Here is a 72,089-nt window from a genome sequence, read left to right on the forward strand (position 1 = left end):
AAAGCCTGAAAACCAGGACAGCTGATGGTGTAAGTTCTGACCTAAGTCTGAGTCTGAAGGCAGAAGACTGATGTCCCAGCTCAAAAACAGTCAGAGAGAAAGAATTCTTTCTTACTCAGCCTTTTATTCCAGTCAGGCCTTCAACAGATTAGATGAGGCCCACCCACACTGGCGAGGGCTGTGCTTTACTCAATCTACTGATTCAAATGTGAATCTTTACATCCAGGAACACCCTCACTACACACCTCACCCATAAATATGTTTAATCAAATATCTGGGCACCCTTTGGCCCAGTCATGTTGACACATAAAATTAACCATCACAGTGAGTCTTAGTCAAATTGTAGAAGGTCTTGAATGCCATGATAAACAGGTTGGATTTACTCTTTAGTCATTCGACCATTCACACATTTTTTTTTTTTTTTTGCGGTACGCGGGCCTCTCACTGTCGCGGCCTCTCCCATTGCGGAGCACAGGCTCTGGACGCGCAGGCTCAGCGACCATGGCTCACGGGCCCAGCCGCTTCGCGGCATGTGGGATCTTCCCAGACCGGGGCATGAATCCGTGTCCCCTGCATCGGCAGGCGGACTCTCAAACACTGTGCCACCAGGGAAGCCCCCCATACATTCTTTGATTCCCTACTCCATGAACTGTGCAAGGAGGTAGGGATAAGATGATGAAATAATGCAGATATACTCCCTGACCTCAAGGAAGTATTGGGAGATACATTCGATCCCCAGGTATCTGCAGAGGTTTGGTTCCAGGACCCCCCGCAGATACCAAAACTCATGGATGCTCAAGTCCCTTATATAAAATGCCATTGTATTTGCATATAGCCTATGCACATCCTCCTGTATACTTTAAATCATCTCTAGATGCTTGGCGCGCTTATGCATGTCGGTACCATTGGGCATCTTCTTCCAGAGCAAGTAGAAAACTTGCTCTGGAAGACAGCCTTTCTCATCTATGAGTTTCTTGAACTCTCCTGGGAACACTGATGCTGCCTCAGCATCGGCCAATTGCTGATTCCCCCCTGATGTTTAAGTTCTTGAGGCTGCCGCTTTACAAAGCCAGCCAGCCAACCCCTACCAGCCTGCATCTCCTTCCTCTCTCAAGCCCCTCACGGTAGAGCTCACAGAGACTGGGTGCTTTTTCACACATAATTTTGCCACCATCAGGGACATCCTTCTGTGACATGTCTTCTGGCCACGCACTTAATGCTTTCTCAGGCTTTGCAGGTACTCTATCGTGAACCAGAGAGACCATTTTTGCTATTGGAGGGCCAGCACTGACCCTTCCACGAATTTCAGCTTCTTTCTGCTTCCCTGTGCAAATGCTTGATTCGTCCTTAGCGACCTTATTCCCACTTCCGCAAGCCACGTGCTGCTTTTCAAAAGATTAAGATTTTTGTTTTCTTGTTGAGGTGGCACTTCAGGCTCCCTCTTAGCATTTGATGGATCGCTTTGACCACCTAATTGCTCTTTAGAAGCTATTTTTTTTTCCCCACAGAAACAAAGGGTGCACACAACACGAGGAGCAGGGGAACGAGAGGGGAGGCAAACGATGCTCAAGTGAGGAGCGCTGGAGAGACACCGAGGACCTGTGCGGGCCCGAGGCCACAGAAGGGCGTGATACCGAGGACCTGTGCGGGCCCGAGGCCACAGCAGGGCGTGATACCGAGGACCTGTGCGGGCCCGAGGCCACAGAAGGGCGCGCCTGCACGTCACCGCGTTCATGTGGATTCAGTACAGTGCTCAGCAGGTGGCAAATTCAAGTGTTGCTTTCTGGAAGTTTCTGGATTTTTTTTTTTTTCCAAATACTTCCGATCTGAAGTTGGTTGAATCCACATACGTGCCACCCAGATATGGAGGGCCAACTGTATAGCTATTGGGTAGCTAATTATCTACCTGCTACCTCCTCTGGGAAGGTCCCTCTCACTGCTCAGCACCCAGTTCTCCAGGGGGACCCGTCTCTCCCTCCTCTGGGCTCCCAGGGTCCCCTGAGGTAGTGGTAGTAACACAACAGGTCTAAGAGCCCTGTCCTATGTACATGCACTCACTTACATAGACCTCACACAGCTCTATGTGATGGGCACCGGGACCGTCCCCATTTAACAGTGAGTGTAAGTAACTTGCCCCGAGACACAGAGCTAGTAAGTGGTAGAGCTGAGACCTGAACCCGCCCGCCAGTCCCACTCCAGGAGGCAGACTCCTAAACACCACGCTTAGTAATGCCCTCAAGTGGGTACCAGCATCATCCCCATTTTACAGATGAGAAGACTGAGGTTCAGGCTAGGATTTGCCTAAGGCCATGGAGTTTAGGAGCTGAACCTGAAAGCAGGCAGGTGGCAGAGACTGAGTTTCTTCCCCGTCACAACTCCCCACCACCCCTGAAGAGGGCTTTGTGGAGACACCATACTGTATCTGTTTATTTCCACACCTTTCTCCATTCTCCAGTAGAGTCTCCTCAAGACGGAAGACCTGATCTATTTCCCTGTTTCTTCAGCTCTAGCACAGTTTTGGCATTTGACCCAGTAGGCAAATGTTTGCTGAATGAATGAATGATTGTTAGTGAAGTTCCCATACCCAGGGTATGGCCTGTGATCGAGAGGGTTTTGAAATATTCTCTGCAAACTGGCCTGTTTCCTCGGCCTCAGGAGGAAAAAAAAAAACGTTGAAAAGAAAGAAAATGGGGCGTAACAAGGATTCCGGGCTGGATTCCATGACGTCACCCTGAAGTTGGATGTCTGGACTGGTAAACAAAGGCTCTTGTGACAGAGGCCCTGGCTGGCCACTCGGCCGTGTGGGAGAGGCAGGGAAAGCAGCCTGCCTCAGCGCTGGCCTCCACCCCAAGCTTTAGCCCAGGCGCCTCTGCATTCAGCAGGTATCTCATCCAAGGGAAAACCAGGACAGGAAATCACGTTGCCATGGAGACCAGAGAGGCCCTTCCAGACACAGGGGAAAATAAACACATTCTGGTTGGACTTAACCCCCACGAAGCCAGGGTAGCCTCACCTCCTAGTCTAAGAGGTCCTGGTTTTCTTTAGAAATGTCCAGTGGCCTCTCCTCCAAGGGCTCTTAGCACCAAGGGCTGAATGACAACTCCAGCCTGCTCTGGGTCCCCAAGGGCAGTGTCACCCCAGGGCTGAAGGAGGAAGCCATTTTTCTGCCTGGACCTAAGGCCTCAGTCTCCTTCACGGCTGGAGGCTCCCTGCTGACAAGGACTGACATTTATATGGTGCTTGCTGGGCGCCAGGCAAGATCTCCCCCTGTCCTCGCGACAACTCAGTGAGGAAGGCATTGTGTTATTGTCATACCCATTTTACTGACGAGGAAGCTGAAGCACAGAGTCCTTGTGACTCACCCAAGGTCACCAGATTGTTGATGGTGGCATCAGAATTTGAGGTGCTTGGACCCTTCTTGGTCAACAGAGTACAGCACTTAAGACAGGACTTTGAGAATTCCCTGGTGGTCCAGTGGTTAGGACTCCGTTGCTTTCACTGCCAAGGGCCCAGGGTTCAATCCCTGGTCGGGGAACTAAAATCCCACAAGCCTCGCAGCATGGCCAAACAAACAGAGACAGGACTCTGGAGCCTCCAAAACTAGCTGTGTGACCTTGAGCAAGTTAATTAGTGTCTCTGAGCCTCAGTTTCCCCAGTGGTATAGAGCACCTGCCTTGAAGGATTGTTTTAGGGTTAAATGCAATGCACGTTTATTGAGCACTTGCTGCACGCTGGGCACTATGTTGGGCCTTGAAAGTACAGCAGGATGGAAGACAAACGCAGTCCCAAGATCAAGCAGCTTATAGATGGACAGAGGCACATTCAGGACAGAGGGAGGTGCCCCCCTGGGAGCCCCGAGGCAGGAAGGAGTTGGCCCCTTGGAAGAACTGGAAGCCAGAGGGGCTGCAGTTCCGAGCAGCACGGAGAGTGCCGGAAGCTGGATCACATAGTACCCACGGTAGATTTCTCTCTAATGGGAAGAGGTGGGGTTCCTTCCCAGTCCTGATGCTGTGAGATTACAGAAGAAAGTCAGGTTTCACGGTCACTGCCAGGGGTCAGTCCTACCTGAAGGGGCCTACACTAGGGGTTCGCTAGCCAATGCCAGACTGAGAGCTAAGTCTGGCCAGCTGCGTGTTTCTGTATGCGCCTGCCAACTAAAAATGGCGTTTATGTTTTTAAGTCATTGAAAAAGAATTTGAAAAAATATTTTGTGACATGTGAAAATTATATGAAATTCAGATTTCCGTGTCCATAAGTAAAGTTTTATTGGAACACAGCCACACCCACGTAGGCCAGTGGGCTCTGGCCGCTTTGGCGCCGTGCCAGCGGGTTAAGTACTTGAGACAGAGATGCACCGCCTACAGAGCCGATAATACTGAATGTTTGACCCCTGATGGAAGGAAGTGGCCAAGCCCTGGACAAGACGCCTCTGGCTTTGCAGAGCAGAGTGTAATTAGGGAGAAATCGTGCATCTGGACCTTTGAAGGGCAGCGATGCCGGGAAGCGGCAGTTCCCTGCGAGTTAGCGGTGACGCACGTAACAAGGTGCTGGGTACCACGTGTGTTGACTTCTGAGGTCCTCACCACGGTAGGTACAAAGATGATCCTCACTTAACACACGAAGAAACAGGACAAATGTCCTTGGGACCTGCCCAAGGTTACACAGCTGGTGGGTGACAGGCTCAGGATTTGAACGCGGGCAGTTTGCGCCCTGCCACCTCTCCCAGGTGGCGTCAGTGATGAGGCCGGTGTCCCCGGGGACACCGCGCTGGACGTACAGTTGAGAGCGCGATTCCTCACCGCACCTCACCTGAGCTACCACCTCACCTGTCCCAGAAGCTGCAGGAGAGTCTTTCGAGACCTCCACAACTCCTTGGATCCCACCCCATGTTGGGGGACTTCATTACTTGACAAAGTGTTTGTGGTGACAACAGCCTACTTGCCCTCAGATCCAAGTTCCACAGCACTTCAGAGCACAGGGCTTGGGAGCCCTCCAAAACTAGCTGTGCAGTCTTGGGCAATTAATTAACCTCTCTGAGCCTCGGTTTTCCCATTGGAATGTAAATGCCTACCTTGAAGGACTGTTGTGAGGGCTGAATTCAGGGACACACTTATTGGGCAATTACTGTATACTGTACGCCCTGTGCCTTTGGGTTGCCAAAAACATGGACGATTCACAGGGCTCCCTTGCCCTGTGGCTTCCCATTGGTTTTGACCAATAGGGAGCTAGAGAAGGTGAGTGGGGGAGGAGAAAGCTGGAAGGATTTAACCTCCAGCTTCCTCCCTGCTGGGTGGGTGTGACCTCCTTAGGGTCACAGCTCCTGCCTGGTGGCCCTTTTCACACGGGCTTCTCAGTCTCCAGGTTACAGTAGTCACTCTTCCCCTTGGCCCCTTCAGGTCTAGGGGTGATAACAGAGCCCAATGTAATTAGTCCCTGGGGATACTTATGGTTTTCTGACACCCTGCCCTCCTTTGGAAAGAGTTTCTTTATTAAACGCCCTTTAAAGTACCTAATCTGAGTGTGCCCTTTCCTGCTGGGACCCCGACTGGCACACTCTTCATTTAAATTAATTTCCCAAGCATGGTAGGCTCAGTATATTCTGCCCGGTCTCACAAAGGATCTGCTCTTCAATTCCCCAACACAATATTTGTAGTTGCAAATCCCATCACAACGTTATGTCAGAGATGAATTACATCCCATACTGGTGAGGGCGTAGGGGCTGTAGGTATTTTTATATACTGATGGGTAGGAATGCAATACAGTAAAGACTAAACACACGGGAATTTGGCAACATGTTTCAAAGTGTTAAGAAATCCCTTTGGGGCTTCCCTGGTGGCGCAGTGGTTGGGAGTCCGCCTGCAGATGTGGGGGACACGGGTTCGTGCCCTGGTCCGGGAGGATCCCGCATGCCGCGGAGCAGTGGGGCCCGTAAGCTATAGCCACTGGGCCTGCGCGTCCGGAGCCTGTGCTCCGCAACGGGAGAGGCCACAGCGGTGGGAGGCCCGCGTACCGCAAAAAAAAAAAAAAAAAAAAAGAAATCCCTTTGACCCAGTAATTTCATCCTCAGGAATTTATCTCAAGAAAATAATCGTACAAGTGTGAAAAGATGTTCTATTCTAGTCAAACAAATTGTCTATCAGTAGTTGACTAGATAAATTAATTCACCCAGTGGATTTTTTTGAGTACCTACGGAGCTTCAAGCACTGTTCTAGCCCCTAAGGATCTAGCAGTAAACAAGTTTGATGAAGTCTTATTTTTGTGGAGCTTACATTTTAGCAGTTGAATTAATTACAGCACATGTATATAATGAATGACATGCAAAAAGACAAAAAAAATTAGTAGTTCCAAATGTATGAGAATATAAAGATGTCCGTGACAGATCATTAACAGAAAAAAGATCTGGCTACAGAACAGTAAGTAAAATAGGATTCCATTTTTATTTGTTAGATTTAGAAGAGACTATGGATGAATATAAAACAAACGTAATGATTATTAATTGGGGCAATGAGGTAATTATGGACTTTCATTTTGTATTTTATACAGTCTATATTATTTGAGTTTTATTGGAATAAGCTTTGCCAATTAAAAAAGATATTTTCACTTTGAACAATAAAATCTCTAAGCCTGCGTTTTTCCATTTAAAGTAGTATTTACCTTTTTAATTTTAAAAATTATACATAAATACATTCTTTGTGTTAAAGTTTCAAAAAATATAGACAAAGTTTAAGCTCTTCATGACTACTCCATGGTAACCACGGCTGTGAGTTATGTTTACCTCCAGATTTATTTCCATACATACATTTACTTGTAGCTACAGAAAATATATTGTGTATTGAGTTTTTCTTTTACGTGAATGATATCCTACAATAAGTATTGTTCTTCACCTTGCTTTCTAAAATCCAGTGTTGTAAACGCCCTACATTAGTACCAAAAGATTGGCTTCGTTTCTCTTAACCACTCCATTGTATTCACAGTATGGGTACACCAAGTTAATTTAGGCCCTTAGAAGGTTTAGCGCTTGTAATTTAAAATTAAGCCTTAGGTTATTTTTACACAATAAATTACCCCACAATTTAGCATCTTAAAACAACAAATATTTACTATCTCACAGATTCTGTGAATCAGGGTCTTTCACAAGCCTGCACTCAATCTGTTGACAAGGACTGTGGTCTCATCTGATGGCTCAGGTGAGAGAGAATCCACTTCCAAGCTCACTCACATGGTTGTTGTCAGGCCTCCTTGCTGTCTGTTGGCTAGAAGTTCTTCCTCAGTTCCTTGCCACATGGGTCTTCCCAGAGGCTAGCTCACAACATAGTAGCTGTCTTCCCTCAGAGACAGCAAGAGAAGGCATGAAAAATGAAAGCCAGAGTTTCTTTGTCAATGAACCTTAGAAGTGACGTCCTATCACTTTTGCCACATTCTATTCGTTAGAAATGATTCACTAGGTCCAGCCCACATGCAAGGGTGAGAAGATTATACAAAGGCAGGAATATCAGAAGGCAAGAATCATTGGGGACCATCTTGGCCGTTACCTATCCTGGGAAAGATAAGCAACCACATGAGCAATGGATATGATGAACGATAAGAGAGGAAGCACAGGTAATTCAAGGCAGAAGCTGTGTAAGGAGTTATCCATTCATTCAACAAGTACTGAGCCCAACAATTATGTACTGTGACCAGGCACTAATCTAGGTTCTGAGCAAAAAATGATAAACAAGGCAGACCAAGCTCAGGCTCTCATGGAGTTTACAACATAGCAGAGGCAAGACAAGGCAACCAGAGAGGTAATGAGCCTAAGAAACAAGACAGCGGTCGTGCAATTCATAAGGGATTTAACAGGTAGACTCACCACAGTCTGTTGGTGACAGGATGTGGTGAGTGAGGGGGAGGGAGGAGTTCAAGATGGTTCCCATGTTTCAAGGCTGGGCAACTGGTGGACTCTGGTACCTTGCCCAAGAGGAAGAAAACTGGAGGGGGAATAGACTTAGAGAAGAATAATAAGCTCAGTGTTGGATGTGTTGAGTCTAAAGAATCTCTGGAACAACGAGGTGATACTCAGGAGGCAATGGACACCAGTCTAGGAGCTCAGCAGCGATGCCTGGACTCAAGACAGAAAACAAGACATCAATGGCGTGGTGGTGATATTTAAGCCACACCAGTGAATGGAGAGAGGAAATAAGGCTAGTGGAACCCTGAGGAATTGGAACATCTATGCCGTAGGGAAAAGGAAAGAGGAGGCAAAAGGAGAGAGAAGATAAAGGAGCAATCAGAGAGTGGAGAGGGAGTGTCATGGATTCCGCAGGAGAGAACTGGAAGCAAAAGGAGTGAGCAGCTCTGTCAAACCCAGTTAAGATGTCTCCCTTGGGGCAGAGAAGTCACTGGTGACCATGATGAGAAGAGCTTCAGAAGTGGGGAGTGGGGAAGGGAGAAGGTTGAGGAGTGATTGAGGGGTGAGGAAGTAGAGATAGTGAGAGTAAATCATTCTTGACTTTTCTTAATCCTATTGGCACATATATGAATACCGAGGCATTATCTGAATTAAATGTCCATCCTTGACGTTATTTTAGTGTCTGCGAGGCTGTCAGCTCTTCCTTTCTCATTCAGTCCTAATACTTTGGTTGGGAATGGTTCTATTAGGCAAGAAGGATAGGATTGCTTTTGACAAGTGGGGAAAGAGTAGGAAGAAAAGCCGGGGTGGGGGGACACAACTTTCTGGACTGTGATTGTGAAGTTGTGTAACCTCCAGCCAACAGAGAAGCAGAGGTCTCCAGGAGTGCAAAGGCTGAGGTGCTGTGAAGTCCTAGATCCCTTATGGGTACTCAATATCTCCTATCTAAACTGAATCCTCTTCCAAAGCTGAAATGTGTCCATATCCTTTATTAGCAAGATGGAATCTTTCTTAGAAAATTCAAGCATTTACTATCTAAGTAGGAAGAATCTCAGCTTTTCTCGCGCAAACTATCTTTTTGGACTGCTGCAGTATCAACTTGTTCTTTCTGTCCACCAGAGGCCTTGCTTCTTGAATTTTTTTTCTTCCCCTTGGGATCAGAAAACTGTATGAAATTGGTGGTGTTGATTGGAGAATTTGAGTGGATTGACTGACATGGTTCCTTTGGCAGTCTTTTCATAATCTTTCTTGTGATCCTTTTGAAAAAATTTACTTCACATAATTGTTCAGATGTAGACCAGCCTGTATATGTGTGTGTAGGGTGGGGGGGGGGGCGTGTTTTAAGAGAAATAATGCTTTAAAAGTTTCCTTTACAGGTGTCACCTTCTGTCACAATACACTGAACAATTCATCTGCTTTTGTGTGTCACTCTGTTGCAATAGAGAGAAAAGGATGTCCCCACCTCCACCTGAAATCCAGGCTCTATTACTTGCAAAGTCCGTTTCTAACTAGTCCCAAATTATCAGTCCCACCCAGGAAAACTGGCGCCTTGCTCTTTGTGGACCCACTGATTCATTTAATACTATTGTATTTTTGAATCACTTACAAGTTGGAAATAAAAAGTAGACCATTTCTAAACATTAGCATTTGACCTGAATCGACCTTCTGTTGGGAGGTAGCACTTTAGAAAGAGGTGGCCAGGGCTGGGAAATTCTAGAACTAATTTGCCATTGGCATTTTCTTGTTCACTTGCTTCCCAAATAATCATATCCAAACAGCTGTTTTGTTTTTATTTTGTGCCACCCCCCCAGTTTCATTTTATTAATATATGTTCAGATACTGACTTGCATTTAGGACCTGAAAACAGGTAAGTTTTGCAAAATGCTGTGGACAATAAAAATGATTTGTAATCTGTAGACTTTACTCCTTGGGAGAGACTCATCCAGATGTTCCTCAAACAGACTTTTATCATGTATAACAGTGCACCATGGAGGATTTATGTAGATCCTTCCATCTTCTCCTCCTTTCCATGATAATGTTTCTGGGGACTGAACCATTGCTGTGTTATACCATTAATTTTAGTGTTAAGTTTCCCAGCCGGTTCTTTCCCACTGCACTGAATTCAGAAGCTCCATGATCACTTTTTTCTGTTATTTTTTTTCACTTCTTGACCTATTTCCTCTGCATTTCACAAGTTCTTTTGTTGCATCGATACAACCTTCTCCTGTATCATTTCTGCTTTTCTTGCTTCCAATAAGATTTTTGTTCAGTTGATGTTCTGTGAAGTTTTCCTTTGTATCTGCTTCTTTTTTTTTTCCACTCTTGGCCTATTATCTCACTGAGTGTAGACTGTTTTTCAAACATGCTGCCTTCTTTGCAGTAAATCTTTTATCAGGAGAAACATTTTCTTCTGAGCTCTTTCATCTTTGTAATTCATCTCATGCTATTAAATATTTTCATAAGTTCCAACATTTTATTTTTCATTCACTGATAATCTATTATTAGTTTAATTTGTTGATCTGTATATGTGTCCCTGGAATGCATAAGACTGAGTAGATGCTTCAACCAACATTTGGAGCAGGAGGGCAGAAGGAGGTCACTAACTCTATTTCTATAGTGTATTTAAGACTAGAACCTACCATACTTTATTCAGAATCCCCAAAGCTTAGTGCTTGGCTATCAGTTGTCAAAACTTGCCAGGTGATTCCATCGTACAACCAGGATGAGAACCACTGCCTACCTCCTGGCTTCTCAGTGGAAGCTAAAAACACCCAGCAAAGCTAGCCCATAGCGCTAAATTTTGAGCTAAGCACAGATAAAACAACAAAGACATTTATTAAGAAGTTCAAGTCTATTATCACTTCATTTTCTTAAATGAGAAAGTGACAAATCTCAGCAGGAGCCTTTAAGGCTTATTGTTAAGGCTAGTGTTGAAAGTAAATTTTGGACATAGTGCTTTTAAGAAACACTCTTGATATTGTTGCTAATGTCGATGTTGTTATTGATATCACAGATATTTTTTAAAAGCTACAAAATTATGGTCTATATTCCTGACTCCCTTTCCGAGGCTGTTTTATGTTTTGATGGTATCTGATGCCAGGCTCTGCTGCTAAGGAGAATGTAGTCTAAAGTGGATGCAGTGTAATTACGACAGACGGAACTTTGGTCCGTTTTCATTCACAGCTGCATTTTGTTAGCTGGTTAAGGTCACATAGTTGTCTCGCAAAAACATTTCTTGAGTGAGTTGCTGGAGGGTTGTTTAACTGCTTGGGCCAGTGCGATTCTCATATGCTGCCACAACCTTCTTCCTTACCTTTGCCTGAGACGTGGCCCTGCAAAGGGAACTCTCTGGCATCCCTAGGTGAGCAAAGCCCTGTCCTCTCTCTCCAGGAAGGCAGCGGAGCCATGCCCCCAGGACATGAACTTTGAAGCCTGGCGGTTCAGATGTGAGTTCACTTCTGACACCTAATAGCGGTGTGACCTTGGGTCTTGTGCAATTTACTTAAGCTTTCTTTTCTACCCTCTCTCCTAATCTTATTATGAAAATTTTCACAGATACAGAAAAGTTGAAAGAATAGTACTATTATGATATATATGATAAATACACAGTAATATATGATGTACTATATTGATAATCCAATGATGAACCACCTAGATTCAACATTTGTTAACATTTTACTATATTTGCTATGTTTGCCATATATGCTTATGTATAAGGGTGATATAATTTAAAAAACAATCTTTGTCCCAGGTTCCTGGCACACAGCCCCTAAAACCCTTAGAACACTGGAGTGATGAGCGTCTTTTGTACGCTAATGAGATGATTGGTGTCTGGGGGCCACTATATACTTTCAGGATGGGGCTGGTCCCCAGAGAGACCAAGGTTTGATGACAGGGTTGGAACGTTCAGTCTCACCCTTCTCCTGGGAAAAGAGAGGTGCTGGAGATATGAGCTAATCATCAATGGCCAATAATCTAATCAATCCTGCCTATGTAATGAAGCTTCCATAGAAACCTCTGAATAACGGTGTCAGAGAGCTTCTGAGTTGGTGAACACGTAGAGATACTGGTACATGTGGAGAGGGCATGGAAACTCGGCACCCCTTCTCCCACACCCTGCCCTACGCACCTCTTCCATTTGGCCATTCCTGAGTTGTATCCTTTATAATGAGCCCCCAAATGTAAGTGCTTTCCTCAGTTCTGTGAGTCATTCTAGCAAATTATTGAACCTGGGGAGGGGGTTGTGGGAATCCCCTGAATTTATAGCCTATCAGTGAGAAATGCAGGTGACACCTGGGGCTCATGACTGGCATTTGAAGTGGGGCAGTCTAGTGGGACTGAGCCCTTGGATTGTAGGACACCCCATTGGTGTCCAGAGAACCAGAGAATTGGTTGCTGGTGTTGGACAACATCACAGAGTAAGTATATGTACAAGTAAATTACAGGCAACATAACACTTCTCCCCTAAATATTTTGGCCTGTATCACCTAAAAATAAGACCATTCTCCAACATAAGCACCCTACGTAGCGTTTTCACACTTAGCAAAAATTAACAGTGATTTCCTAATGTCATCTAATATACAGTCCATATTCAAATGTCCCTCAAATGTCTTTTTAAAAAAATATTCATTTAGGGCTTCCCTGGTGGCGCAGTGGTTGAGAGTCCGCCTGCCGATGCAGGGGACACGGGTTCGTGCCCCGGTCCGGGAAGATCCCACATGCCGCGGAGCGGCTGGGCCCGTGAGCCATGGCCGCTGAGCCTGCGCGTCCGGAGCCTGTGCTCTGCGATGGGAGAGGCCACAACAGTGAGAGGCCCACGTACAGCAAAAAAAAAAAAAAAAATTCATTTAGTTATTTGGGTGCATCGGGTCTTAGTTGTGGCATTCGGGCTCTCTAGTTGGGGTGCGAGGGCTCAGTTGCCCTGTGGCATGTGGGATCTTATTTCTCTGACCAGGGATCAAACCCGCATCCCCTGCATTGGAAGGTAGATTCTTAACCACTGGACCACCAGGGAAGTCCCTCTCAAATATCTTTAATGACTTTTTTATTTTCCATATCAAGTGCAAGTAGGATCACAAATTGCATTTGGTTTTTATGTCTCTTCACTCTCCTTTTTTTTTCTAGAAAATATCCCTACCCTTTTGTTAATGATATTGTGAAGAATCCAGGCCAATTGTCTTGTAGAATGTCCCACATTCTGGATTTCTGTGATTGTTTCCTTAGGCAGGGTGTGATATTTAACTTTTCTAGGCTTATATACCCACGGGTGCAGTAACAGTACCTGCCAGTTCTTACTAAATACTACTGTATAGTCGATGTGAGGATTAAATGCAATAATGCTTGGAAGGTACGGTATCTGGCACACAATAAATGGTACTATTGTCACATCATGATCAGCAGCCTCCCCATCCCCACCGTCATCCTCAGCACTGCAGGCTCCAAGCTGCCGCTGTACACAAACTTTCCTGATTCTTTCCTCACCCTCTGGGATATCTTATGCTCATCTTGCTCTGTTCCTTCTGTCCTGGAGAACTTAACTGACTAGTCCTAAGCCAAGTGACTCTCTTAGCCCCTCCAAGAACCAGTGGTTAGCATTTACCCATCCTCCTAGGGACACCCTCTTTGTTCAGAATCACAGATTTACTACTACAAAATGGCTCAGATGATAGCGAGGCATTAACTGGTGTAACGCCCACCTGGGGAGGAAGTAGGTGCTTTGTCATTGTTGGCTCTGGGGGTGACCTTGGTGCTGAGTTTGTTGGTGCCGCAGCTGCTCCAGTGCTGATGGAGGGATGCTGGAGAAAGGAGATTGGCTGGTGAGGAAGGTGAAGAATGTGCTGCCAAAAGACTGGGCTCAGAGCCAGATGCTAATTACGATGGCCTGGGGGTGCTGGTACCCTCTGTCCGCGTCATCTAAGGAAGCAGGGGGGAAGCTGGTGGGAGTTGGGGAGGTGAGAGAAACGGGAAAGGTGAGAGGGACTGACAGGTTGGAGAAATCCACTTGTTCCCCTAGGGTCCACCCTCCCTTCAGACCCAAGCTGTCTGGGAGAAATTGTGGCTGTCACCATAGCAACAGCAGCAGCTGATGCGTGATGCACAGTGTCTTTATTAGAGAACCTCAGTCAAGCTTGTGCCAGTATTTTTCCATCTGAATCTCATTTCTTCAGTAAACGAGAGACCAGAGGCTGGGAATGGCACGGGTGGGGCTGGGGGTGTTTGGAGATGGAAACAGGAGAGTTCTCAGATATTCTACTGAATTTCTGGGAATTGTAGATTGAAGAGAAGCAGATTTTTTACATTACTTTGATAAGACATAATTTAAATATTCAAACTGCTTCAGAATTCCCTTAAATTATACATGAATTGCTGAAGCAGCATTCCCATTGCCTTCGGAAAGGTGCAAAGCATTGCACACTGGAAACCTTAGTGGAAGGAGATGTCTCTGGTCGTGAGCAGGGCCAACCTGGGAATCAGACTGACCTTAGTCTCCCAGCCCTGCTAACTTCCCAGCAGAGTGGCTTTGGGCTAATTACTTTACCTCATTAAGATCAATGTTCTCAGCTGTGAAATGGAGGTAAGAAGAGTAGCTGCCTCACAGGGTTATAATGAGAAATAAGGGAGCAGATGCATACAGAGTTAAGCCCAATTCTTGACCCTCATTAGATGCTCAATAAGTGGTCTCTTCCTACTGTGAATACTTCTATTACTACTACAACAATTTCTATTATTCCACCTATTACTCTTACTACTACGGGTACTATTACTGTTACTATTCTTACTATTACTCTAACAATGACTAATGTTACTCATCTTCTCTTCCTCCTCCTATCACCATGGGGATAACACAAATCAGCTGAGTAAGGATTATGACCCACTGGCAACTGCCTCTTCTCCCTTAAATGGTACCAGCGCCTCTGTGAGGGGCCGGGGTCAGAAACTGGGAAGACCTTGTTGTTGCCCTCACTGGCTATGAATCTAGGGTCAGACGAAAGCGTGACTCCACAGACAACTAGGGAATCCTGGAACAGCAATAGGATCTTTCTTAGAGATTGTACAGCTGATGTATTTCAGGACTTTTTCCAAACTTGTCACTCAAGTACCCCCTCTCTATTTTTGTCCTGAATACCACCCACGTTGTTCTTTATTTCAGGTTCTTCCCTTGAATTTGACTCCCTTTTTATTGGCCACATAAATGTGGTTTTGAAGGAAATTTTATAGCGCTATGAAAAATGTAAAACTAGTATCACTTGCCATGAAAGGAAGTAACTAAAAATAAAAGTGATGGAAACAATTCAGTGCTGTTGAATTCTAGCTAATACTTTTTTCTTGTTGAAACTTTTGAGACTTGGGCTCACCCTCTCTGTTCACAACGGAGGTTGGCAAGAGGTTGTTGAAGATACACTAGCACCAAAATGAAACTTTCCTGTGTGAAGTATTGAAAACCACTGGAGGGGAATGAATTTCTCACTATATGATCCAGTGATATCTTATGCTCCATGTGTGTCCCCCTGAAATCACTGCTGACCTTAATTAAAGAACAAATAATTACCTCTTCTTCGAGGGGAAGGGGGTGGGCGAGAGGTAGGCCCTAGAGCAGACTGCATTTCAACTGCTTCTAATTGTTCAGGCCGCCAAGGACACAGGTGGACATCCCAGTGGAAGGAACGACACTGGTGAAACATGGGGGCACACGTCATGACGATGCTCCATCAGGCAGCTTTAAGTAGTTCAGAGTCACTGAAGCAGGGAGGGGCAGGCCGACAAGGTCCAAATCACAAACGCTTTGTTAGTTGCACTAAGGAATTCCAATTTCATTCACTGAGTAAAGTGCAACCGTTGAGATATATTAAAGTGTAGAATAATAAGAGAGTAAAAATAGCTATTGTTTACAAGCACCACTATACACTTGGCATCGAATCTTCACAACAGCTCTGAACGGGGCAATATTATCCCTGTTTTACAGATGAGGAAACTAAGCCTTAATGAGGTTAAGTGGCTGCCCAATGTGGTAGATTGCAAAAATGACCGCAACTCTCCACCCCTCCCTGTGTTTGTCACATTGTAGTCACTTTGCAAAGGGACTCTGCGGTTCCTTCCATCAAGAGTGGAATCTGTTTTCCCACCCACTGGCCTCTGGGGTCAGCATGAACCAGAAGAATGTGGAGAAGGGACAGTGGGCCAGTTCCAAGCGTAGGCCTCAAGAGGCCAGGCATGGCTCTGCTCACTCTTCTGGAACCCTGACATCACCACGTGCATGAGGCCCGGTTGGCCTAATGAAGAATGAGAGGTCGGGTAGGGCAGAGTCCAGCTGCTCCAGCTGCAGCCCAGGCATGTGACAGAGCGCAGCCAAGATCAGCAAAGCCACTTCTCCAACCTGCAGCTGACCCCAAACACAAGAGTGAGCCCAGGCGAGACCAGAGCAACCACCAGCTGATCATAGACTCATGAGCAGTAGAGAATAGGGTTGGTTAGTTTTGGAGCCACTTTGGTTAGTAAAAGCTAACTGAGAAACCCGGCTAACCCAGTGTATAAATGTTGGAGTCAGGATTTGGTCCCAGGCTATGCTTTTTTTTCCCTCCAGGCTGTGCTTTTAAACACTATTTCTCAGGAACACTGAGATTTCCCAGTTACATTGGTAGGTATCAGTTTTTCAGCACAGCTCACAACTTTCCACTGAATGTGGACCACAGCTGCCCTGTACACCACCTCAAAAAGATTTGGTCAATAGATAAAGGAGGAGCAGGAAAAGACTTGTGTCCCAAGAACATTTTCTACAAATGGCACCTTCAATAATTCTTTTAAGGCAGTGGGTCTCAACCAGAAGTGATTTTGACCCTCTAGGGGACATCAGTGGTGTCTGGAGACATCTTTTATTGTCACAGCCGGGCAGTGCGGGTGCTCCTGGCATATCGTGGAGAGAGGCTAGGGGTGCTGCTAACGTGCAGCCTAAACACGTAAGACAACGCCCCCAAACAAAGACTTATCTGGCCCAAAAATGTCAGTCGTGGCGAGGTTGACAGACCCCGTTTTAAGATAACATGTAAACGAGACCATCATTATGACTATGATGCAAACACTTCTGAGCAGTGGATCTCAACCCTGGCTACGCACTAGATTCATCCAGGAAATTTTCTTGAAATACCAACACCCAGCCCCCATGCCCAAAGACTCTGACTCAGTTGGGGTGGGGCCATTTAAACAATTCTTTCCAGGTGATTGTAACGTACAGCTAGGGCAGAAAACCACTGCTTTAGGAAAAGTAGCGGACAGTGAGTCACACAAATAAGATAGTGAAATGATGTTTTTAAAAATATGTCTGCCCCTTCTCTTTGTCAGAGTAGCCTCTGTACCTGGATTCTTGCTCCCCTGGTGTTAGAATCTGACTGCAGCCCTGTGCATGATTCCTTTGAGTCCTGTGGCTTACTTCCCCTGGCTTCTGTCTGTTTCCACCACACTTGCCCCAAACAAACACTTTTTCTCCGATGCAAGACTCTTCCTGCTCACAGATTTTCCTAAGACCTTCATATACAGGAAGATTTCACGATTTACTATAGGCTTTTCTTGATATTTGGGGATTACTGGCAGGACACTCTTTCCAGGAGAGTCTTCTGATATCTCCCTACGTTTACTCACCCTTCTCTTCTGGGCACTCCGGGGTTAACTCAGCAGGCTTGGGATGGTCAAACCGTGCACATATCAAAGAAAAGGACTGGCCTCTGATCTGCTTCTGGGAGATGACTTCTAAGCCCTTGGAATATCCTGCCTGATAAGAGTGTCTTCGTATACCTGGGATCTTGGGCCATGCCAGATGGTTTATGCTAACGTGGGATTTATGGTGAGGGCTTTGGGCCATGCTGTATTAGCTCTACTTCCGGAGAGGATGGAGACTGAGTAACTAAGGTCAGTGACACACTCACTCTATTGTCTACATGACGGACACCCAACAAAAACCATGGATATCAAAGCTTAGGTAAGCTTCCTTGGTTGTGTTGGGAGAATTAAGCAGTATCTCTATGATCCCACTGAGAGGGAACAACTGAAACCCAGTGCCTGGACCCTGCCCTGTGTACCTTTCTCCTTTGCTGATTTTAATCTGTATCTTTCACTGTAACACACTTTAACTGTGAACATAACAGCTTTTCTGAGTTCTGTGAGCCCTCCCAGCAAATCTTCAAACCTGAGGGTGGTCTTGGGGACCCCTGACACATCTCCCCACTCCCTATTCTCTCTTTTCACGTCTTCTGGAATAAACTACAGGGTCCTCTATTTTCTCTTGTAAGGCAATTCTGACCATATGCAGATCATTTGGGGTCTCATGTTTTCTTCTAAGTAGTTTATCAATAAATTTCTTTCAAAGAAATTCAGTGTTCTCCATGGAAATGAGGCTGGTAAAAACAATTTTCTCTAGCTTATTACATACTTTTGCAGACATTACTTTGTAAGCATGTGCACACACACACAGAACTGTCCTACCATTACCAGAACCAGGGCTGGGAGTTACTTTTCTGCTAGAATCTAGAAATCATTTCCACTCACTATAAGGCCAGTGAAAGTAGAATGAGAAACACAATTGGCAGTGTACCTCTCTGCAAATAAGGTGAAGGTCTCTTCATCACTTCCTCCCAAGAGCTAATGACTGTGTAGATTCCACCATATGGATGTACCATGATTTTTTCAACCAGTTCTCCATTGTTAGATACTTGGGTTGTTTCCAACATTTTTGCTCTTCCATATAAGGCACCAATAAAGATTATTCCATAGTAACCATCGGGCTCTTCTATAGTTATTATCTTAAGATAAATTTCTATACATGGTATTTCTGAATTAAAGAGTACAAATGTTTTTAAGATTTTTTTTTTTTTTTTTTTGTGGTACGTGGGCCTCTCACTGTTGTGGCCTCTCCTGTTGCGGAGCACAGGCTCCGGACGTGCAGGCTCAGTGACCATGGCTCACGGGCCCAGCCGCTCTGCGGCACGTGGGATCCTCCCAGAACGGGGCACGAACCCACGTCCCCTGCAGCAGCAGGCGGACTCTCAACCACTGCGCCACCAGGGAAGCCCTAAGATCTTTGATAGAGTATTTTCTTTGAGGACTATATCAATTAAAAATTCACCAGTTCTGTGTAAACATGATTGTTTCCCTGCTTCCTTATCACACTGTGCATTAATTACTTGCTCCATTAATAAACAAATTGCTCAAACAATAAGAGGATAGTTAGCTAAATTATGGGGCACTTATACTACAGAATATTATGCTGCAAAGAATAAGGGAAGCTTCTGGAATATAAAGGTGAAGAGAAGCAAAGAGATAGACTTTTCCTATCCCAACATAATGAAATGGACAAAAATTAACAAAACCTAGATTTAAAAAGCCACCAGGGTCATTTAGAGGAAGAGAGGAAGATGTATGACCTTAGGTTTTGGCTCTAAAATGTCAATGGAAAAAAAATACAGAAGCTTCATGCAATTAACAGGCAGCTTCTACCCTGTACCCCAGGAAGTGTGAAGAGGGGTGAGGAATGGGTAGAAGGTAAAGGTGAAAATCCTGAAAAATCTTAGTAATATCCCCCCATTTGGAGAGAAGACAACTGAGGGGATAAGCCAGCAGCTGGGGGGAAAGTCTCCCACACCCACGGGAAGAGAAGCTCCTTGCTTCCATCTCGGTGTCCTTCCAGAGAGCTGAAAAACAGGTAGGGTCTGGCATGGTATATCCCAGGTGGCAGGAAAGCGGGAAAGGAGATATAGACTGGTCTCAACTACCTCGCTCTAACTACTTACTGCCATAAAAGGACTGGATGGAAGAGGAAACAGTAAAGAAAATATCAGTACATCAGATAAGTCTCCTGATGGTTTGTGTGGCAGGTGGAAGTACCTGGTACCTGTCCCCCCTCTCCCCCACCTTCTGGCTCAGAGGGGAGTGGGAGGAACCTCTGGGAAAGTTGGGTGAGGGGATAACGGAGGTGGAGTGAGCCCTGTGATGGGGCATTTAACACAATTGCAGAAAACAGGAACCAGCCTTCAGCAGCCACTATGGCTCACTGGCTCAGTCTAGCTCTGTTTCCCTTTGCTGCCCGCCCCACCCTATCCCAATGCAAAAACTGACAAAACAGAAACCCAGGAATCTCACCCATTTTCCTTTATTTGGGGAACTCAATAGACATTTACTAAAGTTGACAAATCAGGAAATGGAGGTTTAAAATATTACCTAAAAGTATAAAGCCAACCTAAAATTATAAAGCTAAAAGTTACCAGAAACAAAGTAAGGGGAAGCAGAACAAACATAATCCTCATATCAAAATAGTAGAAAACAAAGTAAATATTAAAAACAGAAAAGATGAGAGAATGAAAACAAATCATATCTGTTATTTCCATAAATGTATGTGGAGTTTTAAAAAAGCAATTTAAAGAGAAAGACTTCTTGGATCAAAAAAGCAAAACACAACTTTTGGCTGAAAACAAAAGAATATGTCAAACAAAATATCTCAGGAAGGTTGAAAGGTATGAACAAAGACATACCAGGTGAAGATGACAAAAAGGAAGCTGGGTTCATGATATTAATATCAGACAAAGTTGAATCTAGAATTATACGAGGTAGTTGAGACCAACAGGGGCATTTGATAATGACAAAGGGTGTGTACACACCACAATTAGGCTAAAACTTCAATGATATGAGGACACAATTGAAGACAGTATCAAAATGATCAGAGCATCAACTACAAACAGACACCAAGGACTAAAAAACTTATGTAGCTCACCTCTCCCAGTCCACAATAGAGAAGGAAATTAAAAATGAAGATTTAGAGGACCTCAATGTACATTTAATTAGGTCGACTTTGTAGTTTTGCATCAAATGCTGTACGCTGAAAATAGAGGATACATCTTTTCATAGTCCTGTGGAATTTTTACAGTAATGGACTGCGTATCAAGCCACAAAGAAAATCTTAATAAAATTCAAAAAGTAGAAATATTACAGACCATTTTCAATAACACAAGAAAACTAGAAATTAACCACAAAATTAGGAGGGAAAAAAACCTACCACCCACCTGGGTGGGGGAGAAGTGTGGGAAGAGAGAAAGAGATTAAAGAATATTTTTAAACCAAAATTTCTTAATTTCTCAAATAATGGGGCTTCCCTGGTGGCGCAGTGGTTAAGAATCCACCGGCCATTGCAGGGGACACAGGTTCAAGCCCTGGTCTGGGAAGATCCCCCATGCCCTGGAGTAACTAAGCCTGTGAGCCACAACTACTGAGCCTGTGCTCTAGAGCCTGTGAGCCACAACTACTGAAGCTTGTGTGCCTAGAGCCCGTGCTCCTCAACAAGAGAAACTACCACAATGAGAAGCCTGTGCACCACAAGGAAGAGTAGCCCCTGCTCACCACAACTAGAGAAAGCCTGCACACAGCAACAAAGACCCAACGCAGCCAAAAATAAATAAATAAATTTATTTTAAAAAATATCTCAAATAATGAAATAAAGTCAATACATATCAAAACCTGTGTCATATGGCAAATATGGGTTAAGAGGAAAATACAGAGCCTTAAACAAATATATTAGTAAAGAAGGCAAAAAAACCAAATGAATTTAGTATTCAAAGAAGAGGAAAAAGAACAACAAACTATTCTAGGAAATTAGAAGAAAGAAAATCATAAAGAAATGAATCAACTAGAAAATGAAACAAATTTAAAAAGTACAGTTGGTTAATCCAAGAACTGACTCTTTGGGATGGAGTGGGTTAAAGTGAAATACATAAACTACAGAGTGAACTAATTAGAAAAAACAAAAACAAAACAGAAAAAGCACTGAAAAGACATTAAAAGTAAGGAGAAGGAAACAACATAATACAGAGGAAATGAAAAGATTTAGTACCTAGCAAAACTTTGTGCAATTACATTTGAAAATCTGAAATAGATGACTTTCCAGGAAAATATAAATAACTGTACCAAAATAAATACAACGCTAGAAATCTTAAAACAGTAAGCAGGAACAAAACTGAGAATGTTATCAACCAGCTCCCTACCAAAAACCCACCAGACTCAGAGAGTTTCTTAGAGGAATTCTTCTAAATAGCCAAGAAATAGACAATTTTGCTTGTATGTAAGTTGTATCAGAGCACACAGAAGTAAAAGACGTTCATATTTTCTGTGAAAGCCACATCAAAACATGAAAATCATGTCACAAAAACCATATACCAAGCTCATTTATAAATATTACATCTTAAATAAGATATTACTAAAGAAAACCTAACGTATTTCAGGAATGTAGGTAATGCTAAGTGTTAAGAAATCTTTTTTTTTTGGCTGCACGGCTTGCGGGATCTCAGTTCCCAGACCAGGGATTGAACCAGGCCATGACAGTGAAAGCCCAGAAATCTAACCACTAGGCAACCAGGGAACTCCCAAAAAAATCTATTAATAATCATTGTTCCCCATACATTTTGTTTTTTAAAAAAATCGCCATAATATAAAAATTTTAATGTTATTAGCATAGATGACAAAATATTCTCTTACGTCTTTCAAAATCTCTACTGTATATCTGGCTAAACCTTTTTTATTTCCAATTTTTGAAATATGCTCTCTATTTTTCTTTGTAAATCTCTCTAGAGTTTTATTTTATTGATCTTATCAAAGATCTGGTATATGGATTTATTTAACATTTGTTTTTCGCTATTGTTTAATATAGTAGTGGCTGACTTTGTCATGACTGATTCTATCTACCTCCTATTTTAGTTCATTTAGTTCTTTCCCATAACATCTTTTTATCAGAAACTTATTTCATTTCTTTTTATGCTTTCTTAATAAAAAGCATTTAAAATTATGATTTTGCCTCTGATTACTGGGTTGCCTCTCTCTCGTAAGTTTTGAAACGTAGTGTTCTTTTTGTGTTATTTTGTACACAAACAGAAACTAAAGTTTTAATTTCCTCTTTTCCCCAAAGTAATTTTTTAGGGGATTTTAAAAAATTCTAAGTATTTTGATTTTTTCAGTAATCTGACATTATTCATTTATAGTTTGTTTTTATCAAATATGTAATTTGACTTGTACAATTTCTGCCTTTGGAATTTACTTACGTTTTCATTTGGCCTAACGTGTTATCATTTTTTACTTAAATCCTGATTTTCTTGTATTTTGTTCTTTCAGAATGAGAAGAGCCTGTTAATCTCTTGCTTAATTTTATTTTGTTAATATTTCTTATAATTCCATAGAAATAATTATTTTTAATCCCCACATTCTTTGCCTCAGCCCTGCTTTAAATTTGAGGTAATAAATTCAAAGGCACTTAACAAAAAGCTCTAAGATAAAAAAACTGTTGGGCTTCCCTGGTGGCACAGTGGTTGAGAGTCCGCCTGCCGATGCAGGGGACACGGGTTCATGCCCCGGTCCAGGAAGATCCCACATGCCGCAGAGCGGCTGGGCCCATGAGCCATGGCCGCTGAGCCTGCGCGTCCGGAGCCTGTGCTCTGCAACGGGAGAGGCCACAACAGTGAGAGGCCCAAGTACCACAAAAAAACAAAACAAACAAAAAAAAACTTGACTCCAGTTCTTTTGAGAATGCAAAACACTGGCTTTTACTTAAATAGATTTTTTAAAAACATGTTAAAAACATATTTACAATCTAGTGATAAAATTAAGTTAAATACGTACTTTTATGAATTTCTGTCATCATAAAATTAAGTTTTTGTCTAAGTCTGATAACTATAAAAGGCAAGGAACTTTCTTAAAGTCAGAAATTATTTTAATGCTCCTAGGACCGTTCATTTAAAATCTTAAAAAATTAAATATTTATACAGGAAATGGCATTTGCTAGAGTGTTTGTTGTAGAGAATTTTGCTTGTTTCCTCAATGTTCTAAGCTACATTTATCACGGGAGGTTAATTTTTCTTACTGATGCAATTATAATGAAGCCAGCCAGCATATAAACTCTGTATATTCTCTTGGAGTTAAGGAAAAGCTCTTGTTAAGACTTTTCTCCTTACCGAAGTCATATTATAGAAATAAATGGCGATTATAGTGGAAACTATTTAAAACCACAAAATAGAATCTCACTTTCTTTGACAGTTCCTATCATTTTTTTTCTGCAGTGCTTTGGTTTTTATCTCATAGATGTTCACAAATATTATTATCCTTTAGGAGGATTGTACCTTCTGCCATAAAATAATACTCTGTCCAAAATGCTTTTTTGTCCTCTTTCCTCTAAAATTAATATTACCGTTCTGTCTCATTTACTTTTATATTTCTGATGTATTTTAGATCACCCTCCTCCCCCTTTTTTTTTGCTTAACACTTTTGATTCACTTTCCATAGGTTTGTCTCTTGGAAACATGATATAGCTAGATTTTTTTAACAACTTTATTGGAGTATAATTGCTTTACAATGGTATGTTAGTTTCTGCTTTATAACAAAGTGAATCAGTTATACATATACATATGTTCCCATATCTCTTCCCTCTTGCGTCTCCCTCCCTCCCACCCTCCCTATCCCACCCCTCTAGGTGGTCACAAACCACCTAGCTGATCTCCCTGTGCTATGCGGCTGCTTCCCCCTAGCTATCTATTTTACGTTTGGTAGTGTATATATGTCCATGCCACTCTCTCACTTTGTCACAGCTTACCCTTCCCCCTCCCCATATCCAGGAATCTTGAGAACAAAAAATGGAGCTGGAGGAATCAGGCTCCCTGACTTCAGACTATACTACAAAGCTACAGTAATCAAGACAGTATGGTACTGGCACGAAAACAGAAATATAGATCAATGGAACAAGATACAGAGCCCAGAGATAAACCCATGCACATATGGTCACCTTACCTTTGATAAAGGAGGCAAGACTATACAGTGGAGAAAAGACAGCCTCTTCAATAAGTGGTGCTGGGAAAACTGGACGGGTACATGTAAAAGTATGAAATTAGAACACTCCCTAACACCATACACAAAAATAAACTCAAAATGGATTAAAGACCTAAATGTAAGACCAGACACTATCAAACTCTTAGCTAGATATTTAAAATCTCATCTAAAAGGGCTTGGTTTTTTAATGGGATTGGTTAAGTCTTTTCATTACTGTTCTGTTAGGTCTTATCATTGTCATCATACTTTATACTTTCTGAAGTTAATGCTCCCTTGTTTATTTTTTCCTCTTGTCATTTGCAGTATGAATCATTCTGCCTTTGTTGGTGTTATTGTTCTACTTTTTATAGATTTGTTCATTTATTTTATTCCCAGACACACATCCTCTGCTTGGGTAGTTCAGAGTTTCCATAATCCTGTCTTAGTGAAAGGCTGTGATCTTAGGGAAGTGGAATGCAATTTCAATTTAGGAAATGGTTTGAAGCCAATGCTCCCAAGAAGCTCCAATTTCAGGACACTTTTACACAAAGTTCAAGAAGATTCCCGAGCCGCTCTGCTGATTTAATTGTCTTGACTAATCTGTTTACTCAATCAATGTCAGGTAGGCTGAGGGGAATTTGGGATCAGGATGAAATTAATCAATCCATGTCCTGTAGGCCCTGGGGTAAACTCGATCTGTGGGAAGGCAAAAAACTAGCACTGGGGCATTTATTAATTTGAAATTGGGTTTCTCTAGGTACAGAAGGGCAAATTGAGGATCCCAAACACTTAGATATTTTCCCCTCTCTTTCCTGAGAAAGGTTATCTCGTTTGATCTCATCACCACTTGTTTGGATCCTAACTGCCACTGAATCAACATCTATATTTAAGAAACAAATGAAGCAGAAGAAAAAGAACAGTAGATATGAAAGTAGGAACTACAAAAACAATTGATGTGTTGGAAAATGTTGAGGTCAGGGGGTTGGATGCCAGTTGGGACCTTAGACTGGAGGCTTTTAATGCAATAGCAGCTGGTGATGGGTAACCTGGATGTTCTCCAAAACGCTGGTAGAGGCGAGCCTCATAAATTAGTTTTGATCACTATTTGGCATTTCCCATTTTCAGTTTACAGAAGGGCCACTATATAATTTGTATATCTTCTTTTTTTTTTATTGGGGTATAGTTGTTTTACAATGTTGTGGTAGTTTCTACTGTACAGCAAAGTGAAGTAGAGTTGCCTGTGCTACATGTATATCTTCTTTTTGAAGAATTACTTTTGACATATTCATTAAATATTATAATCATGTGATTATACATATTTAGACACCATATAATCTCTATTGTAGTTAATTCTATTTAATTGGTGTCTTTGCTCATCTTTCCACTTCTCTCAAGACTTCCCTTTTCTTAAGATCTTTCTTTCCAAATTAGTTTTAGTCACATGAGTAAGACACGAATGCATTCTTCTTATTAAATCCAAGGTAGTCTAAGTTTCCTCTCTCCCTCCACAGAGGCACAGAAGTAACCACTCCGGTGTGAATCTATTTTTATCTCTCTCTCTCTCTCTCTCTCTCTCATCTATCCATCTATCTATCTAATTAATTTTAAAATGTGGTATTTTTTTAATGACATCACAGTGTACAGCTTGCTTTTTCTCCTTCCCCACATAGTGATATGTTTTAGAGATCTAACCATAGATCTATTTTAAATTGCTACATAAAATTCCTTACAATGGATACACCACAATTTTTTGGCCATAACCCAATTGATGGATATGAGATTGTTCTGTTTGGGGGCCACTGTAAACAATGTTTACAATGTTGCAAGGAACTTCCTTCTATATGCCTTCCTGTGTCCATATATAGAGCTTTAGGGAAGAAACTAAGCAGTGAAATTGCTCAATTTACTGTTGTCGTTTTGTATTTCTAGAGCTGTGCTATCCGATACAGTAGCCACTCGCCACATATAGCCACTGAGCACTTGAAATAGAACTAAATTTTTAGCTTTACTTAATTTTTAAAATTTTGAAACTGAATCAGAATAACAGTTTTTTTTTGTTATATTGAATTTTGGTAGGACAAACAAATAATTGCATTGCATAAAATATTATTGTTATAATGTAGGGCATAGTTATAGGTAGGTCACTTGTGCACGTTCCTAGGATGATATATAAACACATCACCTATTCAATTGGTGTATATGGACTGATTCAGTTTGAATGATTTTTTTCTGTGCACTGATGTAAATCACTGTAATGTGTTTACTGGAATATTTTATGCAGACAGTATGAGTTGCATGATACCTCTTAAATTGCAATTAGTAATTAAATCAAAATATGTATTATTTTAATTATAATTCAATTACTTTTTTACGTAGGAATCAATTTGAAAGGTATAAAATGAAGGTGTACAAATGATGAAGAATCAAATGGAGCTGTAGAAGCTAGTGACCAAAATAGTAAAAAAAAAAAAGGGACTGGAAGAAGATAATGCCACAAACTTCACGATGAATGTCAATTGTAATTTGCTGTGGCAGAGCAAAATGAACATGCTGTGTTATTGTGAAACAAACATTTAAAAAAATAATAAACTGGAAAATATTGAGGCATTTCCAGCAAATATACAGTTGAATTTGATAAGAAGTTTTCTCTCTACATTCAAAAAAGAATTGGTGAAGCACATGAAAAAATGCCCAATATCAGTAGTCATTAAGAAAATGCAAATCAAAACCAAAACGAGATCTTTTCACATCTATTAGGATGGCTATTACTGAAAAGACAAACAAACAATCAAAAAAACAAACCCAGAAAATAACAAGCTTTGGTGAGAATGTGGACAAACTGGAACCCTGTGCGTTGCTATGGAAAATGGCATGGTAATTCCTCAAAAAACTAACATAAGAAATACCGTATGATCTAACAATTCCACTTCTTGGTATATATCCAGAAGAAGCAGAAGCAGGGACAGATATTGGTACACTCATGTTCGTAGCAGTATTATTCACAATAGCCAAAAGCTGGAAGTAACTCATTTGTCCGCCAATGGATGAATGGATATACAAAGTGTGGTATGTACTTAAGCGGAATATTATTCAGCCTTAAAAATGAAGGAAATTCTAACACCTGCTACTACATGGATGAACCTTAAAGACATTACATATACTAAGTGAAATAAGTCAGTCACAAAAGGACAAATATTGCATGATTGCCCTTATATGAGATACCTAGAGTAGTCAAATTCATAGAGACAGGAAGTAGAATGGCGCTTGCTCAGGGCTGCAGGGAGAGGGAAATGGAGAGTTAGTCTAATGGGTACAGAGTTTCATTTGTGGAAGGTTTTAAAAGTTCTGGAGATGAATGGTGGTGATGGTTGCTCAGTGTGAATGCACTCAGTACCACAGAACTTTACACTTAAAAATGGTAAATTTTATGTTCGGTATGTTTCAACACACACACACACACACACACACACACACACACACCATTGAAATTAGTTGCCTGAAATCAGAATAAAATGTTGAACAAAAAAATTTTAAATAGGCGTTAACAGAATCAGAGACTGCAAATTTGGCCAGTTATAAAATGATTCTTGCACACACGTGTGCACACACAATTTTCAATGGAAAGATGGTAAAAGAAATTATTTTTTCAGTTATGAAAATTTGGTTAGAAAATTATGAAGAAGAGACTAAAAAGATATTTCATAACAAGTGAACAAGCTTCAACTAAGCCACCAAACAAATGCCCATAGAATAAAAGAATTTATCAAAGACAAATTAATTCAAATTTTGAAAAATAGCAAATTTTAGCTGAATCATGCCATGAGACACTGCCAAATGAATACTTTGGGTATATAAAGGTCTTCCAAATTTATACAGAAACATTGTAAACCCATGGCTCTAAAAAAAACTGTAGATTAGAATTTTTGAATCTTTCACATCTGATAAAGATGAATTTCAGTTAGATATGAAAAAAATAGTTTCTATCATGCCAGATGGTGCTCCAGCTATGTTCAGTCAAAAATGTGGATTTATTGGAATTTCAAAACAAGAGACTGATGTTTCCCTTATTGCTTCATCCCACCGTATGATATATATTGAAAATATTTGTGTTCACTTTCAGAAGTAAACTCTATGGAAAGTGTTATGGATACAGTTGTTAAAATTACTCAGTGTATGCATTCAAATGCTGTGAATCATCACCAGTTTATGGAAAGGAACAGAAAGCAATGAATATGATGATCTTGTTTCTTAATCTATGTTCATGGGTTGAGTCATGGAAGAGTTTTACAAAGATTTACTGTACTGTCAATTCCAATTCAAGATTTACTTGAAAGAGAAGAAATTCTTCCCAAATATTTAACAATCAAAGATTTAAAAAATGGCAGCATGATTTATGTTTTCTTATTGATATCATAGTGTGTATGAATGAGATACATTTGAAGCTCTAAGGAAAGAGAAAAAGCTTACTTGTGACCAAGCTAGAAAAGTACAAGGATTTACACTGAAACTAAAATTTTTTTATAATGCAAATCAATAATTTTTACACATTTTAATACGAATCAATGTACATAATGCTTTAAGTGGTAATAATCAGCATTATGTAAATTATCTGCAAAACCTACCAAAAAACTGGAAGAAATTTGAAGAAAAATTTTTGTGGGTATTGATAAACTTAAAGTTACTTTTCAATTTGTGCAACACTCCTTTACATTCCATGTGAATACATTGAGTTGATGCAAGAAACAATGTATTAACATAACTTGGACAAACATAGCTTTGAAATTGATATGCTTTTGCTTCAAACAATTCTTCTAATAAAGATGAATTTGTTTTGTCAATGTGGAGGTGAATATTAAAGGCAAGTGATTTTTGGTACTTGATTCAGTAGTTGGAAAACTTTTAAGCAGGTCTGGAACAACTTGGGAGTGTGATTCTACTTTTTCAGCTGTAAATATAGACACAGATCAAATATTTCCAATGAAAATGTAGCATCTGGATGAGCTGTGCCATGAGAGTTAAATACACCCTGAATTCCAAAGACTTAAAAGAACAACAAAAAGGAACATATCTGGATAAATAGTAGGATAAAGGTCCTATTGTGTAGCACTGGGAACTATAGTCAATATCCTATAATAAACCATAATGGAAAAGAATATGAAAAAGAATATATATACGTATAACTGAACACTTTGCTGTATACCAGCAAACACTAAATCAACTATACTTCAATAAAATTTTTTAAATGGAACATATCTCACGAATAATTTTTTATATTGATTACATGTTGACACAATAATATTTGGGAAATATTGGTCAAATAAAATATAAAAATTAATTTCACCTGTTTCTGCTTTTTTTTTTTCTTTTGCGTGGGACTCTCACTGTCGTGGCCTCTCTCGTTGCGGAGCCCAGGCTCCGGACGCGCAGGCTCAGCGGCCATGGCTCACGGGCCCAGCCGCTCCGCGGCGTGTGGGATCTTCCCGGACTGGGGCACGAACCCGTGTCCCCTGCACCGGCAGGCGGACTCTCAACCACTGCGCCACCAGGAGAGCCCTCTGCCTTTTTTAATGTAGCACTAGAAGATTTTATGTGGACCTAATTAAACTTAAAAGATTTTGCACAGCAAAGGAAACCATAAACAAGACAAAAAGACAACGCTCAGAATGGGAGAAAATATTTGCAAACAAAGCAACTGACAAAGGATTAATCTCCAAAATATACAAGCAGCTCATATAGCTCAATATCAAAAAAATAAACAACCCAACCCCAAAATGGGCAGAAGACCTAAATAGACATTTTTCCAAAGAAGACATACAGATAGCCAACAAACACGTGAAAAGATGCTCAACATCGCGAATTATTAGAGAAATGCAAATCAAAATTGCAATGAGGCATGACCTCACACCAGTCAGAATGGTCATTATCAAAAAATCTACAAACAACAAATGCTGGAGGGGGTGTGGAGAAAAGGGGACCCTCTTGCACTGTTGGTGGGAATGTAAATTGATACAGCCACTATGGAGAACAGTATAGAGGTTCCTCAAAAAACTAAAAACAGAACTACCATATGACCCAGCAATCCCACTACTGGGCATATACCCTGAGAAAGCCATAGTTCAAAAAGAGTCATGTACCACAATGTTCATTGCAGCACTATTTACCATAGCCAGGACATGGAAGCAACCTAAATGTCCATCAACAGAGGAATGGATAAAGATGTGGTACACATATACAATGGAATATTACTCAGCCATAAAAAGGAATGAAATTGGGTCATTTGTAGAGACGTGGATGGACTTAGAGAGTGTCATACAGAGTGAAGTAAGTCAGAAAGAGAAAAGCAAATATCGTATACTAACACATATATGTGGAATCTAGAAAAATGGTATAGATGATCTTAGTTGCAAAGCAGAAATAGAGACATAGACATAGAGAACAAATGTATGGATACCAAGGGGGAAAGGGGCGGGGTAGGAGGAATTGGGAGACTGGGATCGACACATATACATTATTGATAACTACATATAAAACAGACAACTGATGGGAACGTACTGTATAGCACAGGGAACTCTACCTAAGGCACTGTGGTAACCTAAATGGGAGGGAAGTCCAAAAAGGAAGAGATGTCTGTATGTGTAGGGCTGATTCATTTCGTTGTGCAGTGGAGGCTAACACAACAGTGTAAAGCAACCATACTCCAATAAAAATTAATTTAAAAAAAAAGCGAAAAAAAAAGTTACATATGTGGCTTGCATTATTATTCTATTGGACAGCACAGATTAGAATCCGTCCCTTCTGATTAGCACCAGATCTCCCTCTGGGAGAATTACCCATTGTGATTAGGTCTGGCAGGAGGGCAGTTTACGGCACCTGCCGCCTCTCTCAGCTCCCACACTGTGGAAGCCCAAGGAGCAGGATCCAGGATCCATGAACTTGGGCAGTCAGATGCTCACTCCCGGGACTTTGATTCTGGGCTAAGTGGTACAGAGACAGAAGGACTGTTTGGAAGTCAACCTTGACGTGGTATTGGTGGTAGTGTGTGGACCAAATTGTATTGCTGTTACTAACGGGGGGTGGGTTGAAGAGTCAAACAGAATGTCTACTACAGAAGTGTAGCCAGAGGAAGATGTCAAATCAGGCAAAGTTGGCGTCAAGCCATGTGAAGGTTGAGCTAAGCCTCCAAATAGGGAATAAGTGAGAAATGTGGAAGCCAGGGAGATGGAAACGGGATGGAGTGTGGAGTGCAGCGTGCGCTGAGACTAAGTGGTAGCTGAAAGAACCACATAAAGATTAAGTAAGATGCAGATAAGGACTCCATGCCTGCCCTCATCAGCAGTCCTTCTAAGAAAACCATCCTCTGAGTTTTGGAGTGAAGACCTGGATTAATTCAGGAAAAAGGACCCTCTGGAACCATCCAATGCTATGGCAACCAAGGAAGCAATAGTGGGGATTCCTGCTGACAACAAGAGCCACAGACATGATCTCCTCCCTCCTTCCTTCTTCATGGGGCGGGGGGAGGAGGGAGGTGGTGCCCATTTCCTGTCCCCTCATCCTACTTTCTCTAAAGACCAGGTCCTGTGCTTCCCATCAATGGGAAGGAGTCTTAATCCACAGCGAGATTTAAAGGTTCAGGAGCTCAGTCCCTCTGGCTATCATCTCAGGTTTGATGAAGGGTCCAGCTTATAACTGGGCTCCTGTGAGCAAGTCCCTACCTTATGCTCTGGTTCTGATGGCATCTCCCTTCTTCACTCCTGGGACTGAGTCCCTGTCTCAATGCCTTGCTTGGAATGTGGTTTATTCCTCCCAGAGGCTGGAAATGTTCTTTGAATCTCAGCTCAGTGACCACAGTCCTGCTTTCTGCCCACTGATTGATGCTCACCTACCTGACTTACCTGGATCTCAGGTGCTCCTAGACTTCCCATGGCTTGCTCCCCACACCCCTGTGTTGAAACCACCTGTGACAAAATTGCGTGGTCTCTTAAAGTCCAACTACCCATGTAAACTGACCATTCCTTTGGGCACTCTGTTCTGTCTGCAGATCTGAACCTCCTCACCCGGCCTGGGTTCAGAGTCCTTCCCCAAGTGCCTCCTGTGTTGCAGTTTATCCCTGGGTGTCCAGTCCTGTTCGGAGCCTCAAGATCACAGCCACTAATCTGGGCAGAGCCTTTGGGACGATTCTGCTATCTCAGTTCTCTCTGCCTAGAAAAAAAGCTTTCTCTGAGGAACCCAGTGAAACTCAACCTATTCTTTCTGGCTTTTACTTTGATTAATACCATTTCAATTAGCAATTTCCCTCCTAGCTTTCTTCTCCATTGTTTTTCCCAAGAGACTAGCTTCTTTAGCTACTTTTCCCTGATTGAGCTCCATGAGGGCAAGGGTATTTGTTTGTTTAGCTCACTTGATGTGTTCCAAGTACCCAGAATAGAACCTGGCACATAGTAGGTGCTCAGTAAATAACCATTGAATAAAGGAAAAAGAAACTATGACTCAGACTCCTCAGAGGGATTAATACGCGTTAGCAGTGACCAGTACCCATATTAACATATAACACACAGGATAAATCTTACTTATAGCATTTTAGGTAGTTTTTGTTTTATCAGTACTGGTCTTAAGAACAGTCCTTAATACATGAAAGCAGGAACTCTTTTCCTCCCCATTTTGATGTGGATTTCATTTTTTGTCCACCTTTCCACTATCACTGCAGGCCAGCTTTACCAGCCACTACCCAGGTGATGTCACACTGATCCAGCAAACCCACCAGCCAGACTTTCCTTATTATTTCCCTCCTGGATGTTTACAAAAGCCTCCTAACTGGTCTTCCTGACTCCCTTTTTCCCCAACTCCCCAGTTGTCCTCTTTAAGTGGCCACTGACTTTCCTAACACTGACTGCATTGGAGAGAGCACAGGTGTCAGAATGGCCAGAAGGTGACTCACCACCTTGCTATTTGAAGATGGACATGATACGGCAAGCTAGATCTACCTTGAGAAGATAACCGCTGCCGTGGGAGCATGGTCCATTGGCCTCTGTCTTGGACTCATCAGGGTTATGTTTCAAACCTCCCTTTTTTTTCTCTTACCCAGTTTTGATTTCAGCCCTGAGTCATTCAGTGGTCAGAATTTTGAGCTGACACTTCCTCTGGTTTCCTTAGTTGGAACCCCAGGCAGCTCTGGGCTGAACGGACTGACCCATGGACCCCAGTGTGAGTGATACTACCTGTTCCATTCCTCGGGCAGCGGAATGTCTTGGGAGCCAGGACACCTGGCTTCTAGGCCTGGCTCTGCCACTAGTTGCATGACTTTGGGCAAATCACATCACCTCTCTGGGCCTCAGTGTTCACACCTGAGAAATGAAGGAGTTGCATTATATTAGTGATTCTCTGCTTTTAATTTTTTTCTCCCTCCCGAATATAGCCAGTGATATAGATTTACTTATGAGACACACACACATATGCAACTTTTTGGTGCTAATTACATCCCTTTCTTCCCCACTCAAGAAAGCCTATTAGAATGCAAGGGAATGACAGTGGAAATTTGTTTTTATTAGTATTTTTAAAAAATAAGTAATCTGCAAGATTGATATTTTGACTGTAATAGAGTTACACTTATTGAGGATTTAATTACCCACTTTCAGAATAAAAAGAGAGAGAGGGAGGGAGAGAGAAAGCATAAGGAAGAAAAACTCATCACCTTAATAGTGAGGAATAGTGTGAGATGGGAAACAGGGACCTGGTGGCTTCTGGGTTGGTCTCGGTCTCTACAAACCTCTCATCCTGTGAGGTTCATTAAGCTGAGAGTTAAACAATCATTTCTTAATACAAAGCCCCCACAGGCAAACCAATGACATCACCTCATGTTCAGCTAAAGAAACAAAAATCTCTACCTATGCTTTTCTGGAAGAAAACTTGCCAAGAAAGTTTCTCATCTCCAGTATGGCTTCTTCCTTCGAGATTTTTCACCGGAAACTTCATGCAGTTTTCACCTTCTCTGCTGGTTTACCGATCCTCACGTCAGATGTGACTCTGCAGAATTTTACGCAGTCTTCACCCTTGACAACTGCTTGACTTATGAACCGAGGTGGGTAGCTGCTGAATTAGGTATCTCTAAGGTCTCATCTAGCATCCAAGTTCTGGGAACAGCTTGGCTTAAGTCTACCATCCCCTACCTGGTTTCACCTGATCTAGTGTACGTTTCCACACTCCTGCCTAAGAGGAGGGCTCCACGCTGCTGTTTTAATAATTTTTCTTAGCAACATTTGTATCCATCTTTCAGTTTTATCCCCTTGTAAGAAAGGGATATCACTGCTGTCTCATTGTAAGAAAAGATCCCTCTTGCCCATGCTAATTCTTTCCCTTGTACTTTGATTCAGTAACCACCCCTGCCCCCGCCCATGCCAGCATCATTCTTTCTGTCACCGACGTCTTCAACGTCTCTTCCCTAATAGAGTGTAAGCTGCAGGAGGGCAGAGGCTGTGTCTAGTTTATTCACTGCTCTTTACCACTATCAAGAACTGATACAACAGGTACTTAGTAAGTAGTTGTGGACCACATGAATGACTGACGGATTGAATGAAGAAGGAGATGAATGAAACTACTCTTGTCTGCTGAATTCCCACTTTAGCATGTAAACATGCTCTAGTTGTTCTCATTTTTCATGATAAACACTCACACAAACACTAAAAAAAAAAAACTATCAACCCCAAATAATTCTCTCCTAACTTTTAGAGTTAAAGGACTTGAAATATGTGTCAGCGTTCACTGTTTCCAGTTCCTCACATCCCACTTCCCCTCAGACCTCTGCAGTCTGGTATCTGTTGCAGCCACATGAGTGGAACTGCTTCCACCAGCACCTTCAAGAACCGACATGTTGCCAAATCCAATGGACAAATTTTTGTCCTCATTTTACTTGATCTCCTGACTCTAAATCATAAAAGTGTTTGAATGTCTGCTGAATGAATTTACTATTCTTATATAAGCAGAGGGGAGACAGAAATGATTTTTTAAAAATAATGTCTGCTCCGGGGCATGTATCCAGAGAAAACCACACTTCGAAAAGATATATGCACCCCAGTGTTCATAGCAGCACTATTTACAATAGCCAAGACATGGAAACAACCTAAATGTCCATCGACAGATGAATGAATAAAGAAGATGTGGTACATATATACAAGGGAATATTACTCAGCCATAAAAAACAATGAAATAATGCCATTTGCAGCAACATGGACCCAGAGATTATCACACTAAGTGAAGTAAGTCAGACAAAGACAAACACCATATGATATCACTTATGTGTGGAATCTAAAATATGATACAAATGACCTTATTTACAAAACAGAAATAGACCCACAGACATAAAACAAAAACTTAGGGTTACCAAGGGGAAAGGTGCGAGGAGGGATAAATTAGGAGTTTGGGATTACCATATACACACTACTAGATATAAAATAGATAACCAACAAGGACCTACTGTATAGCACAGGGAACTATACTTAATATTTTGTAATAACCTATAAGGGAAAAGAATCTGAAAAAAATACATATATATGTATGTATAACTGAATCACTTTGCTGTACACCTGAAACTAACACGACACTGTAAATCAACTATACTCCAATAAATAAATAAATAAAACCTAAAAAATAAATAAAAATAATAAAATGCAAAAATGCCAATAAAAATAGCTATTGCTTCAGTTTTCTCCAGGGTGATTAGTTTAAGGGAAGCCAGGTACAAAACCAGTTAGAGATTACAGAGATGCATTTGTTTACTGACTCATTTATTCATTCAAACACACGCATGTAATGAATCCCTTTAATGTGCCAGGTATTGGGGAAAAAAGACAAGGCAGCAGATTTCAGGGAGGGTCCCTCTGGTGGTTGTGCCATCTACCAACCAGATAGCTGATTTTGAATTAAAAAAAAAATAATAATGCAACTATTAACATGTAACATTTATATTGAAAATACACACAGTTTCAAATGCTCAGTCTAATGAATTTTCAGAGACTGAACACGCAAGTGTTAAGAGCACCTGGATTAAGAAACAGAACATTACCAGAATTCCCACTGGGTCTCCTTCTAGACACTCCTTCACCTCCATGGTAACTGCTGGCTTGACTTGGACATTATAGATCATGGTTCCTGTTTTTGTGCTCTGCATAAGCACAATCGTACAGAATGCACTCTCATTGCCTCACTTGTCTCGCTCAACATGGTATTTTGGGGATTCATGGATATTGTGGTAAGTAGCTGTAGACATTCATTCTCATTGCTGTCTGAATTCTCTTTCAGCAAGACCCTCAACCTCCCCACATAATTATGGTTCCCTCTCTCCCAATAACATTTCCCGTCCCCCTTCCCTGCTTTCTCTCCATACTTCTTATCACCGTCTAACATACTGTACATTTTATTTATTTTATCTTTTGCTGCCTGCCTAGAATGTAAGTTCCGTGGAGTCGGATAAATACCACAAATACCCTGTGAACAAATGAACCTCAGCTACTTCCACATGGCTCCCAGCACACCCAGAGTCGGGGGTTGGGGGTGGAATGCCATGTTGCCCAGAAAGAACAGATGGGTCAGGACTGCAACAAAGTGTCATTTAGCAGGAGACGCCAACCTGATGTGGAGCCAGGTGTGGCTCTCCTACTGTGACATCTGTACCATGACCACGAATACCGATGCGAAAATCCTACATAAAATCCTTGCAAATGATTTTTAAAAGTTTATTAAAACCGAAAAAGAAAAAGGTCCAGAAATATCTATTAGTAGGGAATATCCCTTGGGATATCGGAAAATTGGATGTGAACTTTCTGTCTTTATATGCTTTTCATCTTTTGAATTATTAATAATAAGGTCTATTGCTTTAGTAATAAAATTTAAAGAATAACACACCACGGTTAAGTAGAAGTTATCCTAGTATTGTAAAAACCATTGAATGTTTACAAACTGATATTAAAGATATCACAAAGGCCGACAACGTTTTATAAAAATCACAAATTTTTATAATAGAAGAATGCCTGGCTTAGAGTAAGCACTCAAATATTTCTTGAATGAATGAATGTAAAATATATTAACATGTTCAATCATCCCTATAAGTCAAACAAGAAAAAAAAATTGAACTAATAAATGCTGAAAGAGCATTAAAAAAGAATTTAGCGTAAAAGAAGAAAGTATATATATGTATAAAGGAATCACTTTGCTGTACAGCAAAAATTAATACAACATTGTAAATCAACCACACTTCAATAAAAATAAATGAATAATAAATAAAATCAAAAAGAGTTCAGCATCCATTCTTGATGAAAACCCTTGGCACGTGTTAAGGAAGAGGTTTCCATCATATGCCTCTCTGCAAACCACTGCAATCTGGCTTCTGCTGGCACCACGCCAGGGAAACTGCATTCCCCAAGGCTCTCAGTGCCCTACATATTGCCAAATCCAATGCACTTGGCTGGGGACCAATAAATATGTAATGAATTAAGGAACGGATGATCAAAGAATCTCAGATCAACAGTCAACATCATACTGAACAATAAAACACTGGAGTTGTCTCTTTAAAGTCAGAAGCTAAACCAGGATATGAGCTACCACTGTCATTTGATGTTTTTCTGGAAGCTCAAGCAAAACCAAACAAAGCAGCATGGAGACAAAACAAGGTATAGCTCTTGGCAAGGAGACAAAAATGATCTTTCCTTGCATGAAACCTAGCAGAATCATCCAAAAACTATCAGCAATAAGAAGAGAGTTCTGGAAATTTACAAAATAAACACTCAAAGAGCAATAGTTTTCCCCCAAAATCAGCAAATGGAATGTCCATGGAATGATGAGTTATGAGACAGCTGAGAAAGTACAATATAAAGAAGGCACAGGGAATTCCCTGGCAGTCCAGTGGTTAAGACTTGGCACTTTCACTGTGGTGGCCCAGGTTCAATCCCTGGTTGGGGAACTAAGATCCTGCACGCTGTGTGGCACGGCCAGAAAAAAGAAGGCACAGAATCCCATGAATAAAAAGTAAAACAGTCTAGGTGAAAGATACAGAATCCTAGCTTTACAAATTAAAAAAAAAAAAGTTGTAAGAAGCATAAGATTTTTTTTAAAAAATTGACTAGGGGCTTCCCTGGCGGTGCAGTGCTTAAGAATCTGCCTGCCAACGCAGGGGACACGGGTTCAAGCCCTGGTCTGGGAAGATCCCACATGCTGCAGAGAAACTAAGCCTGTGCGCCACAACTACTGAGCCCGTGTGCTACAAACTACTGAAGCCCGTGTGCCTAGAGCCTGTGCTCTGCAACAAGAGAAGCCACTGCAATGAGAAGCCCGCACACCGCAGTTAAGAGTAGCCCCAGCTCGCCGCAACTAGAGAAAGCCTGTGTGCAGCAATGAAGACCCAATGCAGCCAAAAATAAATAAATAAAATAAATAAATTTATAATAAATAAATAAATAATTGGCTAAATGTGAAGAATAAATGATGCTTATGTTATGAATTTAACATTTAATTCTAGGTGAAAGAGACAGGCTAGATATCTATCATAAACAGATCACACACAGCTTAACTATGAGAGAGGATCAAGGTTGTTAAAATGGAGCTGATATTGCCCCAACCTGGAAAGCATATCCCACTTCTCCCGTTACTGCTTGTAATCACTGTCTGAAGTTCCCATACTTGTAACCTCAGTTTCCCTGAGATGATAATCTGCTCTCCTAGAGAAGTGACTTGACAAACGTGGGAAAGTCTAAAACCAAGAACCGGGACGATGAACCTATTTAGGTCCAACTTGAACCTCTTGGTTCAGCAGAAAGTCTTCACGGCCCTTGTGATAATTTGTGGGTTTTGCATATTATTTAAGGTGTGTGAAATACTTAGAAGAATTTTATTATCTAATGTACATTTATTTTGAAATGTTATTGCTTGAATTTTCACACTATTCTAAGTACTGGGCATCTCGTCCCTGCCTTAAGTGAGCTTAAGTTCTACTCAGAGATGGACACAGAGAACAAACAAACTAGTATTATTTCAAAAGTGACTGATGCATCTATGGTCAATTAATCTATGACAAAGGAGGCAAGAATACACAATGGAGGAAAAACCATCTCTTCAACAAGTGGTGCTGGGAAAACTGGACAGCCACGTGTAAAACAATGAGATTATAACATTCCTTCACACAAAAATAAATGCAAAATGGTGTAGAGACCTAAATGTAAGACCTGAAACCATAAAACTCTTACAAGAGAACATAGGCAGAACACTCTTTGACGTAAATCATAGCAATATTCTTTTGGATCTGTCTCCTAGGGCAAAAGAAATAAAAGCAAACATTTAAAAAATGGCACCTAATTAAACTTAAAATCTTTTGCACAGCAAAGAAAACCATCAACAAAATGAAAAAAAAAAATGATGATATCAACCGACAAGTGGTTGATATCCAAAATATATAAACAGCTCATACAACTCAACATTAAAAAAACCAAACAACCAATCAAGAAATGGGCAGAAGGCCTGAATAGATATTTTTCCAAGGAAGACATACAGATGGCTAACAAGCACATGGAAAGACGCTCAGCATCACTAATCATTAGAGAAATGCCAGTCAAAACTACAATGAGATATCACCTCACACCGGTCAGAATGGCTGTCACAAAAAAAGTCTACAAATAATACATGTTGGAGAGGGTACAGAGAAAAGGGAGCCCTGGTGCACTGCTGGTGGCAACGTAAATTGACACAGCCACTAAAGAAAACAGTATGGGGGGGCCTCTAACAACAAAACTTGGAGCTACCGTGTGATCCAGCAATTTCACTCCAGGGTATAGATCCAGAAAAAACAAAAACACTAATTCAAAAAGATACATGCGCTCCAATGTAGTAGCAGCACTATTTATAAGAACAGCCAAGACAGGGAAGCAATCCAAGTGCCCAAAACGGATGAATGAATAAAGAAGATGTCACACACACACACACACACACACACACACACACACACACACACACACAGGAATATTGCTCAGCCATAAAAAAGAATGCAATTCTGCCATTTGCAGCAACATGGATGGACCTAGAGAATATTATGCTTAGTGAAATAAGTCAGAGAAAGACAAATGCTGTATGATGCCACATATATGTGAAATCTATAAAATAATACAAATGAATGTATAGGCAAAACAGAAACAGACTCACAAATATAGAAAATGAGTTAGTGGTTACCAAAGGGAAGAGGGAAGTGGGGGAGGGACAAATTAGGGTTATGGGATTAACAGATACTAACTACTACATATAAAATAGATAAACAACAAGGTTATTTTGGATAACAAGGAATTATAGCCATTATCTTGTAATAGCTTTTAATGGAGTATAATCTACAAAAATACTGAATCGCTATGCCATATACCTGAAACTAGTATAATATTGTAAATCAACTACACTTCAATTTTTAAAAAGTCATTGATACTATGAAGAAAATAAACCTGGTTAAGGTGATAGACATGAAAGAGAGTGTACTCTGGATCGAAGACTTCTCTGGGGAGGTATTTGAACTGAGATCTAAAATGTATGAAGGAGCAAACCATGTAGAAACAAAGCATCCATGCACAGCAAAGAGAGAGTATAAAGTTTCAGAGGCAGAGACGAGCTTGGTGTGCTCCAGACTGTGCAAGGCAGCACTACGGCTGCAACAGAGTGAGCAATGGGGAGAGAAGGTTGAAAGCAAAGCAGATGCCAGGTCACGTAGGGCCTTGTAGACCACGTGGAAGAGTCTGGATTTTATTTTTAATGTGAAGGGAAGTCTTTGGGACGTCTTGAACAAGGGTGTCATGTGGTCTGATTTATGGTTTTTAAAAGCCCATGGGGGCTGCTGTAAGAATTAGTAGTCTGTTGGGAATTGCCTGGCGGTCCACCAGTTAGGACTCGGCGCCTTCACTGCCAGGGGCCCGGGTTGGATCCCTGGTCGGGAAACTAAGATCCCGCAAGCTTTGAGGCGCGGCCAAAAAGAAAAAAGAATTCGTAGTCTGTAGTAAGGAGGGGTATCAGTGGGAGCAGGCCAGCCAGTTGCGAGGCCCCTTAAAGAGTCCAGGTGGAAGATGATATTGGCTTGGAAGAGGACGGTAGCAGTGTAATTGGAGAGAAGTGACTAGTCTGAAGACAGGTTATGAAGACAGAACCAAAGAACTTACCTATGCCTTGACTGGGTGTGGGATGTGAGGCAGTGAGAAATCAGGAAAAACATGTAGCATTTTGGACTAAACGTCTGGGGGGATGATGGAAACATACTGGGGTGGGGGGACAGGTTTGTTAAAGGGAAACCGAGAATTCTAGTTTGGACATGTGAAGTTTGGAGTGCCTATTAGATACCCACGTGGTGGTGATAAGCAGGGAAACTAGGAGTGCGTCATCAGCCGTAGGTCAGCGGTCCCCAACCTTTTTGGCACCAGGGACCGGTTTCGTGGAAGACAGTTTTTCCGCGGATGTGGGTTGAAGAGTGTGGTTCAGGAGGTAATGAGAGCCATGGGGAGCGGCACATGAAGCTTCGCTCACTGGCCCATGGCTCACCTCCTGCTGTGTGGCCCGGTTCCCACCAGAACGTGGACCACTGCCGGTCCGAGGCCCAGGGGGTGGGGACCCCAGCCGCAGGTGGTATTTACGGACATGAGACCTCAGATAACAGAGGAAAGGATTTAAGTGGAGTGATGTTGAGGTCTGAGGCCTGAACCCTGGGGCATATTTAGGGCAAGTGGGAAGAGGCGGAGGAAAAAACAAACGGGCCAAACCAAGAGGGAACAGGAGGCAGGCCAAGATTTTGGTGCTGTGGAACACAGGAGAAGAAAGTGATTCATTGTGTCAAATGCTGCTGAGAGGTTGAGGAAGATGACGACAGAGATGTGGGCATTGGATTGGCAAACTGCAGGTCATCGGCGACCTTCACTAGAGAGGATTCATGGGACTTGTAAAAATCTGATTGGAGAGGGCAATCATGGGGCCAAAAGTACAAGTGGAGGTCTACACATCACACGTCTAAATATTTAAATTTTATCAGTCAAGCAAACTGCTAAATAAAATATTATCGTATTTATTACATATTGGAAGGCGAGATTCAAATTTAGAATTCTCCAACTCCTTGAGTTCCTTACCAGAAGGAACTGGCATAGAGAGAACTGGTATCCTGACCTGCTCCCCCAGCTTTTTCTTCTCTCCCTCCAGATTGAATATCCAAGTTCCACCTACACATGCTTCCCCAACCCTCCACCCTAGTCAACAGCCATCTCTGAGGTGTAGAGATATATACACCACATCCCTTGGATCTGGGGAACAGCCCCTAATAGGCCCTGGGAGCTGGTTTGGGACCATTTAGACAGGGTCCTAGGCATCCTGAGTGAGGTCTGGGGAGGCGGCAAATCCAAAGGTTTGTGTTCCCCTCATGGGGAGGGGCATAGCCTGAGGGGGGCCCGAGTGGGGTCCTCTAAAGCATGGGGCTTAGGGGCAGTACTGGAGTGGGTTAAAGAGAGAATGGGGAATATGAGGTGAAGTGGTGAGAAAGCAGTGTAGACAGCTCTTTGGAGGGACTTTTCCTATAATGGGGAAGTAGCTGGAAGGAAAGGAAAAGCCAAAGAAAACTTAGTCTTTTTGCTTTTTAAAGACAGCACTTTTGCATGGTGATGGAAAGGATGAGTGGAGGAGAGGATGGGGATAATGTTGGGCCCACAGTCCTTCAGCAGGTGAGAGGGACAGGATCTAAGCCTCAGGGGGAGAGATTGGTACGGACAGTTCTTCCACTATTAGATGAGGGAGAGCGGATTCAAAGGGCACAGATGTAGGTAGCCTGGTAAATCTGGCAGTGGGAGGAAGAAAAATCATTCTTTTCTAATTGCTTCTAATGTTTACAATTACTTAGCAAATGAGATCATCCACTGAGAGTAGGGAGAGACAAGTTGTGAAAAGTTATCTGAGACACTTAATGGTTAAGATGGTAAATTTTATATTATTATGTATTTTACCATAATTAAAAATAATAATAATCTTAGGGAGTTCGCTGGTGGCTTAGTGGTTAGGATTCCGGGCTTTCACTGCCATATCCCAGTTAAATCCCTGGTCGGGAACTGAAATCCTGCAAGCCGTGTGACACAGCCAAAAGAAAAAAAAAATTTCAAAAGATGAAAAAAGGCTAATAAATAACCATCCTCCCCTTTTTCAAAAAAAAAAAAAAGCTACCTGGGAAAACAGGAGAGTAAATATATTAGGGAAATGTAATATTAGAGGCAGTACTAGGAACTTACTAGAGACTTATGGACATAAATTTAAAGCAAAACCAATAAGCTTAATCATGCATGTTTTTCCTCTGCTACCTTCAGTTACCAGGGTACAAACAGGTGAAGCAGGCAGAAAGTTGGGTTAAGAGAATTTGATTGATGTAAGAAGATTTGTGACTTTAATTAAAAAATAGTTAAGAGAATTTGATTGACTTAGACTAAAACTGAATGCTTAAAAACTTCTGGATTAGTAAACAATTTCAGATTTATTAGGTTTGTAAATAGTGTTTCAGTGCTTAGCAATTTTGTTTGTTTCATTTATAAGTCTGCCTTGTAAGACATTTGAAGCACTGAAGAGAATCAAATCTGTAATTGTGGTTAAAAATGTCAAAGCTGGAAAAAAAAATGCCAAAGCTGGGCTTCCCTGGTGGCGCAGTGGTTGAGAGTCCGCCTGCCGATGCAGGGGACACGGGTTCGTGCCCCAGTCCGGGAAGATCCCACATGCCGCGGAGCAGCTGGGCCCATGAGCTATGGCCGCTGAGCCTGCGTGTCTGGAGCCTGTGCTCCGCAACGGGAGAGGCCACAACAGTAAGAGGCCCGCGTACCGCAAAAAAAAAAAAAAAAAAAAGCCAAAGCTAAGGGAATGTTATTAATCAAGTTTGTAAGTGATGTTAAATATTTAGGAGAATTTACTATGTCAAATTTACAAGCTAAGTTAGCACTGATATAAGAACAAATGAAAATGAGTCTAACTTTAGATAAGACTTACAAATACAACAATATCATCTGTGAGTTATATGTTAAAGGCTTAGGGAAAATTGGGATTTTACATTTAAAAATTTAGCAAATTGAGCATTAATTAAAATACAAGTAATTGTAAGTATACTCTTGTACTCACTAAGGCCCAAATTTAGATGCTAAAAATATGGCTGTTCCCTATGAGATGCCATCTTATGCCAGTCTCACCATTTTATATTCTCAGCACAGGTATCTACCTTCCATGTTCCAAAATTCCACTAAAATGACAGAAAAATATGCATTATTTACATATACAAAACCATTTATATTTAATATATATTATTTATATATATAATATGTATATGGTCTGGCAAATTTTGCATTTAGATCTATAACTGCCAAAACTAAGAAAGAGTCCTATTAGTAAATCAGAAATGATGAAGAATTCCTGTAAGATAGAATATATAAGGGTTCCAATCAACGGCAAAACTAGGGTAGAGAAACTTGACACTAAACACTCCTGAGGGAAGGTAGCTCTTCCCAAGGAATCCAGGGGGAAATCCAAGATTAGAGTAAACAAGTAGAAGAGAGAGAGAGAGGTCTGCCTGGACAGTTGTTAAAGTAATTAAATACAGGGCTGCATTTGGCCTGGCTGGATCAGATATCGCCCTCTAGCTGGCAGCTCAAGGCAGATAAAGTTCCCAGGATAAAGACCCCAGGACTACTTTTTGAATAGGGGAATAAATACCTTTCTTGGAGAAGGCTCTGAACTTGAAGGCTGGCCTGGATGGGGAAGCAGAGCCTTTTTAACGGGGCATCCAAAACAATAGGGACTGAGGTTGGGGAGGAAGAAAAAGGTTGTCCCCAGTGCCTGGTCCTGTCATTGCTACATGGGTAGCTCTCCAAGGTAGGATGCTTCAGAATAACTGCAGGGGCAGCCGAAGGAGGCAAGCAGTGCCCCGGAGAATACTCAGCTACCTACCAAGAAGGATAGAATATCTCGACCCCTGGAATATAAACTACCTGGTCTGGCAGTACATTTACCCCATCCCTTAAAATCCCAGGAATTGGCTCCGGAAATAAGAACAGGGATCCTCATTTGGACTAACAATGCTCCAGCTTCCAACACTGCAAGTTCTAGAGAAAGGAGTGGTGGATACAAGAAACATAGTGTTTATAAACACTAGTAAAACTTATGACTATATCTAAATAAATGTGGATATGTTTATTGTGAGAAAAATTAAAAACTGGAACTAGAATTTCATAAGATTTCAACATTGGAGGGGGCAGGAAAGGGTCTGAAAGTAGGTTATGGCTTGAATTATTCCAAGGGGGCTGTAGAGGCAAAGTCAATCTAGATACTGATGGGAAGATATCTGACAGGAGATTTAAGATGAATTGGAATGGGTCATGCAGGAGGCTTCTGGGGTGCAGGAAATATTTCATTTCTCAACGTAAAAATGCTATTTTGTCTGCTTTATGTTTTTTTTCCCTGAGTGTCTTATATTTCTGTACATAAGGTATTTTATAATAAAACATTTAAAAAATCAAGAGTGACTGCTAGATTTGGGATTTTCAAACCTGGCTGCATATACAACATGGGGAAGGTTTAAGAATACTGATGGCCAGAGCACACCCCAGACCAAATGAATTAGAATCTCTGGGATGGGGACATATGTATCTGAGAACCACTGTACTAAAAGAATAAAAATAAACAAATTCAATGGGAGGAAACAGTAATCACGATCAATGTTAATGGGTTAAATTCTCAAAGTAAAAGAACTCAACTAGATCACTGAGATCCAAGTTTCCTTCATTTCTCGGGTTTCCTATCTTAGTATTGGCTCTGTTCTCAAATTCCTTGTGGCTACAGGACTGCTGTAGTAATGTTATCCCTATGTGCTTTTAGGTTTATATTAAGAGGGAAAGAACTCTTGAGTGTATGCCAGATATCTCAGCAAAACCTTCATGGCATCTCTTTTCTTCTACTGTGATCATGTGCTTAACCCTGAGCTAATCACTGTGACCAGGAGACTTTGGTTGGCCAGGCCTACATCACAGGCATGCCCACCCCCTGCCCCAAACTCGGGGTGCAGTCAATACTGCCAGAACTACATGGGATGAAAGTGTGGGGGAGAGCTGGAGCCTCAGGCAAAACCCAGAAGCTGTTAGCAGAAGTAGAGTGAATGGAAGCTGGGCAACCAAAGAGAAAAACAAATTCCATAATGGAAATACAGATTCAAGGCATTAGAAAACAATAAAAACTAAACCAAAGTGGGTAGGTTCAAAGTGGAGGTTAAGGAGATGGAAACTGGTTAAAAAAAATATCCTGCCCTACAGAAACAGTTGTCTATGGGCTTGACTGAGGCCAGAGAAGAAGCTATTAAGGACAGTGGACAAGCTGAGTCAATCTCCATGGCTACCAGTCCATCCTATATCCCCAAATATGTATCTGCAGCTCAGATTTCTCTCTCCACGTTTATATACACACTTGCCTTCTGGACAACTATACTACATGCCTAAGAGGCAGTTCAAATTCATCATGTCCAAAACTTAATTACCAAAAGACGCCAACGCTCCTCTTCTTAAATTCCTTTTCTTCGTTAATTACCTCAGGCTCTAAACCAGGAATGCAGAATCATCTTTTAATTCCTTCCTCTCTCACCTCCATGTCTCATCTTTCTCTAAGAATGGTTTCTATCTCCATTCTTCATCAAGATTTAGCACAATTTTAATTTAATCTTTGGGTAATTTGTTTGAATAGTGATCACTCCCACTAGGCTGGATCCAGGACAAGAGGCCCATTGCAGTCTTTCCACTTTTGTATCCCCAAATCTGAGCCCTGTTACTGGCGTTCAGTACCGGCGAGTATTTGTAGAAGGGTTAAAATCAAGTCTGCCAGCATTCAGTTTTATGTGCCGTTTTCTAAACTCAACACTGTATTACTACCTGAGTAATCTTCTGAAAATACAGATCTGACCCTATTTTCCCCTCTGTTTAAAATCTTTGCATCTTTCAATGACCCCCTCATTCCCTAAAGGAAAGCAGCATTTCTTAAACTTTCAGTGTCTAATAACTACTTATTAGCTCCCTGGAGCATATTGAAAACCTCTAATTTTAGGTTAACATTCATAAAATTTTTAAATAATAAAATTAGTATAAATTAACTTAAAAATTAATAATATTCAAGTATCCCTTGTTATCCAAGCCTATTTATCTCCTGAGTTTGAGTTTGGAAATCAAGTTCATAGAGCAAGAGATACATATACTTGGTACCTGAATTCTGGATAACAAGTAGCAAGAGTTTGGATAGTGAAGTATACCAGGCCTACTAAAAAGAAGTATTCAAATATACTCAGATCCTGAGTTTGGATAGAGAGAGTTGAAATAGCAAAAGTAGGATGATGAGAAATATCAAGTCAGTGAAAGGGATACTGTTATTTGCAATCAATCATTAAAGTATATAACATACACACATATATATGTGCATCTGGATTAATGACAGATTCCATTTATTTTGTTCTGCTAAACTAGAGAGCATAACTAAGAATTATGGGCAGCAAATGCTTGGTGGCCCTACAGACGGTTGTGTATATTTGGATGGGACCTATACCTAGAAAAAGTGGTGAAGTCTCTCACTAAAGGCCACTTTCACAAGCAAGTAAGTCAAAGAATATATCTTATTCAAAGGCTGGATGGTTGTTTTAACTTGGATGGTAGTTGCAAATGAATTTCTAATGTTTTTTGTTTGGGTTCAGCTCTGGAAAGAATTTCTCCATGTTTTCTGGCATAGTGAATGTTTTTTAAATATGCCCAATAATATGTTGTTGATGTCTTTCTCCAGAAAATGAAAAAAGTCAAGTATTAGGAAAGAGTCAATGCCTGCTAACAGAGCCTCTTCACCACAGTTCAATTTCCTGATATCTTATCCTTGGCACTGAATGTCCTAAGAGGTTGGGTCTGAAGTGAGAGGTTTGAGCTTTTCAAGCTACTGCCCAGGGCATGTTGACACCCACTTGAAATCACTGAGATAACATTTCCTTACAACACTGGTAATGACCCAGATTTATGGTTTCTGGCTTTCCCTGGCATTATTGGTGTTAGAAAGAAGTCTTATCTCCTCCCTCCTTTCAATTATTCACATGAGTACCTTCCCCTTGGATAGCCAGCACGCTTTCCGGTGGAGAAACAGTTTTAGTACACGCCGCCCATTTCTTCACAAAACACACGGGAAAGACATGGGCTCCCTGATGGAGATTTGATTGTGCTAACAATGTTTGTTACTTCTTCAACACTTAGAGAAGATCAGCATGCGTAACTGTTCTTGGTAAATAAAACAGCGTGCAATTTTAGCACCTGGATACAACTATTTTTGAGTGGTCAAGTGAGGTCCATGGCAAAAATGGCCCTAACCCTTCATCCCTCCTTATGTCCATGCCCTCTGTCACAGTGTGGTAGCACCCTCCCGCTCTACCTCTGAGCTGGCCATGGGACTTGCTGTGGCCCAGTGGGATTTGCTGTGGCCCGATGGGATGGTAGCAAATGTGACAAAGCAGAGACCTGAAGAGTGCTTGCGCGTTTGGGCTTGCTTGTTCTTGTTCCTCTGCCTTTGCCATAAGAACATGCTTGGGCCAGCCTGCTAGAAGATGAGATGCATAGAGTAGAGTTACCCGACTTGTCCCAGCCAAGTCTATCCCAGACTAGCCGTACTGATACCCAGACACATGAAAGAACCCAGCTGAGAGGAGCAGAGCTGCCTACACCACCCACAGCCAGGACTGGCTTCATGGCTATGGGGCCTTTGTAGTCACACAGGGTCCTGTGCTAAGAAAAGTCCCATGCTTGGTTTCATATTCTGCTGTCATGACCCTGAAATTCTTAATAACTTTTGAATAAGGGGCCATGCATTTTTATTTTGCACTGAGCTCCACAAATCATGTAGCTGGTCTTGCCCACGTTCTAGCATGACACCTGGAGGAGCCTAGCTGAGATGGGGAGGAGCCTCACGGGCCTACAGACTCATGAGATTAATCAATTCCTACTGTTGAAGTGACTAGGGTTTGTAGTTGTTTTACATTTTGTAGCAATAGATACTGACACACCAAGCCTTTTTTTGCTGGACGCATGGCTGGTCCTCCGTCAGCATTACCTCAAATACACTTCTAACCTGCATCATATCTCACAAAAATATTAGATTAATTGATAATGAGAATTCAAAATTATAAATTATGTCTTTCTCATTCATATAGCTACCACGGAGATGCAAAAAGCCGGTTCATTCTTTTCCCACAAGTGGTTTCACTCAACTGTAAAACAAAATATTGGCTGTCATCAGTACAACAGTAATAGTGCCACCACCTTTGTGTGCCATCTGTGCTATGCAGCACACTATCCTGACATTAGGTTTGCTATGGCTACTTTGGCGTTCTTCCTCAGCATTTCATTTGTCCTGAATTTGAGGCTGGTTTTATAAGCATGTTGGCCATAGCATGACTTGTACCTGTTGATGCTGTTGCCTTGGCGTCTTTGCATTTAGAAGTAAAATTAATCAATTTCATACCAGAAAATATTATTTTGTGCTTGGTCCCAGAAAAACTACTGGTTGACCTATAAGGTTATGCTATTTTGGAAATGATGTAAAATCTCTGAGAGCACCACGAAGCTCTCTGACAGAGTTTGCTAATACAGAGTGCGCAAGGGGGGATAAATCCCTTGTTCAATAAAATCCAGTTTTTAGATATTCATAGCCACACTTCCCGTTCACACTTTCCCTTTCAGCCGCTTGGGTGAAATAATCACATTCACAGATGCTCTTGTCCCAGTAGATCCTGAAGTCCTGTTCACTAATTATGCTTCTGAATTGTAGAGTTTATACTACTATTTTTTTTTTTTTTTTTCCGGTACATGGGCTTCTCACTGTTGTGGCCTCTCCCGTTGCGGAGCGCAGGCTCAGCGGCCGTGGCTCACGGGCCCAGCCGCTCCGCGGCATGTGGGATCCTCCCGGACCGGGGCACGAACCCGTGTCCCCTGCATCGGCAGGCGGATTCTCAACCACTGCGCCACCAGGGAAGCCCTATACTACTATTTTTATCATTGCTTTTCCACTTCAATGAACCACTTTTTAGTCATTAATCTATTTCTGTTAATCAGAGCCATAACACAATAGTAACAACAAAAAATGCAAATTTTACACACATAAACAGTAATATTCCAATGATATAGCTAAAATAAACTATATCCTAGTAACTGATTTTAACTACGTCTTGTTAAGTGTCTGACAGATTTGATCCATCCATATGTGTGAACCATTATTAAGAACATAATGGTATTTGATACTTTTTCTTCCATTTCAAATTCATAAAATTTTAAAGAACATATCTTTTTATTACTTGCGCCACAGAAGCTGCTTGAGGACCATTAGTTTTACCGATTAATTGATCACATTTTAGAAACACTGACCTAAAAGGCCTGAGCTCTTTGACGTGATATATAAGCCATTTCACAATCTAGTCCCTTGATTCATATAAAACAATAGTTGTTATTAGTGTGTATACACACACACGTTGTTATTAGTATAACAATAACAACAACAACACTTTCTATTTACTGAGACCTTAAATGATGCCATGTGATCAGGTGCCTTTCTAAGCATTTAAAAGGGATTCTCTTATTTCAAACTCACAGTAACCCTAGGAGGTAGGTACTAGTTTGTTATTATGAATTTACAGATAGGGAATTATGAATATTACAGAGGTACTTGCTCAAAATCACAGAGCTAGTAAGACGCCGAGCAGGAATCTGATTCCAGGCTTGTCTAACTCTCAAGGACTATGTTACCCGGCCCCCACCCTGCCCCTTCAACCTCCCCTTCCTGTACTCTCTCACAAACGCTCGCAGCCTCTGTATGCCTCAGCGAGGCCACACTACCTTCCATGCCCCAGAGAAGACGTCTTCCACCTGTGTCTGTGCCCATCTTATTCCTTCTGTCTGGAATGCCCTCCGCTTTTCCCCCCGTCACCCTTGTGAACTTCCATTCACCCTTCAGCACCCAATTTAAGAGTCTCCTCTATGAAGACTTTCCTTCCACCCACACCCCAGATTTTTATCTTGTCTGTAATATCAGCCTAAATTTTATTTCTTTCCATTCTCCAGACAAAGATGCAAAAATGTCTAGAGTGACAGCTGAGTTATTAAGAATTATAAGATGACAGAACATAATTTACTACATTGTACCTGAGTGTTCCCTGGTCTATCATGAGTCGACTCCAGTTATTGATTTATGCCTCAATGAATAGGCAATTCCTTACCTTAAAATGTTATTCTCAGCTGGTCAGAGGACAGAATTACTTTTTATTGCATCTATAATAGCAACTAGTTAACTTCATGAGGCACAGGGAACACATTCTCTATTTTACCCTCTCCAGTTTACTATCTGAGAGTGAGATCCGTGATAATAAGTAAAATTTCTAAATTCACTGTCTCTAAGAACTGGTAGGGATATTGTTTTATGGATACTTAGAAAACACAGCTCTATCAAGGTGGCAAGAGTATATCATTAGGTCTGCTGGTAATTAAGGAAGCTGTAAGTTAATCAGTTATATTCTCTCTGAAGAGAAAGTAGGGGCTTCCCTGGTGGCACAGTGGTTAAGAATCCGCCTGCCAATGCAGGGGACATGGGTTCGAGCCCTGGTCCAGGAAGATCCCACATGCTGCAGCAACTAAGCTCATGTGCCACAACTACTGAGCCTGCTCTCTAGAGACCACGAGCCACAACTACTGAGCCTGCGTGCCACAACTACTGAGCCTGTACTCTAAAGCCCACGAGCCACAACCACTGAAGCCCGTGCATCTAGAGCCTGTGCTCCGCAACAAGAGAAACCACTGCAAAGAGAAGCCCACGCACTGCAACGAACAGTAGCCCCTGCTCGCCACAACTAGAGAAAGCTCACGTGCAGCAACGAAGACCCAATGCAGCCAAAAATAAATAAATAAATAAATAAATTTAAAAAAAGAGAAAGTAGAAGGTGGTGGTTTAGAGCAGTGGTCTCTAAACTCTTTTGAACACTCACTTCAGCAGTAGACATGTGAACCTTCACCCCCGCAAATGTGTGTATTTATTTATAGTTTATGTATGTGTACTACTGAATTAACATTCAGTATGGAAAAACATTCAAAAAACATACAAAACATTCATGAAATGGAAATGAAAAGGAATGAGGTAAGGAATAAATAAAAATAGAAGTTCCACTATTTTCCTTCCTTACCCAGTGGATCATCTTGTGTACCTGCTGGGATACATTCACACTTCCAGCAGAAGACTCACTGGACAAATACCAACTGGCCCTGGTGGATCCAGATGCTGGGCTCACCCTAGTGGTCCCCAGCACCTGGTTGGCCCCTGTGGACCCAGGATCCAGGTCCAACCATGCAGACTCTGGTCCCAGACCCATCACTGCAGACCCAAGCACCAGGCCTGCCTGGTGAACCCGGGCTCCAGGTCCACCCCCAAGGACTCAGGCACCAGGTCTTCCTACCTGCTGACCCAGGCACCAGGCCTGCCCACTTATGGATATCACCTAGAATCTCTGGATGGGCTGACAGGTGAAGGGCTTTGCCTACTGAAGCCAGTCTATAAAGCTATTCTTCAAGGTGTAGACACCAACACAAGGCCACAAGGATCACGAATAATGAAGAAAACATGACACCACCAGAAGAAACTAATAAAACTTCAATGACTGACCCTAAAGAAATGGAGATCTATGAACTGTCTGACAAAGAATTCAGAATAATCCTCTTAAAGAAATTCAATGAACTACAAGAAAACGCAGATAAATAAATGAAATTAGGAAAACAATGCATGAACAAAATGAGAGGTTCAACAAAGAAACAGAAACTATGTATTAAAAAAAGTAGAAATTCTAGAGTTGAAGAACACAATGATTGAACTGAAGAATTCAATAGAGAGCTTTGGCAGATCTGACCAAGCAGAAAAAAGAATTAGTGAGCTAGAAGGCAGATCATTTGAAATCATCCAGTCAGAGAAGTCAAAGGAAAAAGAATGAAGGAGTCAAGAAAGCCTATGTGAATCATGATATACCATTAAAAGAAACAGTTACGCATTATTGGAGTCCCAGAAGAAGAGGGGGAAAGGGGGAAAAGAAAGCTTATTTAAAGAAACAGTGGCTGAGAACTTCCCAAACCTAGGGAGAGATTTGGACATCCAAGTTCATGAAGCTAATAGGTGACTGTAAAATTTCAACACCCAAATCATGTTTTCCAAGACAACGTAGAATAAAATTGTCTAAAATCAAAGAAAATGAGATAATTTTTAAAGCAGCAAGAGAAAAAAAAAATCTCACCTATATGGGAACCCCCATAAGGCTATTAATGAATTTCTCAGCAGAAACCCTGTAGGGCAGAAGAGAGTGGGATAATATATTCAAATTACTAAAAGAAAAAAAAAAAACTGTCAAGAATACTTTACCTAGCAAAGTTGTCTTTGAGAAATGGAGAGAGAAAGATTTTCCCAAAGAAACAGAAGCTGAGGGAGTTCATCATGACTAAACCTGTCTTACAAGAATCGCTGGGGCTTCCCTGGTGGCGCAGTGGTTGAGAGTCCGCCTGCCGATGCAGGGGACACGGGTTCGTGCTCCGGTCCGGGAAGATCCCACATGCCGCGGAGCGGCTGGGCCCGTGAGCCATGGCCGCTGAGCCTGCGCGTCCGGAGGCTGTGCTCCGCAACGGAAGAGGCCACAGCAGTGAGAGGCCCGCGTACCGCAAAAAAAAAAAAAAGAATCGCTGAAACGAGTTCTTCAAGCAGAAATGAAATAACATGAAAATATAAAAGATACTGGCAAACGTAAGTATATAGTCAAATTCAGAATACTCTAATACTGTTATATGGTAGTGTGTTAATCAATTAACTCTAGTATAAAGGTTTAAAGGACAAAAGTATTAAAAATAACAATAGCTACAATAATTTGTTAGTGAATATACAATATAAAAGAGGTACATTGTGACATCAAAAACATAAAATATAGGGTGGGAATAAAAGAATAGAGCTTTTGTATGCAGTCAAAGTTAAGTTATCAACTTCAAATACACTGTTATGTCCAAAAGATGTTTTATTTAATACTCATGATAACTACAGAGCAAAAACCTACAGTAGATACACAAAAGATAAAGAGAAGGGAGTCAAAGCATTTAATTATGGAAAATCACCAGTACAGAAAGAAAGACAGCAAAAGAGAAAGAAACGAAAAAGGGAACTACATAACAGCTGGAAAACAATTAATGAGATGGCATTAGTAAGTACTTACCTATCAATAGTTACTTTCAATGTAAATGGATTAAATTCTCCAATCAAAAGGCACAAAGTGGCTGAATGGATTAAAAAACAGAAACCAACTTTATGCTGCCTCCAAGAGACTTACTTCAGACTTAAGGACATGAACAGGCTCAAACTGAAGGGGTGGAAAAATATATTCCATGCAAATGGAAACCAAAAGAGAGCAGGAGTGGCTATACCTATATCAGACAAAATAGACTTGAAGTCAAAAGTGTTAACAAGAGACAAAGAAGGTCACTATATAATGATAAAGAGGTTAGTTAATAAAGAAAATACAGCAACTGTAAATATATAGACAACCCAAATCAGAGCACCTAAATATATTAAGCAAATACCAGTAGATGTGAAGGGAGAAATAGACAACACTACAATAATAGTAGGAGACCTCAATACCCGACTTTCAATGATGGATAGATTATCCAGACAGAAAATAAATATGAAACGTTGGACTTGAACTACACCTTAGACCAAATAGACCTGACAAACATGTATAGAATATTCTACCCAACAGCAGCAGAATACACGTTCTTCTAAAGCACACATGGAACATTCTCCAGGATAGATCATATGTTAGAGTACAACACAAACCTAGCAAATAGCAACTGTAAGATGACTGAAATCATACCAAGTATATTTTTTGACTGATATGAAACTAGAAATCAGTTACAAGAGGAAAACTGGAAAATTCACAAATGTGTGGAAATTAAACAACACACTCTTGAGCAACCAATAGGTCAAAGAAGAAATCAAAAGAGAAACCAAATAATATCTTGACACAAACAAAAATACAACATACCAAAACTTATGGGATGCAGCAAGACTAGTTCTAAGAGGGAAGTTTAATGCAATAAACATCTCTATTTAAAAAAAAAAAAAAAAGCAAGGTTCCTAAAGTGAATGAACCCAGCCAGTGCCTCTTGCAATGGAGATGGCCACGTCTTGAGAGTTTCCAACTCTGGAAAAATGAGCGTCCTCAAGAGACCCCAGAATCTAACAACAGCATATACACTTCCTTTATAGAGTCTCTTGCTGCTATGACTTGATTCTCACAAGCTCCAATTTGGTTGTATTTGCTACTTCCCTGCAGGTGAAGAATGCTTTCTTTGCTTTGGTGACTGATGGTATACAAGCTGCCCCTTTCTGGGACAGCAAAAAGCAAGGACTTGTGGGCATGTGGACTACCACTGATTTCATCAATATCCTGCACCGTTACTATAAATCAGCCTTGGTACAGATCTATGAGTTGGAAGAACACAAGACAGAAACTTGCAAGGAGGTGTACACACAGGACTTCTTTAAACCACTTGCCTGCATTTCTCCTAATGCCAGCATGTTTGATGCTGTCTCTTCATTAATTCAAAACAAGATCCACAGGCTGCCAGTTGTTAACCCAGAATCAGGCAACATCTTGTACATCCTCATCCACAAATGCAGTCTCAAGTTCCTCAAATTGTTTATCACTAAGTTCCCAAGCCAGAGTTCACGTCTAAGTCTCTGGAAGAGCTACAAATCAGCTTCTATGCCAACACTGTTATGATCTACTGTATGTGGCTCTGGGCATCTCTGTACAGCACCAGTTCTCAGCCCTGCCAGTGGTGAATGCGAAAGGTCATGTGGTAAACATCTTTTACAAGTTTGATGCTATCTATCAGGCAGCAGAAAAGACCTACAACAACCTAGGTGTATCTGTAGCCAAAGCCCTGCGACATCAGTCACATTACTATAAATGTGTCCTCAAGTGCTACCTGCCTGAGACTCTGGAGACCATCATCAATAGGCTGGTGGGAGCAGAGGTTCACCAGCTTGCAGTGGTGGATGAGAGTGATGTGGTCAAGGGAATTGTATCATTATCTGACAACCTGTAGGACCTAGTGCTTACAGGCAGAGAGAAGCAGCCCTGAGCTGAGGGAAGAGGGCAGGCAGCACCAGCGGATGTGCCTCACTCACTGCCTGCCTAAAGCTCTGGGAATCACAGATAAAACCTGGTGACTGTTCCGTGCTCAGGAGCCCCCCTACCCTTCTACCTGGGAGCTGGAGAATGCATGGGGAAAGGAAGGAGAATAAATTTTTAGGTGTCCTTAACCTCACAGTACTCAGAAAAACTTTCAGTCTAGCCCATTCTAGCTCCTACCCTCTTATTCATACCCCCCTTTCTGGGCAAACTATGGGCTCTGTGCCCCCCCAGAAAATTCTGATCTCTAAGAGATCCCTGGGCTTCATTTAGCCTTAGCCTCTATCTCAGCCTCTGACTCCACTATAGGATAACAGCACCATAGAACTCTTCATAAAGATATTTTCATTCATCCTGTTTCATGTTGGGTGAAAGAGGCTAAATTCATTTTGTGACATTTCTTCCCACAATGGGAGTGGGGTGGATCATTGGGAGGAGGGTTTTGGGGTGTCTATGCTGTATGCATGTGAAGGGAGATGGGAGTTGGTGAAAGAAGAAGGCAGAGTGGTTAGCTGAGGTTATTGCTTTTCATGGTGAACCTAATTAAAATGACAAGAACCCATCCTGAGGGTTGTCTTTTCATCTTGTTTATGGTTTCCTTTGCTGTGCAAAAGCTTTTAAGTTTCATTAGGTCCCATTTGTTTATTTTTGTTTTCATTTCCATTTCCAAAGGAGGTGGGTCAAAAAGGATCTTGCTGTGATTTATGTCATAGAGTGTTCTGCCTATGTTTTCCTCTAAGAGTTTTATAGTGTCTAGCCTTACATTTAGGTCTTTAATCCATTTTGAGTTTATTTTTGTGTATGGTGTTAGGGAGTGTTCTAATTTCATTCTTTTACATGTAGCTGTCCAGTTTTCCCAGCACCACTTATTGAAGAGGCTGTCTTTTCTCCGTTGTATATTCTTGCCTCCTTTATCAAAGATAAGGTGACTATATGTGCATGGGTTTATCTCTGGGCTTTCTATCCTGTTCCATTGATCTATATTTCTCTTTTTGTGCCAGTACCATACTGTCTTGATTACTGTCATACAGAGTGAAGTAAGTCAGAAAGAGAAAAACAAATATTGTATGCTAACACATATATATGGACTCTAAAAAAAAAAAAAAAAGGTTCTGAAGAACCTAGAGGCAGGACAGGAATAAAGACGCAGACATGGAGAATGGACTTGAGGACATGGTGAGGGGGAAGGGTAAGCTGGGACGATGTGAGAGAGTGCCATGGACATATATACACTACCAAGTGTAAAATAGATAACTAGTGGGAAGCAGCCACATAGCACAGGAGCTCAGCTCGGTGCTTTGTGACCACCTAGAGGGGTGGGATAGGGAGGGTGGGAGGGAGACGCAAGAGGGAGGAGATAAGGGGATATATGTATATGTATAGCTGATTCACTTTGTTATAAAGCAGAAACTAACACACCATTGTAAAGCAATTATACTCCAATAAAGATGTTAAAAAAATTAAATTAATTAAATTAAATTTTAATAAATGACAAGAACCACCCCCCCAAAAAAGAAAGAAAGATTACAAAACTTTATACCTTAAGGAACGAGAAAAAGAAGAACAAACTAAGCCCAAAATTAGCAGAAGGAAGGAAATAACAAAGATTGGAGCAGAAATAAATGAAATGAAGACCAGAAAAACAATAGAAAAGATAACACAATTAAGAGCTGGGTTTCTTTTAAAGATAAACAAAATTGACCAACCTTTAGCTAGACTAATTAAGAAAAAAAGAGAGGACCCAAATAATTGACATTAGAAATGAAAGAAGAGACATTACAGCTGATACCACAGTAATACAAAGGATCATAAGAGACTACTATGAGCAATTATATGCCAACAAATTGGATAATCTAGAAAAAATGGATAAATTCCTAGAAACATTCAAACTAACAAGACTGAATCATGAAGAAATAGAAAATATGAACAGACCAATAACAAGTAAGGAGATTGTATCAGTAATCAAAAACCTCCCAACACAGAAAATTCCAGGACCAGATGGTTTCCCTGATGAATTCTAACAAATATTTAAAGAATTAACACCAACCTTTCTCAAACTCTTCCAAAAAACTGAAGAGGACAGAACACTCTTAAGTTCATTTCACAAGCTAGCATGACCATGATGCCAAAGCCAGATAAGGATGCTACAAGAAAAGAAAACCAAAGGTCAGTTTCACAGATTAATATAGATACAAATATTCTCAACAAAATACTCACAAACTGAATTCAGCAGCACATTAAAAGGATCATACAACATGATCAAGTGGGATTTATGTCTGGGATGCAAGGATGGTTCAACATATGCAAATCAATAAATGTGATACACCACATTAATAGAATGAAAGATAAAAATCATATGATCATCTCAATAGATGCAGACAAATACTTGACAAAATTCAACATGCTTTCATGATAAAAAATCTCAACAAATTGGGTATAGAAGGAATGTACCTCAACAGAATAAAGGCCATACATGACAAACCCACAGCTAACATCATCCTCAACAGTAAAAGGTTGAAAGCTTTCCCAATAAAATTAAGAACAAAACAAGGGTGTCCCCTCTCAACATTTTTATTCAACAGAGTCCTAGAAGTCCTAGACAGAACAGTTAGGCAAGAAAAAGAAATAAAAAGCATACAAATCAGAAAGGAAGAAATAAAAGTGTCTTTGTTTGCAGATGATATAATCTTTTATACAGAAAATCCTAAAGACTCCACCAAAAAAAAAAAGTTAGAACTAATAAATGAATTCAGTAAAGTTGAAGATACAAAATCAACCTACAAAAATCAGTTGTACTTCTATACAACAACAATTAACTATCCGAAGAAGAAGTAAAGAAAACAATCCCATTTACAGTAGCATTACAAATAATAAAATACTTAGGGATAAATTTAACCAAGGAAGTGAAAGGTCTGTATACTGCAAATTATAAAGCATTGATGAAAGAAACTGAGGAAAACACAAATAATGGAAAGATATCCTGTGTTTGTGGATCAAAAGAATTAATATTGTTAAAAGTTCATTCTACCCAAAGGCATTTCTAGATTTAATGCAATCCCTATCAAAATCCCAATGCATTTTCCACAAAAATAGAAAAAGCAATCCTAAAATGTGTATGGAATCACAAAGACCCTGAAGAGGCAAAGCAATTCTGAGAAGGAAGAACGAAGCTGGAGGCATTACACTTACTGATTTATTACAAAGCTATAGTAATAAAACAGTTTGGTACTGGCATAATGACAGACACATAGATCAATGAAAAAGAACCAAGAGCCTAGAAATAAACCCATGCATATACAGTCAACTAATATTTTACGAGAGAGCCAAGAATACTCAATAGGGAAAGGACAGTCTCTTCAATAAATGGTGCTGGGAAAACTGGATATTCACATGCAAAATAATAAAATTAGATTCCTATTTTATACAACCCACAAAAATTATCTGGAAATGGATTAAAGATTTAAATAGAAGATCCAAAACTTTAAAACTACAAGAAGAAAGCACAGGGAAAAAGCTCCTTGACGTTGGTCTTAGCAACAATTTTTAATATATGACAACAAAAGCATAGGCAACAAACGCAAAAATCAACAGGGGGACTAGATCAAACTGAAAATTTCTGCGCAGCAAAAGCAACAATCAGCAAAATGAAAAGGCAACCTCCAGAATGGGGGGAAATATTTGCTAACTATCTTTTAAAATTTTTTTATTTTACGTTAGCACACAGTTAACAATGTTTTGTTAATTTCAGGTACATAGTAGATTGATTCAGTTATACATATACATGTACCTATTCTTTTTCAAATTCTTTTCCCAATTATGCTAACCATCTATCTGATCAGGGATTAATATCTAAAATATATAAGGAAATTGTATAACTCAATATCAAAATAACAAATAACCTGATTTAAAAATGGGCTAAGGACTTAAATAGACATTTTTCCAAAGAAGGCACACAAATGACCAACAGGTACATAAAAAGATGCTCAACATCACTAATCATCAGGGGAATGCAAATAAAAACTACAATGAGATATCACCTCACACCTGTTAGAATGGCTATTAACAAAAAGACAAGAGACAACAAGTGTTGGTATGGCTGTGGAGAAAAGGAAACCCTGGGGCACTGTTGGTGGGAATGTAAACTGGTGGAGCCACTATGGAAAACAGTATGGAGATTCCTCAAAAAATTAAAAATAGAACTACCATATCATCCAGCAATCCCACGTCTGAATATATATCTAATAGAAATGAAATCACTGTCGCAAAGAGTTATCTGCACCCTCATGTTCATTGCAGCATTATTCACAATAGCCAAGACATGGAAACAACTTAAGTGTCCATCAGTGTATGAAAGGAAAAAGAAAATGTGATACACACACACACACACACACACACACACACACACACACACATACACACACATACACACTGGAATATTATTCAGCCATAAAAAGGAAGGAAATCCTGCCTTTTGTAACACATGGATGGACCCTAAGGGCATTATACTAAGTGAAATAAGTCAGACAGAGAAAGACAAATACTACATGTTCTCACTTATATGTGGAATCTAAAAAATTCAAACTCATAAAAATAGTAGAATGATGGGGACTTCCCTGGTGACACAGTGGTTAAGAATCTGCCTGCCAATGCAGGGGACATGGGTTCGATCCCTGGTCCGCGAAGATCCCACATGCCACAGAGCAACTAAGCCTGTGCGCCACAACTACTGAAGCCTGTGTGCCTAGAGCCCATACTTCACAACAAGAGAAGCCACTGCAATGAGGAGCCCGCGCACCAAAACGAAGAGTAGCCCCCACTCGCCGCAACTAGAAAAAGCCTGCGTGCAGCAACGAAGACCAACGCGGCCAAAAATAAATAAATAAATATTTTTTTAAAAAAATAGTAGAATGATGGTTGACAGGGGCTGGGGCATGCGGGGAATGGGGGAGATGTTGGTTAAAGGGTGCAAACTTCCAGTTCTAAGATGCATAAGTTTTGGTAACTAGACTTAACAATACTATATTATATTCTTGAAAGTTGTTAAGAGAGTAGATCTTAAATGTTATCATTACACACACAAAAAGGTAATTACATGGAAGAATGAAGGTGTTAACTAAGCATATTGTAGTAATCATTTCACAGTATATATATGTGTGTGTATCAAATCAGCACATTGTATACCTTAAACAAATGTATATATATGTCAATAAAGCTGGAAAAAAAAGGGAGAATTCAACAATATAATTCACTACACTAAAAGGATAAAGTAGGAAAATCATTTTATCATCTCAGAAGACACAGAAAAAGTATTCGATAAAATTCAAAAACAATTCATATTTAAAAACTCCAAGCAAAGAAAAATAGGAATTTTCTTAATGTGATAAGAGATAAAATTCTAAAAAACCCCATTCAACCAAAAAAAAAAAATCAGTTACTTAATTGTGTAATGTTGAATGCTTTCCCTTTGAGATCAGAATGAGACAAGGATAATTACTTTCACTATTTCTATTATATTGTATTAGAAGGCTTAGCTGGTACAATGAGGCAATGACAACAAAAATTAAAAGGTGTAAGGATAGGAAAGGAAAAAAATTAACTTGCAGAAAATAGTTTGGCATTTTCTTGTAAAACTGAACTTATGCATACTCTATGATCCAGCACTTTCACTCCTAGGTATATAGCTTAGAGAAATTCTTGTACAAGTCCGTAAGACATGTACAAGACCAAATGCCCATCAAGAGTAGAATGGATGAATAAATTGTAGCACATTCACTTGGTGGATTACTATACATCCGTGAAAATGAATGAACATACACAAACACAGATGAATCTCAAAAATAAAATATTGAGTAAAATAAATGTCATAGAAGAATATCTATGATCTGATTACATTTATCTACAACTCAAAAAGTTGGAAAAACTAATATATTGGTTAGGGATGCACACATATGTAATAAATCTAGCAGAAAAATTACTATTATAAAAGTCAAGATAGAGGTTACCTCTAGGGAAGATGAAGAGAGATGTTATTGGAGGGCTTCTAAGGCACTAGGTAGGTGTTACAAGGACATTTTTATTCTTCAGGCTGTATGTATATATGTATGTATTTATACATACATGTTTCATGTGTGATACATTTCACCATAGAAGTTTTTTTGAAAGCAATTCTTTTTAGGTCTCATTACCTAGAGGTATTTAGAGGAACATATTCAACTATACCTTGAGCAAACAATCAGTAAAGTCTAGACTTTGGGAAAATCTAGAGGAGAAATCATCTTGTTTCTTTAATACAAAATTTCAAGGAAAAAAAAAAGAGATGAACAGGAACCTATAAATTACAAAAGATATGAGAGACATATTAACCAATTGCCAGGTACAGACCTTGTTCGGATGCTAATTCAAACAAACAAATTACTACAAATATGACAACTGCAGATATGTGAACACTATCTGGATATCTGATGATAATAAGAATTTATTCTTGATTTTATTGGGAAGCAGTGATGACACAGTGGTTATGTTTTAAAAGGGGGCCCTTGTCTTTTAAGGGACAATCATTCCCTCGAAATCCCCCTCAACGCCCTCGCCCTTTTCTCTCCTGTGGAATTTGTTCAGCAAAACTTCAACCCGACTTGCACTCCAATATTTACAGATGAAATTTTATCATGTCTAAGATTTGATTCAAAATAATCCTGTTTGGTGGCGGCAGTGGGTGGGGTGGAGGGATGGTATAGAGAAAACAAGATTGGTCATGAGTTGAAAATTATTGAAACTAATGTTGGTATACTGGTTTTCACTATATTTATATATACATTTGAGATATTGCATAATAAAAATTAAAATAAAATAAAAACCAGGACAAAATTTTAAAGAAGAACTTCTGCTAAATCAAGATCTGTTTTGAAAGGGAAAATAAATATAGAAGTGAGTGTGACATTTTGGGGTTCATTACCTTCTCACTCTGCCCAGAATAGCACCATTTATTTTGTTTATCTTATTTTGGTTGTAACGCGCAGCTTGTGGGATTTTAGTTCCCCGACCAGGGATTGAACCCAGGCCCTCAGCAGTGAGAGTATGCAGTCCTAACCACTGGACCACCAGGAAATTCTCAGCACCATTTGTTTTTCACAAGACAATCTAGATCATTGCTTCTAAATCTTCAGTGTACATACAAGTCACCTGAGGATTGTTAACATGCAGATTTGGATTCAGAATATCTAGGTTGGGGCCTGATATTCCACATTTCTAACAAGCTCCCATGTGATGCTGATGCTGGACTACCTCCAAGAATGCAGTCTTTCACCTCATCATAACCTCTATTCTGTTGAGCTTACCACTCACTCATCCTCCATCATTCCTTCCTGGTTCCATTCCCATTCTGGTCCAGCTTGGATTCTCTGGCTCACCTGGACAATCATTCCCTTAAAACCCCCTTCAACATCCTCGCCCTTTTCTCCCCTGTGGAACTTGTTCAGCAAAACTTCCATCCGACTTGCACTCCACCATCTCCAGGTTCTTGAACCCAAGCACTTAAATGTTACTGGAGAAAATGAGACAATTTTAAATACATGCTCTCTGTTCTCAGTAGGCACTCTGCTTTGCCCAGCAACCCTACTTCTCTCTTCAAGATGCTTATTTCCAAAATGACCATTTTATATCTTTACCTCCTCCCTCTTCTCATCTCCTTTCTCTCTACTAATCCCCTTTCACTGGGAAAATAAAAGTTGGCAGATAGGAAACTCTTCATCCTCTCAATATCAAAATCTAGAAGCCTTCATGTATCTGCTCCATCTTCTTTCTCATTATTCCTTCCTTTAAAAAAATAAAAATCTATCAGCACCTATTTATTCACATACACTTTGGATCCCATTCCCCTCTCTCCCTTTCAACTGGACCACTCCAACAGTTTACATAATCTACAGGTTCCTGTTTCTGGTTTTTTAAAGCAAACATAAAATCAAGATAGATTCCCAACCCTGACCCATATCTAAATGGTGCTTGATTTCTGTGCTCCCTTTCACAGTTTATTTACTTTTATTCACTCCTTAACACACTCCAATCTGGTTTCCATTATCACCAATCCACCAAAATTGCTCGTGTCAAAGTCTTCAGCTATCTCCATGTTACCAACTTGAATAGACAATTTTCTGTCCTCAATTTACTCAATGTCTCAGCAACTTTTGACCCAGTTAATAGAATGCTAGATTTTTTCCTGCCTGCTCCCTTTCCCCCACCAAAATATTCTGATCCTCTCCTAATCTTTCCACCTTAGGAAATGATATTACCAAGTTTAAGTCCCTTTTCTTAAACTCCTATCAAATCCATCAGCAAGGCTTGTTCTTTCTACCTCCTGAATATTTTTCTAATCTGTCTACTTCCATGCCATTTTCACTGCAATTACATTAAACTAATGTCTCCTATTTCCCAAAACAAGCCACCTGCTTCCTTGCCTCAGGGCCTTTGCACACACTGTTGTCTTGCCGAGAACACTGAAACACACTCCAAGTTCCATATGGCCCAAATGTCATTCTAGGGTAACAATCACAAAGTCTTCTTGGACTCCAAGTCATTCCCAGATAACCCCATGAGGAGACATTTCGACATTTCTACACCGCTTTCTCTACCCTCTCCTGATTCACGTCCAAAAGAGATGCTCAGACCCCTGCTTGTTCTAAGCAGATAATAAAGTCTGATATATGACCAGGTCTAAGCTCATCTCTAATCAGAGCAAAACTGGCTCCAAATTTCCTCTTGGCTTTCAGTTCTTCCCATAGTAGAGGAAGACAGTATCCAGCTTACCATTCTGAATTCATGTAGTAGGCTGGAAGCAAATAGACACAGTATTTTATAACGCCTCTTGTCAAGAGGTATATTTCTTCATCCCTTGAATCTGGGCTTGACCATGTAACCTGTCTGGGCCAATGGAGCATTAGCAAACACAATGCAAGCAGATGTTTGAAAAGTGCTTGTGCATTGGGGCTTACCCTCTCTTGCTGAATTTGGAACTCAGCCATCATACGAAGACAACTGAGCTAGCTAGCTTGTTAGATATGGAGACACATGGCCTGGTCAGTTTCAGTGGCCTCTGCCGATTAGCAGACATGTGAGTGAGAACATCTAATATCAACCACCGCCAGCCAGCCTGCCAGCTAACTAGCTATATGAGTGAAGCCACGCAAGAACAGAATTCCTGGGCTTCCCTGGTGGCGCAGTGGTTGAGAGTCCGCCTGCCGATGCAGGGGACACGGGTTTGTGCCCCGGTCCGGGAAGATCCTGCATGCCGCTGAGCCTGCGCGTCCGGAGCCTGTGCTCTGCAACAGGAGAGGCCACAACAGTGAGAGGCCCGCGTACCGCAAAAAAAAAAAAAAAAAGAACAGAATTCCTGTCCAGATGATCCCAGCTGCAGCTGTCAACTTGCTGCATAATGACCTATAAATGATTGTTGTTTTAAGCTGTTAAGTTTTGGGGTGCTTTGTAACACAGCAAAAACTAACAGATACACCTCTGGAAGGAGTCTTTTCATATTGCAAATCCAATTATGCTACTTCCCTACTTAAAATGCTTTAATGGTTGTTCATTGATCCTGGGATGAAACCCAAGTCTTTTTAGCGAGGCCTACTGTGACCCACATTATCTGGACGGCTTCACCTCCTATTGTCCCACTCGTTCTTGCTGCTCTTGAAGTGGACCCAGTTCTCTCCCACACCGAGGCCCTTACACATGCCATTCCCTCTACCTGGGATGCTCTTTCTGGCTCTTCACCTGGTTGACTCCTGCTCCTCTTTCAAGTCATAGCTTAAATATTATTGTACATCAGCAGAGAGGACTTCTTGGACCAACTCTTCCCCTTCGCCCCCCAACGGAAGTATGTCTCCAGTTATATATTCTCATGCTACCCTATTATTTTTCTTCTTAGCAAATACCCTAATTTGAAACGATATATTGTCTTGTGTGATGGTATGTTTATTAGCTGCCTTTTCCACTGGATTGCAAACTTCACGAGAACAGGATGTCTCTGTTTGTTCACAAATGTAGCCCCAAACCTTGCATACCACCTGTCACATAGGGATGTGGATAGATATTTTTTGAGGCAGTTTATCATAGTGGTTAACAGTGCAGGCTCTGGAGAAAAGCTGCCTGGGCTCACATCCTAGCTCCATCACTTACGAACTGAGTGACATAACTAACTCCTTTGTGCCTCAGTTTTCCCACCTCTAGAATGGGGATACAAATAGCACCTCCTCATTGAATTGTTAGATGGATTATGCTCAGTAATTTTTAATTATTTCTTGCTGAACAGGTGTCAGCATACCTGGAGAACAGTGAACCAGGAGCTTCTGACACTGCCAACATCTCCTTCCTATGAGGCTACAGACACTGCCATGATTAAATTTACTTTTGCCTTCCCTGTGGCTAGTTTCTCAGCTAATGCTCTGCTCGTTCCACCAAGGTGCAGCCTCAAACTGTAAGCCATCTCTGTGGGGTGCCTTGTGACAACTGAATGAGCCCCTATGCATTGAGCACTGGATTTTGACTCCTGCTTTAAGACCCGACTTCTTGCACCGAGTCAGACATCTGGGGTCAGAGGACGTGGTCTCCTAACCACTGTAACTGCCCCTCCTGTCTCTTGATGATCCCCTGGCTGAGCAGGGATCTGGAGCCGCAAACATCCACTCAAGAAACAGTTCTGATGGGAAATACATCAATCACCCTTAACACACACGCACACGCACACACATACATGACAGGAACTGGGCCCTCTGCATTGTCTTAGTAAGAAAATCATCTCCAGAGGGGCCGTTAGTAGATTTCCAACCACCAAGTCCTCAGAAGCTGGGCCTTCAGGTTCTGGACAGAAAGAACATAAAATCTAGGTACCCCCCCCCCAAAAAAAAATGTTTCAAGGCGAGGGGAGAGGAACTCCTAAGACAAGGCGTGGGAGAGAGAAAAACAGAAGGTGGGGGTGAATGAAAAGAGAAAATAAGAGGGGGTGGAGAGGGAGGAGGTGAGAAGTAAGAGAGGTTGAGAAGAGAGAGGCTCAGAGGAGCAAGCTGAGACAGGAGAGGGATGTCGGAAGAGGAGGCCGGGAAGGCAGGGAGAAGAGAGATGGAGTGCACATGCCGCCCCGGCACAGCCGCGCAGCACTGGTCCCAGGAAGCCTGCGTCTGGCGGGGCCAGAGCCGGCAGGCACGTTCCTTCCAACGCGCCCAACCAGGGTGCCTGTGCATGCTAATGAGGCAGTCTAGGACGGCTTCACACACAATTGCTCCAAGTGCTCAGGAACTTACCAGGCTTCAGAATGATGGGGCACAGCTCCCGGGGTGGGGTGGGGGGGACCCCCTGCAGAGGGGCCTGGCCTCCAGGTACCCGGCGCTCACGGGTTAGTGGCTGCAAGACGACGGGTTTTCCATTCAGTCAGGCACCAACCCAAAGGGAGGGAGAGCCAGACCAAAAGGCAAAGGAGAGGAGGGGAACCTGCTTGTGTTTTTGGATTTAAATTGTTTTTGAGCCCACGTAGCCCTGGGAGTCACATGCTGCCTGCAACATCACCGGAGTCATCACGTGATACAGGTCCCCCATCATGTGACGAGACAAATCTGCCTAACTTCAGACCCCCGCCCCCACCTCCAGCTCTCAGACTGGCAGATAAAGTGCTTCTGGAGGAGCCTCCCCTTCCCCCAGAAGTCAGTGATAGAGGGAGGGATGCAGGTGGAGAACCTCAGAGCCCACGCGACGCTCGGGTCTTGATGAATAGTAATATGCCTTTCGCCCTCCTCCTAAGCTACTGCGACTTGGAGCAGTGCCAACCTCATTTGCATTCCAGCCTTTGTGAATAACTCAAGTGTCGCCACCGTTGCTCCAGCAATTGCAGAGCGTTTGAGCTCACACCATCCTGCCTCGTCCTGGAAAGCCCAGCTCGCCGGCCTCCCCTCCCCACAGCTTCCATGCCTCCTCCCAGAGCAGTGGGAGCGGGGCGGAGCTGGGAGACGGTGGGGCTGCAGGAGAAGGGGAGCCGCTCCAGCTGAACCTTCTAGTCCTTTTTTTTTTCTAGCTGCAGTAGGAGTCAGGTGGGGCCCGTCTGGCTCTGATTAGGCTGTCTCCTCTTAGTGATTGTAGCTCGGCTCTGCAGCGCTCTCTCTCTCTCTCTCTCTCTCTGTGCCCACAAGCATTCCTTCATTTCCCTCCTTAATCGGGATTCAGTTAAGTAGATCTGGTTTAAAAATCCGTTAGGCTTGTTTCCTCCCATTGCAGTAACCTCCTTGTCTCACTTGTTCCTTCACTCAAACAATCTTTTATTAAAGAAACTCATTTTTGTCGAGTACCTACTGCGTTGTGGATCTTGTGCTAGGCACTGAGAAAGGAGAAAGGAAGGGAAGAGATGTTAGATGCGTAAAACAAGCCCTCCATCCTGGAGGCGCACGTTTGTCAGGGGCAACAGAAACATCAACAGACGTAGTAGATGTAAATTTCAGAGTCACACAAACTCAGGCATGCAAAAATGTGAATCCTCTATTTGTCTACGCCCCAACCGCACCTCTCCCTCCAGCCCCACACGCCCCCCGGCCTCCATTCTGCCCAATATAGGAGATTTAATCTAATCACTTCCGAATAAACTTGTCTGGGTGATTTTTCTCTGCTTTGGATTTAAAGTCAAATTAAATTTCTGTTCTCTTGTCACTCTGCATACTAGGGTTGATACTAAACTCTGACTCGCTCAAATAAAGAAACAGGTAAACTATATGGACCACTTTCCTTGGAAGGAGATAGTATGACCGTTACTTTACAATCTGGAGGCCTGTTTGAGCAAAGGAAGATTACATTTTAAGAACAGATGGGCAGCAGTGTAAAATGCCTATGAGAGAAAAGATCCTGTTCTGAATCAGAAGTTTTGTTCTATTCCATCCTATATAATAAGAGAAGAAAGGGTGTCTGTGGTAGGCACAAGGGGCTGAGTTTACATGATGTGATAAATTAAGTTTCCTGTGTGGGGCAGAGTGAGGGCTAAGTGTAGAAATTAGGCTTAGGAGTAGACAATTAGAGCACTAATGTTTTTGCACTCCTGAGTTTGTGTGACCATGAAATTTGGGTTTGCTGTGTCCGAGTTTCTTCTGCCTTCCACTGACAACAGGCACCTCAAGGACAGAGATCTTGCCTTATGTGTCTCTACAACTCTTATTCTTTGTCAACAAAACCCCATTATGATGCCAACAGCAATGTTTCCAGCCCCGGAGATGACTCCATTCTCCTTTGTCAGTGATTGCTCCAAGGATGGACATGTGACAGTTCTTGCCATAGGGGCAAAAGGGTCAACTTCTTGGAGCTTCTGGAAAGATTTTCCTACTTGATAAGAGACAGAGTCATGAGGAAAAAGTTCTCTTCTTGCTTGCCACCTTTTGTTACTTGGATGTGGTCATGGGAGGCAGCCATCATGTGACGATGAGGTTAAAAAAAAATCATTGTCATAATACTAAGGATGGCGAAGAGGAAGGACAGAAAAAACACAGGTCTTTAATGAAACTGAGTTGCCAAACTGACCCTGGGTCCACCTATCTTAGAAAAATTAAGCATCTTTATGGTTTAAGACACTTTTATCCAGGAATCTTGTCACTTGTGTTTGGAACATATCCTAACTGACATAGCATCCACTGAACTTGGCAGCTGCCTCCTGGTTATCAATGGCCTTGGAAGAGTAGCACTGGTGACGTTGTGGAGGTGGAAGTCTGATGATAGTGAGTCAAGAAGTAAATTGGAAAATTCTCTTCCTGACAATACAGAGGACCAAATAAGCATAGAAAAAAATCTGGATAAAATGTAACACATTTCTTTTAAGTGCATAGTTGAGTACTCTGAGAGAGAAGAAGAAAAAGAAAAGCAGAGAGCTAAGCTCATGAGGTAACACTGTGTCAGCCTTGGGGAGTTGGTGCTTAATGGGGACATGGCAGCCTTAGAGGATTGGGTTGTAACCTCGAGCAGTGTAGAAGACAAAGTCTGGGGAATTGGAACTGAAATTTCGACAACAACTTAGGACCCTCAAAGTGCTGTATTCTCACTGAAAATGTGCAACAGAAAAAGGTCTGCATTTAAGTCCAAGAAAACATGGAAGCTTGTGTGATTTGACCTGAATTCTGGGTCAAGGGAAAAATGACTCCTCTGATAATTAATAACCAAGGCCTGGCTCATGTACTTTGATGTTTGAATATACACTACTTTTTATGACCCAGGAATACCCAAAATAAAAAATAACACATAAAGAGAGGAGCCTTGGAGAGGCAAACATAAAACTGACCCAGAGGCAAGTTCCCTAAACCCAGGCTCCACAGAATTTCCACGGATTAAGTTCCCACAGCAGATGAGTTCATAATCCAGAATGATAAAACACCAGTTATAACATATAAAGCACTAGTAGACAGAACAGTATTAGATCCCTCTAAATTTCATACAATAAAACAGTTAGATGTAGACTATTTAAAAAAACTTTATGCTTAACTTTTGTTTTTTTTTTTGCGGTACGCGGGCCTCTCACTGTTGTGGCCTCTCCCGTTGCAGAGCACAGGCTCCGCACGCGCAGGCTCAGCGGCCATGGCTCATGGGCCCAGCCGCTCCGCGGCATGTGGGATCTTCCTGGACCGGGGCACGAACCCGTGTCCCCTGCATCGGCAGGCGGACTCTCAACCACTGCGCCACCAGGGAAGCCCTATGCTTAACTTTTTAAGAAGAGATACTGCCTCTTGATTTCAAATAAGATGGAATAACAGGATTTGGATGTACCCTTCTGTGTGAAACAACTTAAAAGATAAAATATATAAAACAACAGTTTTCAAGACATGGAACATTAGATAACAAAGGACAAAGGAAACAAATGAGATGAGCCTTATTATTGCCCCATATTACTTGTCTAGAAAGAGTCTTCAGGCTGCAGTGAGAGAGGTGGCACTCAGACTGAGGCTGGCAGTCTCCCTGAGTTGAGGAGACAGAGCTGAGAGGCCAGGGAGGCCAAGGCAGTTAAAGTTTGCAAGGCAGGGTACTGGAGAGGAGATAGCCTCATGGAGAATGAACCTCCAGAGATCTGCAGGGGTGCCCTTCAAGTCTCTAGCTGAGTACAGA

The 72,089-nt window shown here is 41.4% G+C and overlaps 1 pseudogene across 1 annotated transcript; it reads left to right on the forward strand.

Annotated features, from left to right (window-relative positions):
* The first annotated feature begins 893 nt into the window (after positions 1 to 893).
* LOC309832265 (5'-AMP-activated protein kinase subunit gamma-1-like) lies at positions 894 to 56,934 on the forward strand (annotated as a pseudogene). The gene is made up of 4 exons: positions 894 to 928; positions 1,509 to 1,744; positions 4,727 to 4,773; positions 56,002 to 56,934. The product of its transcript is annotated as a 5'-AMP-activated protein kinase subunit gamma-1-like (transcript).
* The last annotated feature ends 15,155 nt before the right edge of the window (positions 56,935 to 72,089 follow it).

Source organism: Grampus griseus (genome assembly GCF_964374135.1).
Source record: "Grampus griseus genome assembly, chromosome: 14".
Classification (NCBI taxonomy): domain Eukaryota; kingdom Metazoa; phylum Chordata; class Mammalia; order Artiodactyla; family Delphinidae; genus Grampus; species Grampus griseus.